Source organism: Myotis daubentonii, chromosome 2 (genome assembly GCF_963259705.1).
Source record: "Myotis daubentonii chromosome 2, mMyoDau2.1, whole genome shotgun sequence".
Taxonomy (NCBI): domain Eukaryota; kingdom Metazoa; phylum Chordata; class Mammalia; order Chiroptera; family Vespertilionidae; genus Myotis; species Myotis daubentonii.
Genome location: NC_081841.1, coordinates 152,178,556 through 152,250,644, shown reverse-complemented (window position 1 = coordinate 152,250,644; position 72,089 = coordinate 152,178,556).

The window sequence follows — 72,089 nt, the reverse complement described above, 5'->3', positions numbered from 1 at the left end:
AAATGTCAAGTTTACATATTGACATAATATACCATATTCCAGAGAAAATAGACAAAGACCTATCCACATCAAGACTTTGCATATGAATTACATATAACTTTAAATATAAATATTCCTGTGATCAGCAAGGCATATTGGTTAAGTCACAAAAATAGATTCACGTAGGCAAAGATTTTTCCACAACAACATATTTACTTAAGTTCGTTCATTTCTTGAAAGTTGTCAAAAACAGCCTCACTCATGAGAAGATATCAGGAGAACAAATTAAATAGACATTAATAAGATATAGAATGCCAAATGTCATCTATTTTTCACATGTTTAAAAATGATGCTTATTTTTAGCCATTCTCAAGCAACTTCAAGCAACCAAATCAGCATTGATTAGAGATGCTAATAATTTAAAATCTAATGGTTTTTCAAAACTACCAATATAGTTTTGATATATGTTATATATATGTTATATATATATATATTAGAGGCCTGTTGTACGTAAAGATTCATGCAATAGGCCTTCCCTTCCCCTGGCTGCCTACACCGGTTTTCCTTCGGCACCAGGGACCCAGGCCTTCACTCCTGCCAGAGCCGCCTTCAGTCTTCGCTCCACTGCTTCCCGCCTACATATGCAAATTAAGCGCCATCTTTGTTGGCAGTTAATTTGCATATCTCACTGATTAGCCAATGGGAAGCATAGTGAAGGTACGGTCAATTACCCTGTTTGTCTATTATTAGATTAGATATATATATATATCTACACACACACACACTGAGTGGCCAGATTATTATGACCACCTGACGTTTGTAGGCAAATTAGCTATAATTTGGCGCTGAAGTTGCTAGAGGGCCAGGCTATTATAAACGTTTGAATAGCACAACATACCTAAGTAGCGTTGCTGATCAAGTTCATCCTATCATGTTGATTGTGTATCACAATGGAGATGGCTTCTTCCAACAAGACAATGCGCCATGCCACAGTGCTCGTATTGTGCAGGAGTGGTTTCAAGAACATGAGGGAGACTTTACCTTGCTTAGGTGGCCCCCACGATCACCACATCTCAATCCAATTGAGCATTTGTGGGATGAAGTTAAAAGAGCCATCAGGCAGCTGGTTCCAAAACCATCAAATCTCATAGAACTGGACAGGGCTATTCATCAGGCATGGTGTCAGATTCCTCTCATCACCTTTTAACATCTCGTGAAGTCAATGCCAAGAAGAATTGTCACAGTATTGAAGGCAAAATGTGGCCCAACGAAGTACTGATGGGGTGGTCATAATAATCTGGCCACTCAGTGTGTGTGTGTGTGTGTGTGTGTGTGTGTGTGTGTGTATATTTGATATTTATCTGGCATATATTTAAACTGATAGTATATATGTGCATACATAAACAACTTTGGCTAAAACAATAAAAAAATATTAAATAAATTCTAATTCAATGGCCATTATTCAATAAAACAGAATTTATTTTATCATATCATTTACAATGTATTTATTGCAAATATTTATCTTATTACATACTAGGGGCCCGGTGCACGAAATTCGTGCACTGGGTGTGTGGGGGGGGGAGTGTCCCTCAGCCCAGCCTGCCCCCTCTCACATACTGGGAGCCCTCAGGCGTTGACCCCCATCACCCTCCAATCGCAGGATCGGCCCCTTGCCCAGGCCTGACGCCTCTGACAGAGGTGTGAGGCCTGGGCTGGGGACCTCATTTCCCCCCATCACTGGTTCTGCCCCCAGCCCAGGCCTGATGCCTCTGGCCCAGGCATCAGGCCTGGGCAGGGGACCCCCAGATCCCTCCGATGCTGGCTCTGCCCCTTGCCCAGGCCTGATGCCTCAGCCAGAGGCGTAGACCCCCATCACCCTCCGATCGCATGATCGGCCCCTTGCCCAGGCCTGACGCCTCCGCCAGAGGTGTCAGGCTTGGACAGGGGACCCCCATCTCCCCCCAATCACTGGCTCTGTCCCCCGCCCAGGCCTGAGGCCTCTGGCCCAGGAATCATGCCTGGGCAGGGGACCCCCATCTCCCTCTGATCGCTTGTTCCACCCCCCGCCCAAGCCTGATGCCTCTGACCCAGGCTTCAGGCCTGGGCAAGGGGACCATCATATCCCCCCAAGCCCCGGCTCAGCCCCCCGCCCAGGCCTGATGCCTCGGCCAGAGGAGTTGACCCTCATCACCCTCCGATCACCAATCACCGGATCGGCCCGTTGACCAGGCCTGAGGCCTCCGGCAGAGGTGTCAGGCCTGGGCAGGGGACCCCCAGCTCCCCGTGGTTGCAGGCTCCGCTTTAGGCCCAGGCAAGGGACCCCGAGTTCCTGGGACTGCCAGCTTTGACCGTGTCCAGCTCCCATCGCTGGCTCCACCCGTACTTCCTGCTATCACTGGCCAGGGCGGCAAAGGCACCTGATTCTCAGATCATGGCTGGGGGGCAGGGCAAAGGCGGCCCCAGGGCCACCTTTGCCCTGCCCCCCAGCTCTTAGCTCCCCCCTGGGTTTCCGATCACTGTCAGTGGCAGGGGGCTTCTTCCTGCTTTCCCTTTTGCCTCCCTGCATTGTGCCTACATATGCAAATTAACCGCCATCTTGTTGGCAGTTAACTGCCATCTTGTTGGCAGTTAACTGCCAATCTTAGTTGGCAGTTAACTGCCAATCTTAGTTGGCAGTTAACTGCCAATCATAGTTGGCAGTTAATTTGCATATAGCCCTGATTAGCCAATGAAAAGGGTATCATCGTACGCCAATTACCATTTTTCTCTTTTATTATATAGGATTGTGTTTTTTCTCCTCATTATAAATTAAAAATAAAATTAGATATCATTTGCCAAATGCATTACTTTTAGGAAAAAAAAGACAGAAACAAATAATAAATTACTATAAAATTTTATGAACCTTAAAGTCATAACTCAAAGTTGCCTGAAGCAAGCATATAACATAACCCAAAAAAAGAAAAGGACTATGGTACTAATAATTTGTTTAGAATGTGAATGAAAAATGAATATATAGGTGCTTCATTGTCACACATAATTTCCTTCCCTTTAAACCTTAAAGTAAGTGATTATCTGAGGCATCGCTATAATATTTAGAAATTGTATTCTATATAATAAAAAGCTAATATTCAAATTGTCCCCTCTACCGGGAGTTCAACCAGGAGTTTGACCAGGGGGGCTGACCAGCCAACTTCCTGCAGTCCCTCTCCCTACCCATGCATGAATTCGTGTACCTGGCCTCTAGTATCAGATAAAAGGAGAAAATGGGTTGGAGCAGACTGCAGCTCCTAAATATTTTACTCATTACGGCACTTGAAAGAAGTGAGAAAAATGAAAAGAGAATATGATGCAATATATTTCACACATCTTTTATGATTTCATTAATATAAATAAAGTATATATACTCTCCAAATATCACACATTATCTAAGACTTCGCCCTTCCTAACATAACATTTAATTAACTAGCTGTGCTCATTTAGGAAATAATGTCCTTCCAAATCCTTAAAATATTTATGTTTTTCCTCTACTTTCAAATTTTATATCTCTTTTTGATGTATCAAGTAAAAATAAAAATAGTTTTGTAGGATGCTAATACCCCCATTAAAACTTATTTTAGGCCCTGGCTGTTTTGCTAACTGGTTAGAACACTGTGAATTTAAGGGTTGTGGGTTCGATCCCAGGTCAAGTGCACGTACGTGGGTTTTAAGTTAGCTCCCTGGCCCCAGTCAGGTTGTATGCAGGAGGCCAACAATCAATGTGTCTCTCTCACATTTATATTTCTCTCTCTCTCTCCCTCCCTCCTTCCACTCTCTCTCAATGGAAAACATACCTTTGGGTGAGTATTAACTATATATGGATGGGAGGGGAGGGGAAAGAGAGAGAGAAACATAGATGTGAGAGAGACACACCAAATATATATATATTTGGTTCTCCATTCAATAATTATTTGATAATGTTAAAACCTTGTAGGTCTTTGTGTTCTACTTGGCAGTCCATTAGAATGTTTTCAGGGAGCATTTAATCAATCATCCAGTAACTAATAACTTCAAGTATTGTGAAAGATCCGAAAAACTTGTAAGTTAAGCTATGGTTCCAAATAAAGTGAGTTTACAATTTTGACTAATGACAACTTACTTCCAAAATACTTTAAAACATATCCTCACAAAGGTTTTATTAAGCTTGGTGCACGAATTCATGCACTGGTGGGGTCGCTCGGCCTGGCCTGCAGGATCAAGCTGAAACCGGCTTTCTGACATCCCCCAAAGGGTCCCAGATTGCGAGAGGGTGCAGGCCAGGCCAAGGTAGCCCACTGGTGCACAATTGGGGCTGGGGAGGGGTGTGGGAGGTTGGTCAGCCAGGGAGGGACACAAGAGGGCTCCAGGGCATGTCCGGTTGGAGCGTCTGCCCCCGGGTGGCCAGTGCATGTCATAGCAAGAAGTTGAGTGGCCTTAGCATATAATTAGCATAGTACACTTTGATTGGTTGAAAGGCCAACCAGTCAACTGGACACTTCACATATTAGGCTTTTATTATATAAGGCTTTACTTTGCAATGACATTACATCAACTCCAAATAATTGTATTTTTTATACTTGCCCAGCTCAACATCTAAATTTTTGTTTTTATCTTAATTAAATTTTGTGTTTAGAAGTCTCTCTTAAACATACTTCTATGTAATTTACATGAGAGTCCCTTGATAAGAATAGATTGAAGTTGTTCTTATTACATCTTCTCTATATGATAAATCACTACATTGACACATACCTGCCACTTATCTGTCCACTCATGCAGTTTCACTGTTAGCTTGCAAGTAGAAAAACAGTGGATTTTTTCTCTCCATATCTGTTTAGCATTATTTGCAAATTAAGAGAAATCCAACATCCACTTTCATCCATAACATAAGAACAGTGCAAGGGACTCTGTTGTCTGGAAGTAGACACTATACTCTGGTCTTCAAAATGTAAAATTATATTTACACATGTCCTATCAAAATACTGATGAACAGCCCTAACCGGTTTGGCTCAGTGGAAAGAGCGTCAGCCTGTGGACTGAAAAGTCCCGGGTTCGATTCCGGTCAAGGGCACGTACCTTGGTTGCGGGCACATCCCAGTAAGAGGTGTGCAGGAGGCAGCTGATCGATGTTTCCCTCTCATCGATGTTTCTAACTCTCTATCACTCTCCCTTCCTTTCTGTAAAATATCAATAAAATACATTTTTAAAAAAATACTGATGAACAATATTTCTATGCTAATAAAATACATAAATTCAAACTCTAATATTGAGATGAGAAGTAGTATTTTTTCAGAGAAACTGGGCTCTGTATCTTGTGAAATTCACTTTCTTAAAAATCTCATCATCATTGTGATTGCTTTTATCACCTAGACTTAAAGAATATATCCCTAAAAACTCCCACTCAAAATTTAATGTGCCCCTTCCTTTTCTGACATCCTGTATAATAAAAGGTAATATGCAAATTGACCATCACTCCAACACACAAGATGGTCATCCCCATGTGGTCAAAAATGGCCACCCCCATGTGGACACAAGATGGCCACCACAAGATGGTCAGCAGGGGAGGGCAGTTGTGGGTGATCAGGCTGGTAGAGGAGGGCAGTTGGGGGCAACCAGGCCAGCAGGGAAGTACAGTTGGGGGTGACCAGGCTAGCAGGGGAGGGCAGTTAGGGGCAATCAAGCCAGCAGGGGTGCAGTTAGGTGTCAATCAGGCTGGCAGGGGAGTGGTTAGGGCAGCCATGGGCAAGCTACAGCCCGCGGGCCAGATCTGGCCTATTCGGCTGCTCTATCCGGCCCGCGTAGCCGAAAGAATGGAGGGTTCTCTTGCTCTCCCCTCCGCTCCTTCACTAGCAGCAGTGTTAACATGTGTTAGTTCACACAAACACTCCATCCATGCTTTTGTTCCGGCCCTCTGGTCCAGTTTAAGAAGCCATTGTAGCCCTCGAGTCAAAAAGTTTGCCCACTCCTGGGTTAGGGGGTGATCAGGCTGGCAGGCAGAAGTGGTTAGGGGCAATCAGGCAGGCAAGCAGGCCAGTGGTTTGGAGCCAGCAGTCTTAGATTGTGAGAGGGATGTCCAACATCCCTCGAGGGGTCCCAGATTGGAGAGAGTGCAGGCTGGGCTGAGGGACACACACACACACACCTCCCCCCATGCACAAATTTCATACATTGGGCCTCTAGTTACATATAATGTCATCTTTTAACATTTTAACAAAAAGTATAAAACCATAGTTGGAAAGAAATATCAGCAGTAGAGTAGTTGGATTAGCAGGTATAGAGAATAATGTATTCATCTTCAGATTGTGACACTCTTCAGGAATAATTTATCCCTAATGCTGGGGTCCAACCCCAGCAGGTCCAGGGGTCCCCAAAGGTGTGGACAGAGTCGGCGAAGAAGGAATGACACAGGGACTTCTCCAGGCAAGTTTGGTCGCCATGTTCCCTCACTAGGTTCTCCAGCCAGGTTCTGTCCGGGTTCTCCAGCCAGGTTCAGTCACCAGGTTCTAGTCAGGTTCTCTTGGCAATTTCTGTAGTCAGGTTCAGTCCAGGATCCCTTGCCATGTTCTCTCCAGCAAAGCTCCTCCATCTCCAGGTTCTGCGTAGGTTCTGTCTTCTGAATTCTGTGTTCTAAGTTCTGTGTTCTAAGTTCTGTGTTCTTCTGTCTTCTGAATTCTGTGTTCTAAGTTCTGTGTTCTAAGTTCTGTGTTCTTCTGTCTTCTGAATTCTGTCTGTTGTTGTCTTGTTGCATCTGTATTTATACCAGTTGATTCCAATCCTATCAATCTCTATTCCAAAGGTTAGGGCGTTTCTTATCTCCATTCCAGGGAGTAAAGATTATGTAGCTTAAGCATGATTGTTCGTAGTTAAAATGATTAATTACCCGCCTGGCACTTAGTTAAGAGGTTTTATTCCCTCCCTAACTTCAGGGGAAAATCCCTGCCTGGGGATTCAACCTTTCTCGGAGAGGTGACCTTGGTTAAAACACAGCGCCAAGAAGGTGAGCAAACATATTAAGAACCGTATGCTATATATGCCAGGTCCCTTGAAACAGCAAGGATGGACCGGCTCCCGGCACCCTAACCCTTAGACTGTCTTGTGGCCAAAACTATCTTATTGGCCTCCAAGAGTTAACTTAAACTTAGCTTAACTTCTATAGTGTGGTTCTCAACTGGGGTGACTTTGTCCTCTAGAGGATTTTTAAATTTGTTTCACAAATAGCAGGGTTGGAGGTGGAGAAGGAGGTATGGATAGTGGCCAAGGATGCTCTTAAACATTCTATAATGTACAAGAAAGCCCCCAAAACAAATAATTATCTGACTTACAATGTCCTGATTACTAAGGTTATAAAACCCAAGTCCACATCAAATCATGTTAAGATTCAGACAGAGAAAAGAATTTTCTCTATGATTCCCTACAGGCCACACTTTTAATCCTGATAGAAAAGTAATCTTGTCTCAAAAAAAATAGAAAATGGAAATTACTGGGGTCCAGCCCCAGCGGTCCAGGGGTTCCCAAAGGTGTGGACGGAGTCGGCGAAGAATGTTTTACACGGAGACAGTGTTCAGAACTCTCTAGCTCTCTTTAGTCTCCGTGGATCTTCCCTGTGCCTGGCTGAGGCCTCAGAGAGAGAGATCCCAAGGCAAGCTGAGCCTTTATTTTATAGTGAGAGGTAAACAAGGTAGTGGTTTCCAAAGTTACACTGTTCTTGTGAGTTTCACTTGTTTTTGTTCTTGTGAGTTTCACTTGTTTACACCATGGTTATACTTCCTGCACTTCCTCAGCCCATTAGCTTCCCAGATAAGATCTAGGGAGTGTTATAAGGTCAAGCCTAATTATGCTAAGACGACTGTGCCCTCTAAGCTGGGAATTGTTTGTGACTTTACCAACAGGTCAGTCCGAGGCTTAACCCTATATCGGCTCCCTACATCTCACCCTTCTTTTATTTTTTAAGCTACTATAATGAGAGTTTTTAAGCTACCATAATGACAGTAAAACTTAAGCATCAAACTTAAGCATCAAGAACAAAACTCTGGCTATTAAAGCAATAACAAAATAATGCCAATGCAAAACCCAAAACATTTTAAAACTTGAACATAACATTTTTAAAACTAGTAATAATAATAAAACAATGGCAATGCAAAACAGCAATAAGTGAGAAATCAAACCACAGTAACATTTTTCTAACAAATGAAAGTTCCTTTTGCCGATTTACTCAAGAGTCCTCCGACTTGGTTGAGAGAGTAGCTTTCACTTCTTGCTTTTCTACCATCTGCTGGGCCTCAGTTGTTAACTTATTCAGCTGACCCCAAGTCGGTGGTTTGGTTGTCCTTGTTGATCTGGCTAATGGGTGTCATCACTGGTGACGGGCTTCCTGAAGTGTCAGCACATTGTACAACTGGATCAAAGGGTCCATCAGGGCCACGTTTGATGGTGGTGTCGGTGTCTGGGGAGGAGTCAGCTGTGCCCTCTGGGTCAGCTGATATGGATGATACTGGGGAGGAGGAGGAGGATGAGGCGGAGATGGAGGATAGTAGAGAAAAAGAAGAGAAAGCAAAAGAACTACAAGGCATGGAAGTGTTTAGAAAAAAGAGGAAGAAGAAAGTGAAGAAGGCAGCATCCTGACACAGCCCTTTCCTTCAGCTGCCCCTTTCCCTGTGGTCCAAGGTAGAAATGGGAAACAAGTCCTGTTGCAGTGAGAGGGCAGCTGCTGTCAGCCAAGTCTCTGTCTTTACCTGGGTCCCGATCTGAGCTGGGCCAAGTCTCTTTCTGTTATCTGGGTCCCAATCTGGGCTGGACATGGGAAGCGAGAAGCAGCCATGGGGGCAGGAGACCTTCCTCAGAAGGGGCGAGTGTTCAAGCCCCTGCACAATTGGGGGGGTGAGGATCTGTGCCCCACCTCTGTTGAACCCCAAGTTCTCTCCTACTGGCCCCCGGCTGTGCCTGTCTTAGGTTGCCCCACCCTGTGGGGTCTTACCCGTCTTTGACTACCAGCCATCTCTGGGCCAAGTAGGGTGATGTGAGGTTCAGTTCTGTCTCCTTGGTAGCCTATGCCCCTGTGGCCTCCATGCCCAGCAACTGCCTTGGGATCCCCTCGCCTGCTGGCGGGGCCCCGGCATTGTTCACATATCTTGGGAAACCCAGGTTTCTTCTCCAGAGAGGGCCCAGCTTATGCCATTGGGCGAGAGACAGATCCATGGTACCAGCCACTGTGACCTCAGCAAGAACAGAGAACTCAGGCAACAGCTGTGGGCCCGGGACAGGGCTTTCTCAGCCCATGATGTCAGGCTCTTGGTACAAGACAACTCCACGTATGGGGCATATACCAGACACTCCCAGTCATGGCAGAAAAGGGAGGTGCCCTTCCTGGAACAGTAGGGTAGGGAGATTCTAGAAAAGGCTGTGTTCAGGAGAGAAGGAGAAAGGCCAAAGAACCAGCAAGCAAGTAGTCAGATTAAGAAAAAAAAAGAAAAAGGATAGGAGATGTGGGGCAAAGCTGGGACACATGGACAGACAAAAAGGAGGCACACGTGATCCTTCGAATGGACAGGTGGTTCCAGCTCAGGGCTGCACTGGTCAGGTGTGCTGACTCGGCCTCCCAGGGGTGACGGTCCCCAGGAGGGAGGCAGAGGCTGCTCCTTCTGGAAAGATACAAAACACAACCTCTTCCCCACATCATTACTAGATCTTGTAAAACTCTTGTGTGGTTTGCATCCTTCCACTGGGCTAAGTCGGCAGAGGCTATTGTACAGGAGGCCCAATGCCTTTTGGCTGCTGTACAACCCTCTGCATTGTATTTCCAAAAAATCTAACATATAACATTATTCTCCCCCATTTTTGTTTTTATAGAAAAGGTTTACATCGATGGAATTCTGACCATATATAAACATACATACTCCTCTGTATTCACAACTTCCCACTTCAACCCCAAAAGCCGTAGCTTCACATTTCTACCGTGAATTGACTCCACCCCCAAGCCTCAGCACTTCAAAACAAAATCCCAATTTTGAGCCAAACTGTTAGTTTTTCCTTTTGTGTCAAGAGCTAACTTTGATATGTTAAAACTAAGTAAAATGCATTTACTCAATCCAAAACAGGCATTAAAAAGAAAAACCCCAAATGCTCTCTTATATCCATTTTAAGAGTAGGATTGGCGCTTTCCGCTATTACCTGAGTCCTGATCTATCACCCCAGGGAGAGCTTGCCAATCCTGCACTTTCCCGGGGTGGAAAGGCTGCAGTGGGTTAAGGATAAGGCTCCTTGGGCCTACCTTCTCCCATGCCTCTACATTTACCTTTCCGGCACCTTTCCTTCCTCAGAAAAGCATGGACACACTTGTATAAAACATTCCGTCTGACTGGGCGTAACCTTAACTCCTCTGCTAGCAAGCATATGTGTTAAAAGATCAATACAGAGTCTTTTTCCTTTAGACTAAGTATGGCAAATCTTCTCAATCTAAGTTCTGTACTATCCACCTTCTTACCCTACTTATTCTCTATAGGGGGGTCTGCAGCACCCTATGGTGGAGTCCTATCCGTCCCGAGTGCAGGGGTTCTCAATGTGTGTGTGGGGACTTACCTAGGGGAATCCTGTTCGAGCGCCATATACTGGGGTCCAGCCCCAGCGGTCCAGGGGTTCCCAAAGGTGTGGACGGAGTCGGCGAAGAATGTTTTACATGGAGACAGTGTTCAGAACTCTCTAGCTCTCTTTAGTCTCCGTGGATCTTCCCTGTGCCTGGCTGAGGCCTCAGAGAGAGAGATCCCAAGGCAAGCTGAGCCTTTATTTTATAGTGAGAGGTAAACAAGGTAGTGGTTTCCAAAGTTACACTGTTCTTGTGAGTTTCACTTGTTTTTGTTCTTGTGAGTTTCACTTGTTTACACCATGGTTATACTTCCTGCACTTCCTCAGCCCATTAGCTTCCCAGATAAGATCTAGGGAGTGTTATAAGGTCAAGCCTAATTATGCTAAGACGACTGTGCCCTCTAAGCTGGGAATTGTTTGTGACTTTACCAACAGGTCAGTCCGAGGCTTAACCCTATATCGGCTCCCTACAGGAAATGATTTTTTTTTTTCTTTTTGGGGATACTACTTTTATTCACAAAGGTAAAAATCAAGTGGTAATGATATAACACAAAATGTTTGCTCAAAACTTCATCAAAAGACACCCACTATTAGGACTTTTTTACATTCCTGTATAACATATCAAATTATAAAACAAAACAGCTTTAACTGTGGTAACTTTAGTCATTTATATCTTCTACTAGAGGCCCAGGGCACGAAATTCATGCAAGGGGGGTTGGGGTGGGGAGGATCCCTCAGCCCGGCCTGCAACGATGCCAGCATCCTGTGCCCACGCCTCTGGCCAGAGGCCCCTCCCTCCCTCCACGTGGCATCTAAATATTCCAGTGTGCATTTCTTATGAATGAGGCTAGAACATGATCAGCATCCTCAACAGGGCCTTTCTTCCCTGTGGCTAATTTGGACTTCCTCATAATGTGGTCTCAGGAAAGTTGAACTACTTTCGTAGCTTTTAAGAGGCAGCATTCCAAGCAGCCATGCCTGTGCACCCTGGCCCGATGCTCTGTACCTGCAAGTGCTGCCCAGAGGCCCTCCACGGGCGGGGCGGGGCAGAACGCCGCCATCTTTGTTGCAGAGCGATGGCCAATTTTCCTATTCTATGTTTATTAGATAGGAAAATAATAAAAGCATAATATGCTAATTAGACCAGTGTTCCTTCAAGACAACCTTCTGGACGAAGCTGGGTTGCTAGGGAAGCTTGGGTCCTGAGTGCCAGAGGGAAGCCAGTGCCAGCAGCTGGGGAAGGAAGGCCTACTCTCCCACGATTTTTTTTCATCAGGCCTCTAGTTATAGTATAAAGAACAGTACTCTCCTTATCAAATTTGAAGTTTACTAGGGACTGTATTTAATACCTAAATATGACTCTTTAGACTTCACTTCATCTCAGTTTCTTTTGCTTTGAAAGTCAAATCTTGAGTTCCACAATGCATCTTGAGTCAGATCTTGAGTCTTTAAAAACCCAGGTATTTAAAAAAAAAAAACACCATAAAGTTTATAGAGATACAGCTATACCCAAATCTAAAATAATATACCAACATTCCAAGTCACTGGGAGCTGACTCAGTGAGAATTTTATTCATGTGAACGATAGGAATTCAGATCTTAGGAAAACTAAAAATAGACTGTTGTCAAAACAAAATACTTTTGGTGGTTTGAAAGCAGGTGAAAGTTTCAGTATATATCTCCCTTTATTTTTTTAAAGTTTAAAATTAAGAGGTTTTTCTTTATTCATTTGTCTTTCTGATCTTTACCTATTTTATTTTCTCATTGTAAGTTATAACTCTAACTGGACTGGTATAAAACCAGAAGATACCTGACGTAGCCAGAGTAGACATTCTCTTTTCTTCTTTAAGATAAAGAGAGTCACAGAAAGTTGTTTCTTTCTCAATCCACTGCCAGATTATTAGTAATTTCTGAAAATGCTTTACTCATGAATATACTCTCCATGTATTAGGGTGTTCTCTTTATGGAGACACCTTTTTTCCCCTGCTAAGGTATTAAAATGAGAGAGAGAAAGAGACCAGAATTTTTCTCTGATGTCACCCTGATTTGCAAAATCTGGCTTCCTATTTAATCATTCCTCAAGATAGTGACACTAGAAGGAAAAAGAAAAAAGACTCAAGAGAGACCTTAACTCCTTCCTAAATTTTCCAAATAATAAAATATCAGCATATAATATGGCTATCTTAGTGTTAATTTACGAATTATGCATGTGAAGAGATGTGAAGAATATTTTAGTTAAAATTGTGCTATTCAAATCCCATTATACTTTCATAAAAAATACTCATATGGTTAAATAGTTAAGGGAAAACTATTATAACATATTACTGATTTTGTATAATTTACAGATTATCATGTATCTTTTTTTAAATTCTTTATTGTTTAAAAGTATTACCTGTGTCTCTGAAAAGGAATTTTTGGACTGGAACCCGGATTCTTTTTCTGCCAGAGTCGAAGAATGAATCCATGGACAGAGGATAGTATAGCAAAGGTGGAGATTTATTGAAGGGCAAGTACAGACACCCATGTGGGGAGAGGAAAAGAGTCCCACATAATGGACTCCCACGTGGGGAGCGGGAGAGGGTCCCACTGAGTTCCTTTTCCCTACAGCTTATAAAGGCTGCAGACCCTGGTGCCTTGATATCCCCTCTGATTGGTCACTATTCCCTTGGACAGGTTACTGTAGTAACTCCTGGGCTCAAAGGTCAAACCTCACATGGGTTTTCCCCCACTCCCCACCTTCCTTATTGTTTTCCCACTCCCTCTGGGCTTTCTTCTTCTCCTTCTGAATGAAGGGCTCCCTTCTCTTTATTTTGTAAATAGAGACCTTTTGCTGTTCCCAGCTCCCTCATTCTATGGAAATGCACCTGTTGCAGCTTTTCAGCTTCCCTATTCTATGGAAATATACCTTCTGCTGCTCTGCAACCCTGTGCTTCCTCCATGGTCCCCTTAATTTCCAAAATTTCTAAAATTTTCTAAAACCTGTCTTTTTCACCACAAAAAATTCCTATTTCATCTCCTTTTTCCCCATTTATCATGTATATCTCGTTACACAATGTCTAAGATTTAGGAATTGATCATAAATTCTACCATGTCTTAATAGAATGCCATGTTACTGAAATTAAATGATTCCATTTTAGCAGTGATCAAAGAAAATTTCTTCAAAAAATTAGATTTAAATATGCAGCTCAAAGTCCAAAGACCAGGTGAGCTGTACACTTTGCAAAATGATGCCTTCAAAGGCCTGCTTGTACTTAGGTAATGCTATGGTGGTAGGTGACTAAAACTGTTATAGCAGAACATAATGAAAATTCAATGCTCAATAACATCAGAGTCCAAATTAGTGGGAGAAGAAAACTATAATTATAACATACTATACTATATTCAATTTCTCATAGACGTAAAGTCTTTCTCTATTCTGGGCTCACTATTCTCAACAAAAGACCATCAAGTTAGCTATGGAAGATGCAGAAAGAGGAGTATCATTCACTAGGGATGTTTTATACACCTGGCCTGGAAGTGTCACTCAGTGTCCACTGGTCAGAAGGTATCTCATGAGCTCACATAAACACATGGTACCAGAGATATGCAGTCTTCCTTTGAGCACAGGGAGAAAATGAAATAGTTTTCTGAACTCACTGTTGTCTCTTCTACACTGCTGTCATCTGGTTTTACCATGTTTTACTCCACTATCTGTCAAAGCTATATTTTTTAAGTTTTTTATTCTATGATTCTCCATTCTATTCTATATAATAAAAGGGTCATATGCAATAGACCGAAAAGCAGAACAACCGAACAACCAATCAAAGTATAATATGCTAATTATATGCTAAGGATGCTCAACCACTCGCTATTATGTGCACTGACCACCAGGGGACAGACAGTCAACCGATAGGTTAGCTTGCTGCTGGGGTCTGGCCAATCAGGACTGAGTGAGATGGGCCAGACACAACCTGGAGCCCTCCTCTGGTCCCTCCCTGACCCAATCGTGTACTGGTGGGGTCCCTCAGTCTGGCCTGCGCCCTCTCGCAATCTGGGACCCCCTTGGGGGATGTCAGAGAGCCGGTTTTAGCCCGATCTCGCAGGCCACTCCCCTTGGGAGTGTGCCAGATGCAGGGCTCATGGCTGGTGAGCACTGCTGTGGCAGCACCAGCCTCTCCCGATCCATCAGGACAGATTGGGCGTGAGCCCTCAGCAGGCACAGTGGGGCTGGGATGAGCGGGAGTGGCAGGTAGGAGCTGCAGGTGGCATTGGACTTCGAGTTCTGGCCTGATCTCTGCAGGCCACCATGAGGGACCCCGCCCATGCACGAATTTGTGCACTGGGCCTCTAGTCAGAAAATAACCTCATATGAGGGAGATGTTTCTTTGCTTTGTATGGGAAAGGGTAGTGATGAGGCACTGAGACAATGGGGAAACAAAGAGAATGGAAGTATAAAAAAATAGACTTAAATACTGATGTCACAAGAGGAGGACTTTTCTGATTAAAATATAATGAAATTCCATTTAACATAGACACTTCTAATTAAAAGAGGTTTCAAAGACAAAAGGGTTACAAAAAAGAGTTTGGAGATATTTATCCTTGGACAAAGATTTTTGAGTGGTAAACCACAAGTTATCTTGTATAAGAATATTCCGTATGACAAAAATCAGTGCTCTACAGTACTATACCTAAAAACTCCCTTATAACCACTTATTTCCAAGTTAGAGTAGATTCTAGGATAATAAATATGGAAAATGCAGAAGTTTTTATTATTTGGCCTAGTTTATAGGATGGAACTTGAGATTTGTATTAATAAATAGAAATTAATCCCACATTATTTCCATGTGGGGATTTTGAGTTTGCTAGCAATGTTTAAACAGCAGATTTAGAATTAATTAAAAAATCATAACCAGTGTTTTATGTTAGTTTATTCATAAGTTTAAAGGTGTGAATGTATTTTCCTGAAGGGCCCTCTGACATAGCACCTGCTGCAAACGTTCACTTTATCACTCCTGCCAGTGGCTGTACATGCCAGAAACTAATTTCTTTAATTTATTTCTAAATCCACATTAGAGACATTATCTCACTAAGCTTTCCCAAATCCCTATTATATTTATATTACTGATGAGGTAAGTAACACAGAGAGCACTAAAGGACTTTTTCAAGGTTATGTGTATAAAACGGTGCAGGGACCATCTCCCATCTCCTCAGTAGCCTGGTTTAGCAATCCTATCTCTCAGCTTTGCTTTAGATATTTTGCCCAAAGGAAAAGGTGTCCTTTTATAACAGACACCTAAACTTTTCCCAGGAGGGGAAACAGTTTAATAGCATCATTTTTTAAAATACTGGTGCTTTCAAATTCAACCTTCTCCATATCCTCCAGGAGAACACATTATCAAATGTCTAATCTCTCTCTCCTGCCATCAATCACTCTGCTGACCTCAGCCTTTGATCCCATTTTCAATAAAATAATGGTTTATTCTAAACAAAATATGGACTAAAATTCGCTTTGATCCTGTTAGCCTTTATATATTTTGTTACTTCTTTTTACCTTTTTAAGAATAAACGAACGTGCAGTTCAAACATAGAGTATATATGTTTATCACTCTCTTACTACTTAATATCTTGCTGTATTAGAATGGTCCTCTAACTTTAGTTTGAAATCTATTAGCAGCTACTACTAGTCTCTTAATAAAGAGCATCGATAGTTTCTATCCATTTTCCCCTTTTCTTCTACTATCGTTCTTGTTTCCTGGCCTTTCTTCCCTTTATTATCCCCATACCTTCCTCTGCTTATTTCTTTCTTGAATAAATTTCTTTAAGTATGGAAGCATAATACATGGACACAATTTAAATAAAACATTTAAATATACTACAAAAATATTAAATGTCCCTCTTCCTATAGCTCTCCTTTTTTAGAAAAATCAGTTTTAACCATTTATATTAATACTAGAGGCCCAATGCACAGAATTCCTGCAAGAGCAGGCCTTCCTTCCCCTGACTGCTGGCACCAGCCTCCCTCTGGCACCTGGGCCTCAGGCTTCCCTTGCAGCCCTGGCTTCATTTGGAAGGATGGAAGCACGTCTAGTCTAATTAGCATATTATGCTTTTATTATTATAGATTTGTCAGGTAGGTATTACCATAATTTTAGATAATATGATTAACCTCTTAATTTTTGTGATGTATGATTTAGTCCTGTGTGAAAAATAGAGATTGCTCTAGATATTTCCAAGAGTGGGAATTAACTGTACAGAATTGGAGTAGCATTTTTGGTGTTTGATCACACATGCAAGAAACTTGGAAGTTGTCATTCTCATGCACACAGGAAAAAAGATGAACAAACTCAAAACAATTCTTCTAAGATTCCACAGAGAATTGAGGTCAGGGCAAACTTCTGTCCCATAGTTGGAGAGACAGGGAATTATGGATTACTGAAGTTTTCCCTTTTGTGGTAACCAGGAGCAGGAAAAGAATAGCTAAATAGTAATCGATGAATTGCTGGAGGCCAGGTGTGGACACGTTTGAGAGTTAAAATTTCCAGGATGTCCCAGTTTTAAAGCCCTGCCCCGCAACTCACTGGCAGGCTGCTCAAGACTTTCTTGCTGCTCAGATTCAAGACAACAGAGTAAACCCCACAGCTGACCCCTACTATCATGTGTATGCTTGGGCATATCCTTTCCAGCTCTGCACCTGCACATCACTGGCCTGACTGCTGTCACTGGGCATCCCTGCAGGCACAGAAGTGTATGCCTATAGCCAGGGCTCCCATAGCTGCTTATGGATCTGGATTTGGCCCTTTCTCTAGTCCTTAGCCTGCACCACTGGCCTCACCTGTAGCTAGCACCCTAGATATGTACCTGCACACCCCCAGCCAATTGCTATCACTGACCTCCATACTGGCCTCCATTGTTGTGTACATGCTTCTGGGGGAAATCCCGCAGCCACGGACATATGCAAAGACATCCTGGACCCCCAAGCTGCATTTGAGTCTGGATTAGGCCCCATCTCCTGTCACTGGCCTGCACCATTGGTCTTCCCTGTACCTACCCCCTTCAGCTGTGCACCTGAGGCTCAGTGGCCAAACACCCATCAGTGGTCTCTGCTGCCATATGTGTGCCCACAGGAAAACCAAGCAGCCACAGGAATGCACAACAACCAGGACTCCTGCAGAAGCTGGTGGACCACAGTGTCCTTGGCCCTCACTCTTTAGTGTCTGCAATCATCCCATAACACTACAAAAGGCACCTGCAGCTGGACTCCCACAAATGAGTGTATGCACACCACTGCCTTTGACCACCACCACTGCCTGTCCCAATCCTTAGCCTCTGAACCTAAAGGTGACATTGAGAACCCAAGCAGTCTTTTTAGCTACTATGGAGCACCTGCTCTGCTTGTCAAGGACCATGCAGTTGTCAATGAAATATATATATATATATATATATATATATATATATATATATATATATATATATGCAACAAGGCTGGCAGGGGGGTTAGTGAGGGACGACCAAACGACTGAACAGCAGGCTGCGTGGGGCGACCAGGCAGGCAGGGGTTCAGTGAGGGACGATGAAATGACTGAACAGAAGGCTGCATGGGGCGACCAGTTCGGCAGGGCGATTACTGAGGAATGACCAAACGACTGAACAGCAGGCTGTGTGGGGTGACCAGGACGGCAGGGGGGCAGTGAGAGGCGACCAGGCCAGCAAGGGGTGCAGTTGGGGGCGACCAGGCTGGCAGGGGGAGCAGTAAGGGGTGACCAGGCTGGCCATTGGGGCAATTAGGAGCAACAAGACTGGCAGGGAGGGGGCAGTTGGGGGTGAACTGGCCAGCAGCAGGGACAGTTAGGGGCAATCAGGCCAGCACATAGAGGCAGTGAAGGGTGATCAGGCCGGTAGGGGGGTTAGTAAGGGACAACCAAATGACTGAACAAGCAGGCTGTGTGGGGCAGCCAGGTTGGCAGGGGGATTAGTGAGGGATGACCAAGCAACTGAACAGCAGGCTGTGTGGTGTTACCAGGCTGGCAGGGGGGGCAGTTGGGGGTGACCAAGCCAGCAGGGGGGGGCAGTAAAGGGTGACCAGGCGAGCCGTGGGGCAGTTAGGGGTGACCAGGCTGGGGGGGTACAGTTGGGGGTGACCAGGCAGGCAGGCAGGTAAGTGATTCGGCGCCAGTAGTCCAGGATTGTGAGAGGGATGTCCCAGATTGAAGAGGGTGCAGGCTGGGCTGAGGGACACCCCTCCCCAGTGCACTAATTTCCTGCATTGAGCCTATAGTATATATACTATAGTATATAATTGGAATGATATCTTATTCAGTCATAAAAACAGAGAATACCTTGCCCTTTGGGACAACATGGTGGATCTTGAAGGCATTATGTGAGGTGAAATAATTTACAGGAAGCACAAATACTGTATGATCTTACTTATATGTGAGATCAATAAAACTCATAGGAACAGAGAGTAGAATAGTATTTATCAGGGGTTTATGGGTAGAGAAAATGAGATGTTGGTCAGAGGGTACAAATATTCAATCATAAAATGAGTAAGTTCCAGGACTCTAAAGTACAATATTGTGAGTATTATTTATGATCCCGTATAGCACACTTGAAAGTTACTATATGATTAGAGCTTTAATTTTCTCACCATAACAACATTGTCATTCTGTTAGGTAAAGGACGTGTTAACTAACCTTATTGTGGTGAACATTTCACAATATATATGTGGATAAAATCATCACATTGTAAACCTTAATGTTACGCATTGTTTTACATCAATTATATATCAATAAAATGGAAATTATTTTTAAAAAGCCTACTGTGAGAGAACTGATGAAATTCTAATAAGCTATTTAGGTTATTTATAGTATTTTCTTAATGTTGGAGGCCAAAATGCAAAACTGAAGCTGCCTTACTTCAGGCACATCAGGAGAAGGCAGGACCCTTTGGAAAAGACAAGGATGCCAGGAGAAATAGAGGCAGCAGGAAAAGAGAAAGACCAAATGTGAGATTGACTGCCTCCATGAAAGAACCCATAGACAGGAGAATATAGGAGCTGAGCAGGACGGGACATTGTAGACATCATGTGTTCACAGAGTCACTGAGTGTTAGAACTGACTCAGCAGAAAGTAACACACACACACACACACACACACACAGTTATATTCAGATTTAGAAAAATATGTATCTTTCCTATGTTGTGTATATGCATATGTAGGTGGATAAAGCAAATAAATAATTTTATTGATGCTGTTCAGAGCCAAGACACGAGTGTTACAGAAAAGAAAAAAAGTATAAAATCAAATAATTTAAATAAACACCTTAAGTTTTAAGTTATAAGTATCATTAGGAGCTTATCCATTTCAAATATAAATGTTTATCTCTGCCCCTGTAAAGGCCAAGAAGCAATAACAGCTCAGTTGAAGAAGCATAACTAATGCCTACATATGGTACCCAGATATATTACCCACCTAGAGGAGCCAAGGCTCCTTAGAGAAATGACAAATTTCTTGTCATGATGTGTGAAATGAGATTGGAATATTTCATGCTGCAAAGCAAGTAAACTTTCAAAAAGACTGAAGAGATTCAGTTGGTCAAAGAAGGGGTAATTTGAACACTGAAAAATGACTAAGATTTATTCAAACAGATTCAAAATATAAAAATCCAGATTTATCATGGGCAGCAACTAGGTCACCAATATTGTCATAAAAACCTAAGCAAAGGGAAATAATTAAGACTTTATCTTGTCTTTTCTGAAATAACTGTATTTCTGGATAAGGCGACAGCTCTAGCTGATGAGAGAAATTATTTTCTATGAAAGTCCAGCTAACAGTTATGATAAGAATTAAAAAATATATAATTTTGGAATTCCTAATTAAGAGCTAATTCAAACAAAGCTTCTTAATGTGCAACTATTTTATAAAATTCTTATAGAAAACTTTATAAATCTAATAGTCAAGCTTAACATCACTAGTGTGAGCCAATTAATTATTATCTGGGATGTGACAAAATATGAAGGACTGACACAACTTTTAAAATGTTCCTAACTAAAATATTTAAACCAAAATTTAATCAAATCATTAAAAAGTAACTTTTAAATTTTCTCCCAGGGATAAACTGGGTAGAATTACCAGTTAAATAATATAGAAAAAAATCAGACAAACAATTGAAATCTTGACTTATAAAAATAAAGATATGTAAGTGTATTTTGCAAACAATGGAAAATTTCACATAAAGTATATATCAAATGATGCCAAGAGTTATTTTTTAGTTTTCTAATGGTGATGAAGGCATAGCTGCTATATAATAAAATAGCAATATTTTAAAAGATGTAAAGTGATATAGAAGAACAATGGCATGAAGATTTGCTCTAAAATATTTCAGCAGTAAAAAGCTAACAAACTTAAAAAAGGAGATAAAGTTACAAAATGTTGATAGTTGATTAATTTGGGGAATGAGTCTTTAGTGGTTCATTCTATTTTCTCTACTTTGATATTGTATGTTTGTAATATTTCATAGTTAATAAATAAAAGTGTATAAATATATAGATAGATAAATGGCTAAAAGAACAGATTTGCAGAGAGAGTATAATATAAGGTCACAATTCAAATTTAGTTCTGGGGAAAACAAATACAGAATAAGATTATTGCCAGAAATTTTAAAGCTTACAGTAAACTAATAAAAAAGAGCAATAAAAAATCTGAAGCAAAGCAAAGGAAAATTTATTAATGTAATACAATCCCTCCCCCATAATCTTCCTGTGCTGAGAGGCAGTAGCAATGATGATTTCCAACAAATTAAAAAGTATAGAGCTGTATGTGTGGGGGAGGGGGTGGGTGTCAATGGGGGGAAAAAGGGAGACATATATAATACTTTCAACAATAAAGGTAATTACACACACACACACACACACACACACACACACACACACACACTGAGTGGCCAGATTATTATGACCATCTAACGTTTATAGGCAAAATAGCTATAATTTCACGCTGAAGTTGCTAGATAGCCAGACCATTATAAATAGGGAAGCAGGTTGTTTACTATGACAGTAGAAGTGATTTTTTCTGAAGATATGGGTAAACAACATGATTTAACAGCTTTTGAACATGGGATATATATATATGTGTGTGTGTGTGTGTGTGTGTGTGTGTGTGTGTGTGTGTGTGTGTGTGTGGCTTCTTTCCAAATAAGTATCTTTTTGGATAATTTTCTTACCAAGGTACAGGTATTGCAAACTAGATCCTGAAATATCTCCAAATATTGCCAAGAGATCAGAGGAAGACTAAAATGTATAGTTATGCCCAGTTTAATGACAAAGATAAGTGGAGAAATGCCTCATCAGGAGATTTCAATATTGTGCAAACATTATAGAGTACTCTTACACAAATCTAGATGGTATGATGATATAGCCTACTACACACCTAGGCTAAATGGTATAGCCTATTGCTCTAAAGGGGAGAAAAAATAATTTTCTCTTTACCTTTCTGGCTTCCTGGCTAAGACACCCCACTCTAATAAATGAAAGATTAACAGGAGAAAAACAAACAAAAAAATTATCAGTTTGTATACCTCCTGTATACTGAGATACACCCAATAAATTTATTTTGAGTAACTTCCAGAAATACCTGAAGACATCATCTTAAATACAAAACAAGATATTAGGGCTGGGGCAGGGTAAGTTTGCTATGCGGATTTATGTCTTTGTCTTCTGCATTGATGAGTTTCCTAAGATAAGGTCACCCCTCCTCTTCCTGGCACAGCAAGGAGGGTGTGATTCCAAATAGAGATTTCTGGTGGGTAGAGACTAGGAAGAGGGGAGGAAATGATGGAGATCTGTAATACTATCAACAACAACAACAACAAAATGTTAGAAAAAAATAAGATTGGAGGTAAGCCTGACATTTCAAATATGATACTGCCTGCTTTTAGTGGGACAGACTTAAAATTTTGTTTAAAATATAACATGTTCCTTTTCCATTGTGTACTTGGTTTGAATATAAGATGACTTTTTGTGTGACTCATTGTAGATACACTAAAACCAAATAAGTTATTCTTAATAAATCTGAAACTTTTATGCGGAAAAACAACAACAAAACAAATAGAGATTTCTTACAAATGTAAATGTCTTTTACTTGGTTTTCAGAGATTCTCTCAGGTCTGTTATTTTTTAAAAAATAAGCAGCCTAAAATAATATTATGTCAAATAGAGACATATTTTGGGGTGACAGATTCTGTTTTCCAATAGCTCCTAAGCTACAAACTTGTATAACATGTTACTGTACTGAATACTGTAGGCAATTTTAACATAATGGTAAATATTTGCATAGTGTAATGTGCTATGATAATACCTTGGCTAAATGACAGTAGGTAAGATAAATTTTCAGCTCCATTATAATGGGACCACAGTACTCTATGTGGTCCATTGTTGACCAAAACATCATTATGACACGGCTATAAATATAAAACAATAACTCTGGTGCAAGGATGAATTCCTACTACAGGTTACGGAACTTGGAGTTACAAGAGAGGAACAAGAGTGTAACTGGGGCCAGATTCACAATGGTGCATCTAGTTAAAATGATAACTTATATAAGGGACTTGAAAGTTAAAGGCCTCAAGATGCAGAAGCTAGGTGGCCTGTACATCCCCACTACCACTCATCCTTTCACCTTCCCATAGTCAGTAGAGAAAACTACTTCTCTTCATCATATGTGGATTGCATTTCTCCAAAGATAAAAATCAAGAGAACTTTCCATTTTCATGACATTTTTACACAAATTAACACCATCAGAAGTAAAACAATACCAAGCATTATCAATGCTTTCCAGCTACCCTTTGACATACTAGAGGTGGGACGGAGGATCACCACATCAAGAGAGAATAAATAGTGATGCGTCAACACTCCAGACACAAAGCTAAACAAGAAGTGGTGGATAATTGAGACCAAAAATGGATACTGCAGCCCCCTTAACAATTGAGGGAAGTATCATGACTCTACAATGAGGTTTCAGCAGGTATAAACAGTAGCTTCACCGACAAGAGATTCGGCATGTCAGTAAGGATAAGAAAAAAAGGCCTTTATTTTTCTTTGCTGTAGCCTTCCACAATTTATGAGAAACACCTGGTAATTAAACCCCAATATTGTTAGCTCCTCTGATTAAAACAGCCCCTCTGTTCAAACTGCTGGACAAGATAAGCTCCTCTCAAGGCTACATTCTTGCATACCCCTACCCCTGCTGTTTTTAGAACTACGGGATAATTCACACCAAGGAGTCTGGTTAGGAGAAAGTTTCCTTCCTCTCCTCCCTTCAAACAATCCTCTTTTGAAGTCTTCATAACTTTTGCTCTAAGCATGTTTTACAAGCTTGGGAAAAATACTGAGAAGACATCTCCCTAGTATATCTGTACTGTCTCCTAAAAAACAAACTATAACCCCCTCCATGTCTGCTCAATTTCAGCCCCAAAATCCTCTTCCCTTCCTTGTCACCTAGCAACAGCAGACATTACCTTTTAAAAGGGGAAGAACTTTCTGTGTCTTGCCCTTTATTGACTAGCAATGCACCAGACTAGCCCTTTCCCTTTGGGAAAATAAAATAAGCTTCCTCCCTACATCTCTTCTTTTACTTGTGAATTCGTTCACAGCCTGTCACCGGCCAAACCCTAACTATGTCAAGTCAAACTGCTTCTGAAATATATTTGGTGATATTCTTTATTTTTTTATATTTAAGACAGTATAATTTTGTCCTTTTTGTGCTTTATTGAGGTATAATTGACAAATATAATGTAAGATAAAGTGTACAATGTGATGAGTTGATATAATTACACATTGTGAAAGGATTTCCCCCATTGGCTTAAATATGGCGATATTCTTAAAGGCTTAAATAATTGTAGTAATCATAATTCCTAAGTACATTCTTATAATACAACAGAATGGTGATTTCCAGGAAGGGAGCGGTAGGTGGAGGTGGGAGAGGGTATAGGGGAGATACTGGTAAATGGTGATGAGAAAATTAAAAAAAAAAAGAGGGAGAAAAAAAAATGTTTGATCAACTGTCCCAGCATTATTAGCACCTGGGAATGTTTTAGAAATGATAGTCTTGGCCTCTTTATAAAATGACTAGTGTCCCAGTGCACGAAATTCGTGCACATTAAAAGGCAATTATATAGAGCAAATATTTAACATTGATATTTGCCCTTTCTCAATCTTAGAAGTGTCAGAGATGAAAGAAAATAAGTAAAATGTATATGAAAATCTCCTTCCTGTCAGAGTCTGGGGTGCAATGTGGGATCCAGAGTCAAGTCCCCGCCCACCTGCGCATGCCACGAAATCGTGTGAGACCCAGACCTGGCTGGCCCCACCCCTGTCAAGCCCTGCAGGGTGGGTGGTGCGGCCTCAGGTCCCCCAGTCTGAACTCAGGTCCTCTGGCTTTGGCATGAGGGCACACGAGGGCACGAGGGCACGAGGGCATGATGATCATTTGCATATTAGCTCTTTATTATATAGGATTGAATCAACTGCAATTTAATAACAATTCCAGCCCTAGCTGGTTTGGATCAGTGATAGAGTGTTGACCTGTGGACCAAAGGGTCTTGGTTTCAATTCCATCAGAAGTACAAAAATACCAAGAATTATCAATGCTTTCTAGCTACCCTTTGACACACTAGAGTTGGGACTGCACATACCTCAGTTGCAGGCTCTTGCCCCGCTGCCCAGGCCCTTGTTAGGGTTCGTTCAGGAGGCAACCAATTGATGTGTTTCTCTCACATCAATGTTTCTCTCTGTCTTTTCCTTTCCCTCCTACTCTCCCTAAAATTCAATAGAAAAATATCCTCGAATGAGGATTAATAACAATTCCAGATAGAATGTGTGTAGAGCAGAATTTGTGAAGCACTGGTTTAGAACATTTATGAAGTGAGGAACAAGGTTATCCATTTTAAAACTGAAAAGGATCGAAGAATGCATCCACAGACAGAAAGTAGCATTGCAAAGATAGAAATTTATTGAAGAACAAGTACAGACTCCCATGTGGGGAGGGGGAAAGGGTCCCACTGAGTTCCTTTTCCCTATGGCTTATAAAGGTTGCAGATCCTGGTGACTTGATATCCCCTCTGATTGGTCACTATTTCCCTACACTGGTTACTACAGTAACTCCTAGGCTCAAAAGTCGAACCTCACATGGGACATGTGAAGTTCTCCCTCCCTCTTTCCTTATTATTTTCCTATTTTCTTTGGGCTTTCTTCTTCTCTTTCTGAATGAAGGGCTCCCTTCTCTTTATTTTGTAAATATAGACCTTTTGCTGTTCCCACCTCCCTCATTTTATGGAAATGCACCTGTTGCAGCTTTTCAGCTCCCCTATTCTATGGAAATATACCTTCTGCTGCTCTGCGGACCTTGCTTCCTCCATGGTCCCCTTGATTTCTAAAATTTCCTAAAACCTGTCTTCTTCACCCCTAAAAATTCCTGTTTCAAAACAATTTTCCAATTTATTTACATTAAATAAACACATTAATACTTTTTAAATATATTATTTATACCCAAATTATAACTATACTGCATTATAAATAACCTGCTGTACTCTATTTTTAGTTAAAGATCTTCAAATTTCAACCAATATTGTGACCAAAGAGAGAAAGTCCCAATGTAAAATAGCATTCGATTTGGGGTTCCAGGACTCAAAGAGATCCTAAATATTTTACTATATACTACTGAAATGTGGGGTTTGGGAAATGGATCTCCCCCTTGCAAGTTCTTGCCTCACAAAGTTTGAAGAATAAAATTTGCAGACTAAAAGGACTCATTAGTAAAAAGGTGGAAATTTATTGGAAGCAAATACAAACTCCCACGTAGGGAGGGGTCCCCAAAGGGATAGCCAACCAAGCCCCTTTTTCTAAGGTTTATAAAGGCTGTAGTTCTTTGTCTCTTCATGCTCCCATCTAATTAGACCCTGTCCCCATTTTATGATCATGTGCTCTCCTAGTTGGTCACTCTTTTGTTTCAAAGTCCAGTACCCAAGTGGTGCTTCCCCCCTTTTTTATCCCCCTTATCTTGCAGCATTTCTCTATCTCCTGTGAAAATATGTTTCCCTTTTTCCAGCATCTGTGCGTATCTCTCTATCCTCTGTGAAACTGTTCCCTTCTTCCTGATACTCTGTGACTTTTCTTTATCCTCTGTGAATGTATGCCTTCCTCTCCCCTTATCCTGTGGCACATTTCTATTTTCTGTGAACGTATGCCTTCTGGCGACTCCAAGCTCTCACCTATGTGTTCCTCCCCCATGGACCCTCTTTATTCCTAAGACTTCTTAAACCTGCCTGTTTTATCTCTAAAGTTCCTTTCAGTACTATTTATATAACTTTACTAGTATATAAATACACAACTAAATATACTACTGAAAAAGGAATTTTAGGGGAATATAGGTAGGCTTAGGGAATTTCTAGAATTGGGGTCCATGGAAAAACACAGGACTACAGACTGGGAGAAGATACATCTCCATAACACAAGGAAGCCAGGTACAGTTACTAGTATATTTCCATAAGACAAGGGAGCAGCAACAGATACATTTCCATAAGGCAAGGGAACTGAAAGTAGCCAAAAAGGTCTATATTTACAAAATAAAGAGAAGGAAGAAAGCCCTGAGGAAATAGGAGGACAATGAGGGAGGAGGGCCTCAGGAGTTACTATAGTAACCAATTAAAAAGGGAATATTGACCAATCAGAGGGGATATCAGGACACAGTAACTACAGCCTTTATAAGTCATGGAAACAGAAAGTTGGTGGAACCCTTGCCCCTTCCCCATGTGGGAGTCCATTCTGTGGGACTGTCTGTACTTGTTCTCCAATAAATCTTCACCTTTGTTATATAATACCCTCTGTCTGTGGATTCATTCTTTGACTCTGACAAAGAATCCGGGTTCCAGTCCAAAAATTCTGTATCGCTACTATATTATAATCCTACATTTAAGAATAAATTCTGATTTTCAAATCCCCCCAAACCAGGGAATTAAATATTTTGGAATAATCAAATGATTTAATTACCAATATATGGAAAATTTAACTCTAAAAAATAGTCTCAGGTAAGATACTACAAATTTTAAATGTAATAATTATAATGTCTTATATCCATAAAAGTAAGAAAAACTAGCTATTAAAATAACCAGATTTTTAAATGTTAGTATATTTTTGAACTCAGAAGAAAAAAATTTTAATTAATAGACTAAAGAGCACTGTAAATGTAGATGACAATGAAAATCTGTGTTTGAATACAGAAAATATGAAAAATGTGAATACAATTTTAAGACACTACATGATCCAAAAATATCTTATCCTTCTTATAGGACTTACATGAGATACCTGAGATTATATGAAAATAAAATAAAATTGAAAAGAAAATGTTACAAAGCAGAAAAAAAACAAAATAAATTTAAAACAGCAACAAGTATAGAAATGTTTTCATGAAGAGGAAAATAGTTACCTACAAAGAAAAAAAATTCCAATTGGCAACAAATTTTTCCAAAGAGGCAATAAACACACATAAAAATATCAATATGAATTATGTTTTGAAAACAATAAGGGATAACACTGGTTTTCTTAAACAAATAAGAGATTTATGGGAGTTATATAAGTAGATATTATACTTAAAATTAGTATAAATGACTAGGTTTACAAATTGGAAAAAATGATATTTCACAGATTACACTAGAGCAGTGGTTCTCAACCTTCCTAATGCCACGACCCTTTAATACAGTTCCTCATGTTGTGGTGTCCCCCACCCATAAAATTATTTTTGTTGCTACTTCATAACTGTAATTTTGCTACTGTTATGAATCATAATGTAAATATCTGATATGGCCATAACCAGTTTGGCTCAGTGGGTAGAGCATCAGCCTGCGGACTCGAGGGTCCCAGGTTCGATTCCAGTCAAGGGCATGTACCTTGGTTGCGGGCACATTCCCAGTAGAGAGTGTGCAGGAGTTAGCTGATCAAAGTTTCTCTCTCATCGATGTTTCCAACTCTATCTCTCTCCCTTCCTCTCTGTAAAAAAATCAATAAAATATATTAAAAAATATATAACTAATATGCAGGATGTATTTTCAGGGGTCGTGACCCACAGTTTGAGAACCGTTGCACTAGAGAGTCAATTTGATCAGAAATCACTATTATCGAAGAACCAAGATGGCGACGGCATAGGTTAACGCCGGAGATTGCTGCCTTGAACAACCAATTCAAGGGGACACCTAAAAGACGGAACAGACATCATCCAGAACCACAGGAAGGCTGGCTGAGTGGAAATTCTACAACTAGGAGGAAAGAGAATATCATACCCAGACTCAGAGGAGGCACAGTGCTGAAGTGAAATACTCAGGTGCAGAGTGCGCATGCAGAGCGGGCTTGTGGCGGAGGGTGCGGTTGTTGTTTTCAATCGGGAGGGAGTTTCAGACTCTGAGCTCCAGATCCTGGCGAGTCTCTAGGGACCCAGACTCAAACGGGAGAAGTGGGACTGTCTGGCACCAGTCGGAATGCGAGGGCAGCTTTCTCTCTGAGGTTTGCAGTGGTTGCTGGGACTCTGTGAGGCAGAGCCCCTAGGGATGGAACTGAGAGCAGCCATAACTGCTCGCTCAGCCCGCCCTGTTTGATCCCTTGTGACCCGCCCCGCCCAAGCCCTGCACAGGGCCATTTGCCAGATAGCCTCAGGCAAAGGCTAGATTAGCACCTCCCCAGAGGACAGAAGTTTTCCCACTACAGACACAGCTGACTCTCACAGCCAGTTGGCCTGGAGGTCAAATCCCCCCAGTATTAACTACAACAATCAAGGTTTAACTACAACAAGACTGCACACAAAGACCACTAGGGGGTGCACCAAGAAAGCATAAAAAAAATGCGGAGACAAAGAAACAGGACAAAATTGTCAATGGAAGATATAGAGTTCAGAACCACACTTTTAAGGTCTCTCAAGAACTGTCTAGAAGCTGCCGATAAACTTAATGAGATCTACAAGAAATCTAATGAGACCCTCAATGTTATGATAAAGAACCAACTAGAAATTAAGCATACACTGACTGAAATAAAGAATACTATACAGACTCCCAACAGCAGACCAGAGGAGCGCAAGAATCAAGTCAAAGATTTGAAATGCGAAGAAGCAAAAAACACCCAACTGGAAAAGCAAAGTGAAAAAAGAATCCGAAAATACGAAGATAGTGTAAGGAGCCTCTGGGACAGCTTCAAGCGTACCAACATAAGAATTATAGGGGTGCCAGAAGATGAGAGAGAGCAAGATATTGAAAACCTATTTGAAGAAATAATGACAGAAAACTTCCCTCAGCTGGTGAAAGAAATAGACTTACAGGTCCAGGAAGTGCAGAGAACCCCAAACAAAAGGAATCCAAAGAGGACCACACCAAGACACATCATAATTAAAATGCCAAGAGCAAAAGACAAAGAGAAAATCCTAAAAGCAGCAAGAGAAAGAAACTCAGTTACCTACAAGGGAATACCCATAGGACTGTCAGCTGATTTCTCAACAGAAACTTTGAAGGCCAGAAGGGAATGGCAAGAATTATTCAAAGTGATGAATACCAAGAACCTACAACCAAGATTACTTTATCCAGCAAAGCTATCATTCAGAACTGAAGGTCAGATAAAGAGCTTCACAGATAAGGAAAAGCTAAAGGAGTTCATCACCACCAAACCAGTATTATATGAAATGCTGAAAGGTATCCTTTAAGAAGAGGAAGAAGAAAAAGGTAAAGATACACATTATGAACAACAGACATGCATATATCAACAAGTGAATCTAAGAATCAAGTGAACAAATAATCTGGTGATCATAATAGAATCAGGGACATAGAAAGGGAATGGACTGACTATTCTTGGTGGGGAAAGGGGTGTGGGAGATGCGGGAAGAGACTGGACAAAAATCGTGCACCTATGGATGAGGACAGTGGGTGGGGAGTGAGGGCGGAGGGTGGGGTGGGAACTGGGAGGAGGGGAGTTATGGGGGGGGGGAAAAGAGGAACAAATGTAATAATCTGAACAATAAAGATTTAATTAAAAAAAAAAAAAGAAATCACTATTATCTAACATTGCTACATTGCCAAGTACTGCCCTTGCCCCACAGACAAATATGGGAAGGGAATTCAACCTTCTTTCATCTTCTTTTTCTCCTTTCTCCCTTCTTTTTCTTCTCTCTCTCTCTCTCTCTCTCTCTCTCTCTCTCTCTCTCTCTCTCTCATTTCCCTTCAGCTTCAATACCCTACAGGTATGATGCAACAATGAATCACACTAACATTACAAAACACAGAAAATTTCCCCAATTACCAAGACTTGCCCTACCCTTCATCATTTGATATTGTGAAACAATGCAGAACCTCAGTAATTCCTGTCTTTGATTCATATGTCTCCATAACCTCAAGGTATTATATACATTTTCGTACCACTTTAAAGGTCAGAATTAGTCAGCTCAGAAGGTGACACACTGCACAGTTTGCTTATGACTCAGTCATGAGTATCCTGAAATACACAGGTGGCAGGCTTAACTGCCAACAATGGTGTGATCAATACTGGGATCCATAATGAAAACAATTTTGTTTGTGGTTCTCATATCATGATATCAGCAGAACCCTGAATCATAGGGAAGAATGGTAAAAATTTACCAGTGATTAATACGATGTAATTGTAAGAGAAGTCATCCCACTCCTAATATTTGGGTCTCAAATCTGTGAAATCTTAAAATGGGAAGAATAGTAATTTATTTCATTTGTTAGGTCAAAAATATACACTATCTTAACAGCATCTTTCATTTTGCAGGCTGCAGTCTTCTAGCATTTCAATAAAATACCAGGCTATATTTTCTGGCTGGTGTAGCATAGAGTAACCCAGGTAAATCACATGATATCTTTACCCCTTTAATGAAAAAAAAATGTTGCTGTTTTTCAGAAGCAAAGTTGCATGGTTTAAAAAGTTTTCATAGGACCAATGACCATAAAAATAAAATTAATAATAAAAATACGATGGGCAGGATAATGTGCGCAATGCAAAATATGTCTAATCCTGTTGCCCCCAACCATTGTAGAAAGAGGCCAATGTAATTAATTAGTTTTCTATCTGTTTTTCCCCATGTGTGGTACCTGGAAAGAAAGAAAATCATAGCAAACATGTAACTTATTTCCTGCCTCCTTGAGGATGCCTACGTCTGTTTTAACCTCATAAGCCTCCTTGTAAACATGCTGAAACAATTTTACTAGAAGGAAGATAACCAACGTAATTATCTGAACATGTTTTAGCAGAGTATACTTGGTTCACCTAGACTGCTTCTCTGAAACAACTGTGGCTGTGAAGTGAAAGTTATGCATATAAATACTCCAGCTTATGTGATTAATAGAGTATAAAAACGAATCTCCATACTTAAATAGCTTCATCTAAACTCAATTAATTAGTGTTAGCCTGAGTCTCTAGAAACAAAATATGTACCAATGCTGAAAAGAAATAATTTGAAAGTGTAGAGCCCCGTAGGTATGAGAAATGTTATTTCTATGACTGTTTTTTTTGCTTGTATTTTTTGGTATTATTATTATTACACTAGAGGCCTGGTGGATGAAATTCATGCACTGGGGGCAGGAGGGCCCTCAGCCCAGCCTGCCCCCTCTCACAGTCCAGGAGCCTTCAAGGGATGTCCTACTGACGACCTCCCTCTGCAGGCTGATCAGGGGAAGGCACCACCCCCATCACCCCACTGCTGCTGCCACTGCTGGCCGTCAAGGTGTTTTCATCAACACGGACTCCAGTTCCTTCACCACACAAAAATGACAACTTCTTTAGGCATTTTTGAGATGTCTCTTTCATAGGATATGACACTTCTTTCTTTTTTTTATTTTTTATCCTCACCTGAGGATATTTTTTCATTGATTTTTAGAGAGTATGGAAGAGAGATGGAAAGACAGAGAGAAATATCAATATGAAAGGGAAACTTCAATTAGTTGCCCCTTGCACGAGCCCTGACCTGGGCCCTGGCCAGGTAGGAGCCTGCAACCTAGGTACACACCCTTGGTCAGAATTGAACTGGACCCTGCATCCACAGGCCAAGGCTCTATCCACTGAGCAAAACTGGCTAGGGCAGGATGTGACATTTCTTAGCCCCTCCAGCAGTGGACCTTCATATTTTCCACCAGGAGTGATGTGGAAAAACCCTAGATCACCTTCTTGGATTCTTATTACCAAAGTTATCAAGAACACTGAGAGTGGCATGCAGGGAGCTTAGCCAATGAGCTATAAGAAAAGGTGTTTCCTCTGCAGCTCATGCTCAGAGGTGGGCCTGCTGTGGCGCTGTCTCCCAGTAGTGGTGGCCTGGGCACACCCCCCTGGCTCTTGACTCCCACTCCCTCTGTGGGCCTGCAACACCCTGCTCTCTGCAGACCTGCTCTTCCCTGCAGCATTGGCAGGCCCTGCTCCATCCTGCTCTCTTCGGGCCTGCTCCACCTTCTCTCTGCAGACCAGATCATCACCACTGCGACTGGCCGGCCCTGCTTCCAGTTCTCTGCGGGCCCTGCTCCACCCGGTTCTCTGAGAACCTTCTCGTCACCACAGCACTGGCAGGCCCTGCTCCCTGCTCTCTGTGTGCCTGCTGGTGTCCTGCACCATCCATGGCTTGTCTCACCATGCAGCAATCCCTGTTCCCCTCCATCTGTGCATGCAGACTATAAAGAAGTAATATGCAAATTAGTTCTGTTGTGACCATTATGGCGTCCTGGAAAATTTGCATATTACCTCTTTATATATATAGATTTGGTGAAATCTAAGAGCTATGATTTCTGGGAATATGTTTTGTGGGTTTTTTTGCTTGTTTGTTTTTGGGGTCTTTTTGTTTTTGGTCGATGAGGGTCTTAATGTGGGACAGGAGATGGAGTACTTGCGTCCACCAATGGGAACATATCAGCAGTGGTACTATAAGATGCTGTTTCATGCATCTCTATTGTTCACCAAGAGCATAACCTTCATTCTACGGCTATAACGGCACATTCATAAGCCCACTACTTGACGTCCACAGAATGAATCCACGATGTTTATTAATGAAGAACTTCCTCACTTCTTTTCCTAGTGCTTTCATAGAGCACAAATATACATTACGTTGAATTATTGATGTATAAATTCCCTAAGGCTATCTACTTATTATCATTTCTTCATTATTTCCAGCCATAATAGGAGAAGAAAGGTCATTGTTTTAACTGTAGCTTACAACAAACAGAAAGTTTTTTTTTGTTATTTGATCTCTACTCAAAGTTTTCATTTCTAGTGGCCCACAAAACTCATTAAAGCAGCATACTCAAATGTACTAAACTCGAGGATATCCCACACTGCAACTTTATCATGAAACAAGTAGTCTTAATTAGACTACTAATTCTTGCTTTGGAAAAAGCTACTGGATGAGTCAACTATTTTACCAGGAAAAAACATGATCATGATTTGAAGGTTTTTTGTTTGTTTATTTGTTCTTATTTTGGTTTGTTTGTTTTTGTTTTAATTTCAACCCCAACTTATCACATTCAGGTAGACTTTTACTATACCAGCCATGGTCTTATGACCAGTGCTAAAAACAGACCATTTCTTTTTTCAATCGATCATTGTTCCATACCTATTGCTATAACTTAAATTACTTAGTTAAAAGCAATATTGTGTGGTGAATTATTATGAAGAAAGCATTTAATAATTTACAGCTGGTAGTTTTAAAGAAAGCATTTTGGACTGAGAAGAAACATTTATAATCAGAATAAATGTTTATTCCAATGAGAACAAACCACTGTTCCCTCCGTTATCAAAGAACTCAATGAAATTACCCTGCTTAGAGGTGTGTGGTTCTACCCCTGAAAGTGAAACGGAATTTTTGGACTGGAACCAGGATTCTTGTCAGCCAGAATCAAAGAATGAATCCAAGGACAGAAAGTGGTATAGCAAAAGTGGAAATTTATTGAAGAACAAGTACAGACTCCCACATAGGGAGGGGGAAAAGGATCCCACTGAGTTCTTTTTCCCTATGGCTTATAAAGGGTTCAGATCCTGGTGCCTTGATATCCCCTCAGATTGGTCACTATTCCCTTAGACTGGTTACTATAGTAATTCCTGGGCTCAAAGATTGAGCCTCACATGGGACATGTGAGGTTCTCCCCCTCCTTCCTTATTGTTGTCCCACTCCCTTTGGGCTTTCTTCCTCTCCTTCTGGATGAAGGGCTTCCTTCTCTTTATTTTGTAAATATAGACCTTTTGCTGCTCCCAACTCCCTCATTCTACGGAAATGTACCTGTTGCAGCTTTTCAGCTTCCCTATTCTATGGAAATATACCCTCTGTTGTTCTGCAGCCCTGTGCTTCCTCCATGGTCCAGGTAATTTATAGAATTTCTAAAATTTCCTAAAACCTGTCTCTTTCACCCCCCAAAATTCCTGTTTCAAAAGCAAGGTTATATCAGAAGTAATCTAGTCTTAAGAGTGTCTTTGCCTGAATTAGAAAGAGGTGCCTCTTTTTTCAAGAGTTTATTTATATCTGATAGAAAATTGCCATTGTAAATGTAAATGAATTGAATACATGATATATATGATACTAATGATAATATTTAAGATTATACAGAATAACTAACAGTGAAGAACTTTACATGTGGACCTAACTATACTAGTTATAGGTATTATCTTTCCCTCTTAAGTATCTACACTAATAAAAGAGAAAAATGGTAATTGGCGTACGACGATACCCTTTTCATTGGCTAATCAGGGCTATATGCAAATTAACTTCCAACTAAGATTGGCAGTTAACTGCCAACTAAGATGGCAGTTAACTGCCAACAAGATGGCGGTTAATTTGCATATGTAGGCACAATGCAGGGAGGCGAAAGGGAAAGCAGGAAGAAGCCCCCTGCCACTGACAGTGATCGGAAACCCAGCCATCGGAAATACAAGCCCCCCAGCCATGATCAGAGAATCAGGTGCCTTTTCCGCCCTGGCCAGTGATAGCAGGAAGTAGGGGTGGAGCCAGCGATGGGAGCTGGGCACGGTCGAAGCTGGCAGTCCCAGGAGCTAGGGGTCCCTTGCCTGGGCCTAAAGCGAAGCCCACGATCGCGGGGCCACTGCAGCTGCGGGTCCCCGCTGCCAGGGCCGGACGCCTCAGCCAGAGGCATCAGGCCTGGGCAAGGGGCCGATCCTGCGATTGGAGGGTGATGGGGGTCCACACCTGAGGGCTCCCAGTATGTGAGAGGGGGCAGGCTGGGCTGAGGGACACTCCTCCCCCCCCCAACACCCAGTGCACGAATTTCGTGCACCGGGCCCCTAGTGTATTTATAAATGTTAACCACCGTTTTTCTCTCTTACTCTTTCCTTCTCTTTTTTATTAATCTAAGATATTTTATTAGTGGCTAAATTATGTGTTTACCTGAATATTATAAAATAATAATGTAGGATACCTATAAAAATATTGAATATCACCTAGAGAAGGGAAATTTTCTAATATGATTATATATCTCTTCTATTGATAAAAGGTTTGGTGTGTTATAATTATGAAATTATGTGTATTAGTCAAAACTACTATTTATTGCTATTGTTTTACTTTTGAAGTTCAAGTAGAAGGATGTGCATGGATTCTGAGCAGAGATAAAATGCAACAGTTATTGTAATACTAGAGGCCCGGTGCATGAAAATTGTGCAGGGGGGTGGGGCGCGAGTCCCTCAGCCCGGGCTGCACCCTCTCCAATCTGGGACCCCTCGGGGGATGCCCAACTTCTGGTATAGGCCTGATCCTACATGGACCACTGGTTCCTAACAGCTCACCTGCCTGCCAGCCTGATCCCCTTAACTGCTCTCCCCTGCCAGCCTGGTCCCCCTAACTGCTTTCCCCTGCTGGTGTTATCACCCCTAACCACCTCTGCCTCAGCCCCGCCACCATGGCTTTGTCCGGAAGGACATCCGAAAGGTCGTCCGGAAGATGTCCAGTCTAATTAACACATTACCCTTTTATTAGTATAGATTCTATTCCACACTCCTTCTAGGATGCCTTCTTATACCACAGAAGCTTAGAAGTTTGATAACTGCATATTCTGAACACTTTTGTGGCTAAAGTACTAAATGCAAACTTACTTTTTTCTGATTAGGTGCACTTATGCTAGATATTAAGGCAAATCAATGCATAGGGTATTTTCCTACTTCTTTTGGCAAGTTTTCTGCACGTTAGGCAATGTTTTAGACAACTTTCAATTCTTCACCACCATCACAATGTTCATTATCCATGTTCCATTTAAATCCTAGTGGTGGTAGTGGTATTGGCCTTTTATTTTTACTTTTTCATCTTCATATAGCTGCAGTGGCTAAAGAGCTTTTAAATCAACAATTCTTGTGTTGGCCTTATAAGTGGTATCTTCTTTGACGGGTCATTATGCTTTTGTGATTTTTTTTTTAATTATTCAATCATGGAAGCCCTGCCTAAAGCCTCTATCACTTTCAACAGCATTGAAGATACACACTATTTTACAGCTAAATATATTCTAATTTAAAATAATTAAAATTGAGTTTATTTATTGTTCCCAATTCAGAACTGAAAGAGTAGATGATATCAAAAGAGAGTTAAAATATATGTCATTGACAATACAGTCATTGACTATATAAAAGGCAAAGAACCCTAGTTATTTGTGGCAAAATATTTTATGAAACTTGAATCTGTGCTGATTCTCAATGGCTGCCCATGTTACTAAGAGGCTGAACATTACTAGAACTATTTTGTAAATCAAAAAATGTAACTATTTACTACTGCTTTAGACTTTTAGCAGATTACTGTAACAGGTGGCTGTGAAGAAGGACCCTTAGCAGGAGACAAGATGGCAAAAATTTTCCAAGAACCTCCCTACAAGCCTGCCAGATAATAGGAGGCAGCTCAAAGCTAAAGAGCAAATATCAGATGTCACTCTCCTATCAAAGCCTGTAAACTGATGCCCTCAAGCTTGCCACAATTAAGAGAAAAGAAAGACTCAGTGCAAAGTCATTGAAAATACACAAAGCACACGCCAGTATTTTGTTTACACAAGGTTTCCATGTTCACTTGCCTAGAAAACTGACTGAAAGAAAATATATCCGAAGCCAAATCAGTTTCCAGGGACTTACATTGCCAAAAACCCACAAGTCTGGCCTGACAACCCACAGTAGTGGTTTGATGCCTAAGGCAAACCTTGGGCTTCAAACCTGCACCAGATGGCAGCCAGCTGTGATAGCTGTATGGTCTCAAACTTCTGCTGTGCCCACAGAAAAGAATGAGCAAGGAGGTGTTTTCCCAGTGAGCAAAGCCAGGGACCACAAGACACAATGCAATTGGAGTCAACCCAGAGAGCAAAACCAGGGTCTCAACAGGTAACTTGGGCCCTGCCCAACAATATTTTATAACTCTATGAACCAGATGCTTCTGCTGGGAACTTCTCATTCTTTTGATTTCCTAATGAAAATTTTAGTGAGCCTACCCTGTTCATATTCCACCATTGGACACTAGCTGTGAAGTGTTAAGATATATTTTTTTTTTCATTTGGTTATATAGGTCACTAGACCACAAATAGCTACATGTAAACTGATACCCACACTTAGAACTATATTAGACCTGGATATGGGTGTGACAGTAATAACAGATTTGTGTTGATTCATTTTGGGGAGTGCTGAATGTGTGAGGCCGATAACAAACAGAGGGTGGCAAACACAGAGCATGATTGTTGCTATGCTGTATGCACTGTTCTGTTTTACTATTTTGTAAAAGTACCTCTGAGTTTTAGGTAGTCATATGGTGACCAAAGTAGGCTTGACATGATTTCTCCCATTAAAGCCAGTGGTGTCAAAGTAAGTTCCTGGCAATAAGGACATGAACAAAAATGATAGTTTTTAAACATTATTGTGAGAATTTAAGCGACTGAAACACAATTATACTTTCACCACTATTCTTCAACAAAGCTATACCCACACTTTTACTCTAAATTCAAAACATCCTTAAAACTATTTTTAAATCACTCCCCTTTCTAAATTTGCAGAGATATAAAAATGTGTTTGAGAGAATTGTGACTGACAGAGAGAAGAACAGAGTTAAGCCTAAGAAGACCCAATTAATAGGGCAATGTTGGAGAGATGTTATTATTTTTTGTCACAGATGAGAGAAATTTAAAGAGAGGAAAAAAAACCAGTTAAAGAGCATTGATAGAAATGCATGGACTATAAAATCTGCAGACCTGCCCATTAAAAGAAAGACCTACATTTTAAAATCAAAGCATCTGCCTTATATTCATGTTTCATTTATATAGATATTATCCACCTGATCAGTTATTTCTAGAAAACTCATATATATATGCCATTCTTTGTTCCTAAGAGATGGAATGGTGGAGAACTTTTTATGACAATATTACATTTGGCATATAAAGTACAATCCTTTGAAGTTGGATGCATTTTTTGTCAAGGTGAATACATTTTTATGTATTTTTAAAATCTTATCATTGCAAAAATTGGAAAGAAGAAGCAATTTTTAACATTTTTTAAAAGGTGCTTTGAATTCAGAGTAAATATAATGAAATATTGCTATTGCTTTGATGAAGGAAAGGAATGTAAGTATAGGTGGACTTCTGTCACTTAGCAAATTCTCATAATAGTGTCAAATCGAAATCTTGTACAAAAGTGACTTATGTTGATGGTGGAAACTTTCCATACCATTAACTATTTTCTATATATTTATTAGCTGCTAAAAGTAATTTGTAATAAAAGCCACAGGGTTAATACGTTTCCATATCTTAAAAAAGAGTGCTAGTAAATTTGTGGAACCCTTTAAAAACTTTCAACCTAAAGACAATTTATCTTCTCCTTGTTTTCTCTTTTCATCTCTATTCCCAAGCTCAGTGTATTTACTGTTTTATTTCTGAACAACTCAGCCTCTATTTCTGAAGAATGTCTAATGAAACATAAGACCATGACAACTATAATAAATAATAAATAACTATAATAAAGTTAAAATGGAGGAGGTATGCTTTTTGAAATCAGTGAGCATGGCAATTGTATTAAATCTAACTTTTCTGTAATACTCCAGCAATTCAAAAATTTCCTGACTAGAATATATCTTTCATTATACTCTGATATACATTGAACCGTATGCATTTTATATTATGTGAGGGGATATGAATTAACACTTTATCTTAATTCATAATTAGATACTCCATGTGAACATTAAGTATGGAATCTATCCATTAAGTATGTGCACAGGGATCTGTTGTTTAAAAAAGTTTGCAAGAAAACTTTATTCAATGCTTGGGTATGCACTTTTTAGATATCATCTATAATAATAAAAGCCCAATACACTAATTACACCTGATAGTCGAACGACCTTCCAGACATCATTCCGGACGTCCTTCCTGACAAAGCCACGGCAGTGGGGCCCAGGCAGAGGCAGTTAGGCTGGCAGGCAAGTGGTTAGGGGTGGTCAGGTAGGCAGGGAGAGTGGTTAGGGGAGATCAGGCAGGCAGGCAGAGTGGTTAGGGGAAATCAGGCTGGCAGGCAGGTGAGTGGTTAGGAGCCAGTGGTCCTGGATTACGAGAGGTATGCCCTATTGCCAGTTTAGGCCTGATCCTACATAGGGCCTTATTCAGAAGTTGGACATCCCCCAAGGGGTCCCAGATTGCGAGAGGGTGCAGGCTGGGCTGAAGGACCCCACACATCCCTGTGCATGAAATTTGTGTACTGGACCTCTAGTCAATTAATATACACAAATAAAAAAAGTTGTGTAACAGCTAAATAAAAAACAAGGTTCTAAAACCATCTACCAACTTCCAGCTCACTTTATAAAGGAAAACTCTTTTATCTTTGGAGTGTTCACTTATTCAAGTGCTTACTCCAAAAATACATATTGTATGAATTTATACTTATTTTTCATAAACATGTTTTTTTTACTATCTATTGTCTTTCCATCTTTGGGAAATTAAAGTTTCCGTTGCTTATGTTCATCTGTCATTCACTTTCTAAATTCATATTAACTTTACTTATGGGATTAAATTTCCATGAAAAAAAAAGGTTTTCTTTTATTGAATTTGTTGGGGTGACACCGGTTGAAAGTTATTAATTTTATTTAGTTAGTTAGTAGTTAATTCAATTCAGTTGATTAATTTAAATTAGCATATTTTTTGATTGCCTGGATTCAAATCTTGACTAAAACTCTCTCTATGGCACTTAATAAACATCTAACAATGTTTTTTTTAACATTTTAATAATTTTTACCATTAAACCTAGAGAAATATACAAATAGCTCTATGATAATTGTACTCCTACTTTTCGTTATATCTATATTAGATAGTTTAATGATGGGTCATTGTCACCTTCTCACTTTTTTCACCTTCTCTCTGTCTCAGAAAAAATGGTTTCTAATTCTATCCAAGTACAAAATAAGTTTCAATTATCAAAGATTAGTTTTTATGCCTATATTTATTTCTACATGCATAATTAGATTGCTTATACTTTGTAACCAATTTGACCCTTAACATTTGAGATCTTTGAAAATGTTATGTTTACAGCATTATGATTATGCTGTAACATTGTTGAATACTTACCCAAATGTGAAATAGACTTATATTATCTTAGTCATTGACTCATTGCCTTCATTTCTGCATAGCTCAAGGGAAAACATCTATAATGTTAATTTTAAATAAATTATTTTTTAAATTTCCCATCAATTATTTAAAATTATATTCAATTTTGTTTCACACATGAGTCATAATCTCATTTATATTACTTGCTATTACTAATACTTAATATTACTTATTTGGTATTAGTAATAATCTTTTCTTTTTGCTCACACAATAAACAGATGTCTATATTCTATCCATATTATCCTTCCACTATATTATTCTACAATTTCCAGAGAATTCTACCCTCCTGTTTCACTCTGCTCTAACTACTTCCTAGGACTCCATTAAAGCTAAATCATGGAATTTACTACTTTGCACTTCAGTTGTAGGTCAATATTTTATATATATGTGGATCATATGTCTTAATTTTGCTGCATTTCTTTACCTTATTTGCCTTCACAATCTATTCCTATTTTGGTTAGTGCTGAATTAATGTTTCAAATTATATTATCTTAGAAAGTTAAAGGCATTTTTTCATATTGTTATAGAAAACTGGTAGACAAATCTGATTTTTATTTTCTGGTGATTACATATATTCTTCTTCAAATCTTTTAAGATTATAAGTTTATTCTTATAAGAGAATAGGCTTTTCTGTGGGCCTTTTAAATATAAACAGCTTGACATTCAATGGGCTATTCTTACTGAACACTTGTGCCTAACTTCAATGCTAGAATGTCATCTACTTTTAGTTATATGCTGTCAAAGTGAGCAAAAATGTCACCAACTTTTCAAAATTGCCTTCCCTACTATTTTTAAATTATTTTCTGAAACTGCTATTAAAATTAACCTCTAAGATATTAATTTTAATATTTATTGAAGTATGACTGATTTAATAAGATGCACATAATAAACTGTGCATTTACTAGGAAAGTCTGTGTGTGTGTCAATGAAACCTCACAATAATCAAAATAGTGAACATTTCTAATTAGAAAAGTTCTGCCTTCTTTCACTATAGTTTGCATTTTCTATATTTTGTTAAAAATGAAATTATATTATATGTGTTCTTTTGTCTGACTTATTTCCTCTGCATATTTATTTTCAATTTTATTCATGTTGTGGTTGTGTTTTTTTGTTTGTTTTTTTGTTTGTTTGTTTTTTGTTTTTTATCAATAATCATTCTTTGTTTGGTAAATATCATCCCAGTGGATAGATGTTCTACAAATTGTTTATACAAATAGCTGTCAATGGCCATTTGGGTTGTTTCCTGTTTTGATGATTGCAAATAAAGCTTCTCTGAATATTCATGCACATGTTCTTATATGAACATATGATTTCTTTTCTCTCGAGAAAATAACTATAGTGGATATAACTTAACTTTATAAGACACTGACAATTTTTCTGTCATTGTTGCTTCTTCCTGTCTCCCTCCTTCTCTTCCTTTCTTCCTCTCTCCCTTACTGCTTCATTCCCTTGCTCACCACCATGTATTTTATTTTGGGAGACTATTGCCTCAGAGTTGTTTTCTAGCCCTAGTACTTATATCCTATTTCTATTTTACTTTTGTAACCAAAGTTTGAATTATAAAATGCTTTATTGTTTACTGATGGTGTGTTGTTTCATAGCATCTAATTTTTATGTGAGTTAATGAGTATGTGTGTGTGTGTGTGTGTGTGTGTGTATTAGAAGTATAGCCGAAACTGGTTTGGCTCAGAAGATAGAGCGTCGGCCTGTGGACTGAAGGGTCCCGGGTTCGATTCCAGTCAAGGGCATGTACCTTGGTTGCGGGCACATCCCCAGTGGGGAGTGTGCAGGAGGCAGCTGGTTGATGTTTCTCTCTCATTGATGTTTCTAACTCTCTATCTCTCTCCTTTCCTCTCTGTAAAAACTCAATAAAATATATATAAAAAAAAGAAGTATAGCATAACTTTTCAAATTTTACCTCTACACTTATGTATAAAATAGGGGCCCTGTGCACGAAATCTCACGAGACCCAGCGACAAGTCCCACTGGTGCTGCGGGACCCATCAATGAACCTCCTGGTGACTGGTCTTTGGTTGTTATGGCATTACAACCACTGGGTTTTTATTATATAGATAGTATTTTGCTTCCATAGATCCTCATTTATCTTATATTCATTTATTATGTTTATTTGGTCATTCTCTTAATTATTTTTATTATCCCTGTTTAATTTATTATTATTGTTGTTTAATTTATTCTTTATTGATTAAAGTATTACATGTCTCCTTTTTCCCCCATTGACCTCTCTCTGGCCACTCCCTCAGCACATGCCCTCACTCCCCTAGTGTCTGTGTCCATTGGTTATGCTTATAAGTATGCATACAAGTCCTTTGGTTGATTTCTTACCCACCCCACCTTCAGTTGATCAGCAGCCTAGCCAGGATCTCTAGTCAGGATCTCCAGCCAAGTTCTGGTCTGGATTTCCAGCCAAGTTCTGTTCAGGATCTCCAGCGAAGTTCTGGTTAGGATCTCCAGCCAAGTTCTGGTTTGGTTCTCCAGCCAGGTTCAGTCACCAGGTTCTAGTCAGGTTCTCTTGCCATGTTCTATCCAGGTTCTGTAGGTTCTGTCTCTAGGTTCTTCAGCCAGGTTCTGTCTCTAGGTTCTGTCTCTAGGTTCTGAGGCCAGTTTCTGTCCAGGATCTTTTGCCATGTTCTCTCCAGCGAAGTTCTTCTGTCTCTAGGTTCTGTGTAGGTTCTGTGTCTAGGTTCTGTGTCTAGGTTCTGTGTCCTGTTGTCTTGTTACATCTGTATTTATACCAGTTGATTCCAATCCTATCAATCTCTTTTCCAAAGGTTAGGGCGTTTCTTATCTCCATTCCAGGGAGTAAAGATTATGTAGCTTAAGCATGATTGTTCGTAGTTAAAGTGATTAATTACCCGCCTGGCACTTAGTTGAGGGGTTTTATTCCCTCCCTAACTTCAGGGGAAAATCCCTACCTGGGGAAACAACCTTTCTCAGAGAGGTGACCTTGGTTAAAACACATAGTGCCAAGAAGGTGAGCAAACATATTAAGAACAGTATGCCATACATGCCAGGTCCCTTGAAACAGCAAGGATGGACCGGGTCCCGGCAGACCTGGAGACCGGGAGTTCGATCTTTCGCAATGACATGCGCTGACTACCAGCAGGTGGCACGGGATGAGGGAAGGCCACGGTAGACAGCTAGAAGCCAGGGAGGGGAGGCCCTGACCAGAAGGTAGAAGGCCTCAATCAGCCCTGATCTCCAGCCAGGCCTAGGGACCCTACCCATGCATAATTTTCATGTACTGGGCCTCTACTGTTTTCATATGTCTCATGGCCTTCTGTATGTCATCTTGAAAAGTGTCTATTTAGGTCCCTTGCCCATTTTTTGTTTGTTTGTTTGTTTTAATCCTCACCTGAGGATATTTTTCCATTGATCTTTTAGAGAGAGTGGAAGAGAGAAGGAAAGACAGAGAAACACATTGATTGGTTGCCTATTGCACAAGACCTAACCAGGGCCCTGGCTGAGAAGAAGCCTGCAACCAAGGTTGCAGTCTCTGACTGTAATTGAGTCTAGAACCCTTTGGTCTGAGGCTGACACTCTATCTGCTGAGCCAAACCAGCTAAGGCCCTTGCCCATTTTTTATTGTATCATTTATCTTCCTTTTGTTAAATTGTATGAGTTCCCTGTAAATTTTGGAGACTAACCCTTATCGGAGATAACATTGGCAAATATGTTCTCCCATGCAGTGTGGTCTCTTATTGTTTTTTAATGGTTTTTTTGCTGTGCAGAAGACTTTTATTTTGATGCATCTCCATTTATTTTCTCCTTAGTTTCCATTGCCCTAGGTGCTGTATCGGAAAAAATATCGCTACAACATATGTCTGATATTTTGCTGCCTGTGGATTCCTCTAAGATTTTTATGGTTTCCCATCTTACATTTAAGTGCTTTATCCATTTTGAGTTTATTTTTGTGTATGGTGTAAGTTGGCAGTCTGGTTTCATTTTTTTGCATACATCTGTCCAATTTTCCCAACACCATTTATTGAAGAGACTGTCTTGACTCCATTGTATCCTTTTGCCTCCTTTGTCAAATATTAATTGAGCATAATGGGGCTTGGGTTGAATTCTGGGTTCTCTGTTCTGTTCCATTGATCTACATGTCTGTTCTTGTGCCAGTACCAGGCAGTTTTGAGTACAGTGGCTTTGTAGTATTGTGATCCCTCTAAATTTGTTCTTCTTTCTCAAGGTTGGTGCAGCTATTCATGTTTTTTTTGTTTGTTTGTTTGTTTGTTTTTTATTCCAGATCAATTTTTGGAGAATTTGTTCTAGGCCTTTGAAGTATGCCAATGGTAGTTTAATGGGGATTACATTGAATCTATAGATTGCTTTGGGTAGGATGGACATTTTAATGATTTTGATTCTATAAATCCATGAATGCAGTATATTCTTCCATTTGTTTACGTCTTCCTCTCTTTTTTCAGTGTCCTGTAATTTTCTGAGGACAGGTACTTTGTCTCCTTGGTTACATTTATTCCTAGGTATTTTATTTTTTTTGTTGTTGCAATGGTAAATGGGATTCTTTTTTTAGTCTCTCTTTCTGCAAGTTTATTATTGGTGTATAAAAAATCCATAGACTTCTGGTTGTCTGGTTGTTAATTTTGTATCCTGCTACATTACTGAACTCATTTATTAGGTCTAGTAGTTTTATGATGGAGTCTTTAGGGTTTTCTATGTACAATATCGTGTCATCTGCAAATAATGACAGTTTTACTTCTTCTTTTCCAATTTGGATGCCTTTTATTTTTTCTTCTTGTCTAATTGCTATGGCTAGCACTTCCAGTACTATGTAGAACAGGAGTGGTGAAAGTGGGCATCCCTGTCTTTTTCCTGTTCTCAGGGGAAATGGTTTTAGTTTTTTTCCCATTGAGTATGATGTTGGCTGTAGGTTTGTTATATAAGGCTTTTATTATGTTGAGGTATGATCCATCTTGTCTCACTTTGCTGAGAGATTTTATCAGGAAAAGGTGTTGGATTTTGTCAAATGCCTTTTCTACATCAATTGATATGGTTATGTATTGTTTGTCTCTCAATTTGTTTATGTGATGTATCACATTTATTGATTTGCTGATATTGTACCAGCCTTGCATCTCTGGAATAAATCCCGATTGGTTGTGGTGTATGATCTTTCTAATGTAATGCTGAATATGATTTGTGGAATTTGTTGAGGATTTTAGCATCTATGTTCATCAGGGATATTGGCCTGTAATTCTCTTTCTTTTTAGTGTATTTATCTGGTTTTGGTATTAGGTTAATGCTGGCTTCATAGAAAGAGCTTGGAAGGTTGCCTTCCTCTTGAATTTTTTGGAATAGTCTGAGAAGGTTAGGTTTTAGTTCTTCTTTGAATGCTTGGTAAAACTCTCTTATGGAGCCATCTGGCCCTTGTCTTTTGTTTGATGACTGCTTCAATTTCCTCCTTAGTTATTGGCCTGTTGGGATTTTTTTTCATCTTTATTGAGTTTTGGAAGGTCATATTTTTCTAGGAATATGTCCATTTCCTCTAGCTTTTTTTATTTGTTGAAGTAGATTTGTTGATAGTATTTTTTTATAATCTTTTGTATTTCTGTGGGGTCTGATGTTATTTCGCCTCTTTCATTTCTGGTTTTGTTTATTTGGGCCCTCTCTCTTTGCTTCTTGGTGAGCCTGGCTAGAGGTTCATCAATCTTGTTTATCCTTTCAAAGAACCAGCTCTTGGTTTCATTGACCTTTTGCATTTTTTTTTTTTTTGGTCTCTATTTCATTTATTTCTGCTCTGATTTTATTATCTCCTTCCTTCTGCTCAAGCTGGACTTTTTAATTTTATTTTATTTATTTTTTTTGGCTTTCTAATTCTCTAAGTTGTAGAGTTCAATAATTTATTACCAGTTTTTCCTGTTTGTTGAGGTAGGCCTGTAATGCTATGTACTTCCCTTTCAGGACTGCTTTCACTGTGTCCCATAGGTTTTAGTTTGTTGTGTTTTCATTATTGTTCATTTCCAGGATGTTTTTAATTTATTCTTTGATCTCTTTGATAACCCAATCATTGTTTAATAGCATGTTATTTAGCCTCCAAGAGTTTGAATTTTTTTATTGTTTTTATTATAATTGATTTCTAAATGTATGCCATTGTGGTCTGAGAAGATGCTTGATATGATTTCAATCTTTATGAATTTGTAGAGACTTTGCCTGTGACCCAATATGTGGTCTCTCTTTAAAAATGTCCCATGTGCACTTGAGAAGAATGTATATTCCATGGCCTTGGGGTAAAACGTTATGAAGATGTCAATTAAGTCCATCTGATCTAGTGCGTTATTTAGAAATGCTTTTTCTTTGCTGATTTTTTTGTCTAGATGATTTATCCAGTGATGTCAGTGGAGTATTAAAGTCCCCTACTATGATTTTATTGCTGTTGATTTCTCCCTTGATATCTTACAGTAGGTTTTTTTTTTTATGTATTTGGGTTCTCCTGCATTGGGTGCATATATGTTTACCAGAGTTATATCCTCTTATTGTATCGATCCCTTAACTATTATGAAGTGGCCTTCCTTCTCTCCTGTTATGGCTTTTATTCTGAGGTCTATTTTGTCAGATATAAATATTGCTACCCCAGCTTTTTTTTCATTTCTATTTGCCTGAAAAATATCTTTCCATCCCTTAACTTTCAGTCTGTGTGGGTTGCTTGTCCTGAGGTGTGTCTCTTGTAGACAGCATATATATGGGTAATGCTTTCTTATCCATTCAGCCAATCAATGTCTTTTGATTGGAGCATTTAGGCCATTGATGTTTAAGATTAATATTGTTTGTAACCATTTTTACTTTTTGTGCCCATGTTCTTTCTTCCCTTTCTATTTCTTCTTTTTAAAAATGTCCCTTTAGCATTTCTTGCATTGCTGGCTTGGTAGTGATAAACTCCCGTAGGTGTCTTTTTTTTTGTCTGTGAAGCTCCTGATTTCCCCTTCAGTTTTGAATGATAGCCTTATTGGGTAGAGTATTCTTGGATTCAGTTCCTTGCTTTGCATCAGCTTGTATACTTCACTTCATTTTTTCTAATCTGATGTGTTTCTATTGAGAAATCATTTGATAATCTAATGGGAGATATCTTTCTCTTGCAGCCTTTAAGATTCTCTGTTTGCCATTGTAATTACTATGTGTCTTGTTGGGGGTCTTTTTGGATTCATCTAATTTGGAACTTTCTGTGCTTATGTAATTTTTTCTGCCCCAAATCAGGAAAGTTTTCTGTCATTATTTCTTCAAATAGGTTTTATAATCCTTGCTTCTTTTATTGTCATTCTGGCACCCCTATTACATATATATATTACTTCGTTTCATGTTGACCCAGCACTCCCTTAGGCTCTCCTCTGGCTTTTTAATTTTTTCTCCAATTGCTGTTCAGATTTTTTTTTTTCTTCCCTGTCTTCTAATTTGCTAATTCAGTCCTTCACTTCTTCTAGTCTACTGTTGAAAGCTTCCATTGTGGTTTTTATTTTGCTATATCTTTATTTCCTCTTGATGCTTAATAAGTTGTTGACTTTCTCATCCAGTCAGTATATAAACTGTATAACCCTTACTCTGAGTTCTTTTTTGACATATTGCATGCCTTTGTTTCATTTAGTACCTTTCCTGGCAACTTTTTTCTTTCCATTGGGTGTTGTTTCTTTGTCTCCCATATTTACTTTGACTGATGTATCTAGGTGCTGAGTCGCATGGGGCATGTGACTGCAGCAGCAGGCTGGGTAGGATGGTCACACACTCCAAGATTACCTGGAGGGCCTAGGTGCCAGGACGCACATGGCCCAGGGCTGAGGCTACGGGCTTGGTGGGTGGGTTGCACAGTGCGAGACTCACTGGTGGACCCAGTCACTCGGACTTGTGGGGCCCAGGCTAAAGAGGCTAGCCGGCAGGAGGGGAGCTTGCTACAGGAATCACAGGAGCCCTCAGCTAGGGAGGCTGGAGTTCCTGTGTCTGAGGGTCTGCAGACACGGTACCAGGTCTTTGGCTAGAGTCCCAGTAGTGCCTGGGGTGGCATCTGGGCCCAGTATGGGTGGTGGTGAGGCTTGGCTCCTAGTCACAGCTGCTCTCCTCTTCAAGATGGCATAGTTACTGTGTCAGAGCCAGCCACCCTGGGAATGATTGCAATGGTAGCAGGGGCTCACAATCTAGGAGAGCCCAGTTGGCCAGCCCCCAAAAGTCTTTCAGGATCTAACTGTCCCTCACTCACACACACACAACCACACATATCCACACACTCCCCTTTTGCTCCCTTACTCAGTGACACTGTCTCTCTCACTGCCATCCTGCTGGTTGCAATCTTAACTCTCCTAATTTATAAATTTTATTGTAGGCTCATCCTATATAATGAAACCCTAATATGCAAATCAACCAAATGCTGGAATGACCGGTCGCTAAGACATGCACTGACTACCAAGGGGAAGACACTCAATGCAGGAGCTGTCCCTTGGTGGTCATTGCGCTCCCACAGGGGGAGCACCACTCAGCCAGAAGCCCAACTCACTGCTGGCGAGCTCTGGCAAGCACAGAAGCGGTGGCAGGAGCCTCTCCTGCCTCTGCTGCAGGTAGGCAGAAAGGAGCAAGGGGTCCTGAACTGCAAGAGGGTGCAGGCTGGATTGAGGGACCCCCCTCCCAGTGCACGAGGTTTTGTGCACCGGGTCTCTAATACTTAATAATGAAGGATTAAGTCAATTAAAGAAAAAGTAATATGTAGTACATTTTCTTCCCTTTTAAGCAATTATGATGACAAATAATAAATAAGCTTTCTCGATACATAAGAGTTAAAATACACAGATTAAGGTAGAAGCAATGGTAAATGGTTACATTTGTTATCTGGAGAAATAAAGTTGAATTTTATGTAAGCTAGAGGTGATAATTAAGTAACAATGAGAAACAACATCTACTTCCAAATTATATCAAGGGTCTTCTTCTCATCTATAATAATAAAAGCGTAATATGCTAATTAGACCAGAGGGCCTTCTGGACGAAGCCTGGGCTGCAAGGGCTGAGCCCCTTGCCCGTATTTCATGCATCGGGCCTCTAGTTATTTATAAGTGCTTCCGTGGAATATATAGTATCAATGTAAATGAAGTTATAGAAGACTTAAGCTGATCAATTTATTCTTTTTAATTCAATAATAATCTTATAAAAGTCAGAAAATTTGTTTTTGGTAACAAGGTATCCTGGAAATATGTCCTATACTGCTGAGGTTAATATGTATCATTTGGCATTAACAGAATGATCTCATTCTTACTTAATCTGGAGGTTTACTTGTGGATATTTTAAACAGATAAATCCTACACAACTTCTAAACTAGAACAGCACAAAAGAGGCCATATGTCTTTATATTTTTAAAAAATTTTCACAGTTTGATTTTGGTTGTCTCATTAGAGGTAAAAATAACTGTTCAAGAAGAAGTGTCTTCTATTAAATTACAAATTTTAAATACAAATATTACTTTGGAACCAACTACCTGAAATTCTGTAGCATTAAAAACCAATTATTTTATTATGATGCCAGATTCTGTGCATCAGGAATTTTGATAAGGTGCATTGGGGATATTGCCAGGGTCCAACCCCAGCAGGTCCAGGGGTCCCCAAAGGTGTGGACGGAGTCGGCGAAGAAGGAAAGACTCGGAGACAGTGTTCAGTTGATCAGCAGCCTAGCCAGGATCTCTAGCCCGGATCTCCAGCCAAGATCTACAGCCAAGTTCTGGTCTGGATCTCCAGAGAGGTTCTGCTTAGGATCTCCAGCCAGGTACTGTAGCCATGTTCCCTCGCTAGGTTCTCCAGGCAGGTTCAGTCACCATGTTCTAGTCAGGTTCTCTTGCCATGTTCTATAGTCAGGTTCAGTCCAGGATCTTTTGCCATGTTCTCTCCAGCGAAGTTCTTCTGTCTCCAGGCTCCGTGTAGGTTCTGTCTTCTGAATTCTGTTCTAAGCTCTGTCTCTTTCTGTCTTGTTACATCTGTATTTATACCAGTTGATTCAATCCCATCAATCTCTATTCCAAAGGTTAGGGTGTTTCTTATCTCCATTCCAGGGAGTAAAGATTATGTAGCTTAAGCATGATTGTTCGTAGTTAAAGTGATTAATTACCTGCCTGACACTTAGTTAAGGGGTTTTATTCCCTCCCTAACTTCAGGGGAAAATCCCTACCTGGGGAAACAACCTTTCTCAGAGGTGACCTTGGTTAAAACACATAGTGCCAAGAAGGTGAGCAAACATCTTAAGAACAGTATGCCATATATGCCAGGTCCCTTGAAACAGCAAGCATGGACCGGCTCCCGGCAGGATATCTGTTCTTTGCCCCATGATATCTAATGGTTAGGCTGAAAGGGCTTGAATGACTGAAGATACTTCAAGAAGCTAAGGGATGAATTATCTAGAGGCACCTTATCCACATGTGTGGTACCTGGGCAGTGGAGATTCCAAGGCTGGGGTTAAGTGGCACTCTCAAATGTAATTCTATATGCACATTTCATGTTCAGTTTGGGTTTTGCACAACATGTCACCTGGATTCCAGAGGAAGTGGCATCCCAAAAGGCAGCAACCAAAGAGCAAATTGGCTAACAGAAGAATGTATAGACTTTTCTGAGTTAGACTCAGAATTTCTATGTGAATCTTCTGCCTCATTATATTGGTTACAAGTAAGTTACTAAGTGAATTCATAGTTAAGAGAATTAAGATAATTAGACTTCACTTCTTATAGGGAAAGTGACAAAGACCACATAATAAATGAACCTATAGGATGAGTGATGCTTTTGTATCCATCTTTGCAAAATAAAATCTCCAACAATATTATAGTGATTTTTAATTTATCTTCCTATAAAATGATTATGATAAGAAATGTAATAATTATATCCACAAATGAAATACAATAAAAGTAATTTGCCTATGTTAGTTGTGACAAGTGAACAAAAACTTTGATTACGTTTGTGGATGGACCTTGAAAGCATTATATTAAGTGAAGTAAGTTGAACAGAGAAAGACAAATATTGTATAATCCTATATAATAAAAGCCTAATATGCTAAGTGTCTGGTCATCTGGTCGGCCATTCAACCCATCAAAGCATAATATGCTAATGATATGCTAAGACTGCTCAACTGCTCGCTATGATGTGCACTGACCACCAGGGGTCAGATGCTCCAACTGGTAGATTAGCTTGCTGCTGGGGTCTGGGCGATTGGGACTGAGCGAGATGGGTTGGACATGCCCTGGAGCCCTCCCACGATTCTTCCCTGGCTGGCCAACTTCCCAAGTCCCTCCCTGGCCCTGATCGTACACTAGTGGGGTCCCTCAGCCTGGCCTGCACCCTCTTGCAATCCAGGTGAGGGATCCCCCAACCCCCAAGTTCATGAATTTTGTGCACCAGGCCTCTAGTCTTACTTATATGTGGGATCTCAAATATCATAAAAAGAGGAAACAAATTGGCGGCTGCCAGTGATGGGGGATAGAAAGTAGGAGAAATAGGTGATGGTGGTCAAAAGGTACAACTTTACATTTATAAGTTCTGGGGATATAATAGGTAGCATGGTGTTTCTAGTTAATAATACTATATTATATACTTTAAAGTTGCTAAGAGAGAGTAGATCTTAAAAATTATTATAAAAAACTTTATATAGCTTTAACTAATGTAATGTTGTAGGTCAATTATACCTTGATAAAATTGGAATAATAATTCAAAACAATAGATTGATAACAATGCCCATCACAAACATTTTGATGAATTCGGAACTACTTTCAATAAAGAATATAGACATATAATAAATTAATTTAACTAATAAAATAAATTAAACATTAAAATTTAGCAGTAAACATTTTTAATGAAAATCAAATAGCATAGGACTAAGAGATTATTAAATATAAATACAAAAGATAATAAACTAGAAAACTGTTTTATGATAAATAGATTTGAGAGTTATTATTGTGAAAGAAACAATAGATACAATTTTAATAAAAAAAGTTTCACCCGGCTGGAGTGGCTCAGTGGTTAAGTGTCAACCTATTAACCAGTATATAATGGTTCAATTCCTGGTCAGGACACATGCTCAGGTTGTGGGCTCAATCCCCAGTCGGGGTTGTGCAGGAGGCAGCCCATTAATGATTCTATCTCATCATTGATGTTTCTATCTTTCTCTCCCTCTCCCTTCCTCTTTGAAATCAATAAAAAATATATATATTTTTAAAGTATCCATGAATAACCAAAACTTATAATGAGGCAGAAATAGAATTATATTTATAAAGTTAATTTAATATTTAAAAGAGAATAATTTTCACAAATTTATCTAAATAAATTTGAAGGCTGTATCCTAATTCATTATCTAAGAAAATATAAATAAAAATAATTTTAAAAAATTTAAATATCTAAGGATACTAATGACTATAAGCATTAAAAGAGCTTCTAAAAAATACCCCAGAATAAGCAATACCTGTGCCACATTAACTTTTTCAAAGTAACAAGGATAAGAAAAGTTGCCAATGGCACTTACAAAGTAGCATTACCTAAAACAATAACAAAATAGAGATAGTACACAATCGTATAATACATATTAATTTTAATAAATATATTAAGCACTAGAGGCCCGGTGCACAAAAATTTGTGCACTCGGGGAGGGGGGGGGGGTCCCTCAGCCTGGCCTGTGCCCTCTCCCAGTCTGGGACCCCTCGGGAGATAACGACCTGCTGGCTTAGACCTGCTGCCGGGTGGCAGAGGGCAGGCCCAATCCCTAGGTGCAGCCCCTGGTCGGGCTCAGAGCAGGGCCATTTGGGGAGTTGGGGCACCGCCCCATGTCATGCACAGAGCAGGGAGGATCATGAGGTTGCGATGCCACCCTCAGTCATGCTCAGGGTAGGGCCGATTGGGGGGTTGGGGCACCGCCCCCTGTCACCCTCAAGGCAGGGTCGATGGGGAGGTTGCGGCGCAACCCCCTGTCACGCACAGAGCAGGGCCAATCAGGGGGTTGGGGCGCTGGCCCCTGTCACTCACAGAGCAGAGCCCATCAGAGGGGTTGGGGTGCCGCCACTCTCACACTCAGGGCAGGGCCGAAGGGGAGGTTATGGCTCTACCCCATCACACACAGAGCAGGACCCGTTGGGGGGGGCGGGGGGGGTTGGGGCACCACACCCTGTCACACACAGAGCAGGGTCGATCAGGGGGTTGGGGCACTGCACCCTGTCACACACAGAGCCGCAGAGTGATCAGGGGGTTGGGGAGCTCCACCCTATCAGGCACAGAGCAGGGCTGATCAGGGGGTTGGGGCGCCTTCCCCTGTCCCGAACAGAGCAGGGCGGATAGGGAGGTTGTGGCCCCGCCCCCTGTCGCACACAGAGCCGCAGGGCGATCAGGGGGTTCAGGGGGTTTGGGCACTGCCCCCTGTCACACGGATGCCGGTGCAGGGAGGCCTCGCGGCTCCGCTGATCCCCGTGCACTGGGTGTGTGTGTGGGGGGAGTGTCCCTCAGCCCAGCCTGCCCCCTCTCACATACTGGGAGCCCTCAGGCGTTGACCCCCATCACCCTCCAATCGCAGGATCGGCCCCTTGCCCAGGCCTGAAGCCTCTGGCCTAGGTGTTCGGCCCGGGCAGCGGGGACCCGCAGCTGCAGCGGCCCCACGATCGTGGGCTTCGCTTTAGGCCCAGGCAAGGGACCCCTAGCTCCTGGGACTGCCAGCTTCGACCGTGCCCAGCTCCCATCACTGGCTCCACCCCTACTTCCTGCTATCACTGGCCAGGGCGGAAAAGGCACCTGATTCTCCGATCATGGCTGGGGGGCAGGGCAAAGGCGGCCCCAGGGCCGCCTTTGCCCTGCCCCCCAGCTCTTAGCTCCCCACTGGGTTTCCGATCACTGTCAGTGGCAGGGGGCTTCTTCCTGCTTTCCCTTTGGCCTCCCTGCATTGTGCCTACATATGCAAATTAACCGCCATCTTGTTGGCAGTTAATTGCCATCTCAGTTGGCAGTTAATTTGCATATAGCCCTGATTAGCCAATGAAAAGGGTAGCTCGTACGCCAATTACCATTTTTCTCTTTTATTAGTGTTGATAGTATCTTCTAGAAACTAATGATATGTTAAAAGAGTTATGAATAGGCCATTAAAAAATAGCCTATTGGATTGTAGTACTGTTAACATTACGATATGTGTTCATATATTAATTATCTTACCTAATAATAGACAAACATGTAAAATAACCATCCCTCTGCTATGCTCACCAGCCAATCAGGAGAGTATGCAAATTAACTTAACAAATATGGTAGTTAATTTGCATAAGTAAGGGCGAAGCCGCCGAGCCAAGACTGAAGGCTCTGTCTGGAGCGAAGGCCTGGATCCTGGGTGCTGGAGGAAAACCGGTGCCGACATCCAGGGGAAGGAAGGCCTATTGCACGAATCTCTTTGTGCATCGGGCCTCTAGTGTTAAATAAGAAAACAGAACATTATATATTGAAATGTACTGAAAATTCATTTGAATTCTGTTTTTACAAATGCCCCTCCCTCTGATTGTCTCTATTTGTTTCTTTCTTCACCTTTTACTTCTTGCACTCTCTTTCAAACTTATTCATAATATCACTACCATGCCCACTTCTCATCAAATATTTTTAACATTACATCGTGGCAAGTGTGGCTTAGTTGGTTGGAGCATCATTCTTTATGCCAAAAGATTACAGGTTTGTTCCATGGTTTGGGCGTGTAAGGGAGGCAACTGATAGATGTTTCTCTCTCACATCCATTTGTCTGTCTCTCTCTCCTCTCCATTCCTCTCTCTCTCTAAAAGTATATCAATAAAAACATTTCCTTGGGTGAAGATTTATATATATATATAAATATATATATATATATATATTTTTTTTTTCAACATTGTTCTTGGAAAACTAAAAAAAAAAAGGATATTCAAATAAGAAACATTAGAAATCTGGTGCCAGAATAATAAATATTTGCAAATGAATAGCATTTTCTACATAAAATATCTGAGACAATGAATTGAAAAGTAATGAGAAATAATAAGACTCTATTAAGATATATATTTAATATGATAAAATAAAAAAATGTTTCTTTGTCTGCAATAACCATGGTTGAACATATTTTTTATTTTTAGCAAGGTATCAGACTGATATTAAAAATGACCTAACATGACATAATTAAAAAACTGTTTGATATTGTTGGAAAACTATTTACCTAAATGCATGAATGAGATAGAAGAATAATACATGATCCAAAGTATTATTTTTTTTTATAAACTTGGATATTTGTATTTGGAACCAAATTATTATTCTCTTAAATAGATATATAGGCATGGTTACTTCTCTGTAGAGTGCTCAATTCACCAAAAAAAAATCAAATGCAACATATAGGAGTAAAGAAATTATTTCCTCAAATGTAGCAATGAACAATTATTAAAAAATTAGAGGCCTGGTGCACCAATTCGTGCACAGGTGGGGTCCGGCCACCCTGCCCCAATGGGGGCCGATCAGACTGGGCCGGCTGGGGGGAGGAGTCAATAGATGTTGGCTGGCTGGCCCCACCCCCAATTAGGAGGGGTAATCATGGGCTGGGCTGGCTGGGGCGGGGGTGCCGTGGGAGGTTAGGGGCGGCTGATCGGGGCCCCAGTCAGGGCACTGATCGGGCCAGTTGGCCTCTGCAGTGCATGTCATATCGACTGGTCATCCTGGTCGCTTGGTTTTTATATATATAGATAAATACATTTGTAAAGAATTGTATGATGTTCATACCCTAAAATAAAAAAAAAAAACCAATAATGTAGTCTACAAATTTCAAAAAATAAACAAATGAGAGAATTGCCATAAAATTGCAGGCAATTACTTAGTATAATCTAAATGTCAATACTACCCAAATCAATGTACTATTTTAATGAAATATAAGGAAAAATAATAAAGTTATATTTTATTTCAAATTTGGTAGAATACCATGTTACTTTTCAAATGAAGAGTTAGACATATATTAAAAGCCACAACATTTTAAAAAAATGCTCCATCTGAAGTTTCATATTCATAAACCACTAAAATAAATATAAATTTTAATTGTTAAACATCTTAAGAAGAACGGTAGATATAATTTTTTATTAGTGTATGTCCTAGGTAATAGATTTGTTAAACAGATAAATAAATTCCTTGTGACATGTTTTTAAACACACTAACAGAGTTTTCAAAAACAATACTTGACATTAATATTCGTTCAAAATACTATGTAGAATATATTTTGCTTTGTTTTCTTATTCACAATACCTAAAATTTACATTTTTAATAAAAACAATTAAAACCACTTCACCATCTGCTGTCAAAAGCATTAGACTCCGGTTAGCTGTTTTCTTTGAAGGAAGAGTCTGACATTGACATGTCAGACTACCCTAGGGCAGTGTACCTCAAATTTATCAAGGCAGTGTTCTTAGCTCTGGAGAAAAGTAATCTTTCATTCTGGGCCTCGAGCCTGAATGTGCCTCCAACAATCACAAAGCTAATCCTCAGAATTTTCTATTTCACCAAACATTTTAGGAGGAATTTTTCAATTTGCTATATAGTATGTGTACTTGGTATAAAAAATATTTTCATAAAATGAAATAAATATTACCTAATGTATATTATCCCTTCTAATTTTTTTAGGTATAGTTGATTGGACAAAAATTAAAAGAAGAATGAAAAATTAAGCCCTTGAATTCCATGAACTGTTAATTGATCAACTGTTATTTAGAAGAAACATTTCTGGCTTTTGACTTGAATTGGTCCAAACCCTAGAAATCATGTTCATCTACAAAACAATAGCATGGTTCCAGTTTCACAATGAAATTATGATGCTCTGGTTTACGTGTTACCTCCTACATGATAGTTTTATGGAATCATATATTTTAATCAATTATGCAGATCACATGCAATAAAAGAAAATCCGTAGTTTTAAAGAATTAAAGTCTTTACATAGCCCTTCCTATCACTATTGCCTTTCTCATATCTTGTCACACTTTTTTTCTTATTTCTGCTTTATTTTCTATGTTGGTATCTTATATATCTCATCTGCACGAATGATCTTAAAAACACAGTGCTGAGTAAAAAAAGATGTTAACAGACAGAATTAGATCTATAACATAATTCTATACAGTGGGGCCTTGACTTATGAGTTTAATTTGCTCCGTAACGAAGCTCGTAACTCAAATTACTCGTATGTCAAATCAATTTTCACCATTACAATGACACGTGATGCTGGGCTGATGTTGTGGCGTTCACTGTGACGTTCGCTGCGCCAACTAGCGGTGGGGTATCTGAAGCTGGCTCATAACCCGAATTTTAGCTCGCAACTCAAAGCAAAAAATAGGCCGAGAGACAGCTCGTATCTTGAAAAACTCGTTAGTCGGGACACTCGTAAGTCAAGGCCCCACTGTATACTGGAAAGTGACTACTTTCAAAAATGTGTTTATTCCACAAGATCATTTTCAAAACTACAAACACACATATTCTCTTCCTCTCAGGCTGTATAAATTGCAAAGTCTTTCCTAACTAAAGCAGTTATTTTTTGTATCTCCATCTACTTTTGGTTATCATACCAACACTATCATTCTTGAGGAGTATAGTTTTAACAATACACTTGAAATTCACTATCACCATTCCCTAATGTTGTATTTGTAATGATAATGCTACATTATTGCAAATAATAGACTTAAAAATTTATGACAGATCTAAAAAGAGAATATATTTCTCACTCATAGTTCACTGGTGACCTTGGTGATTGCAGGGGCTTTGCTCAACTTTGTGATTCAGGGTCCTTTTATCTTTTGCATCTACTCTTCCCTAGGGCTGTTACAGAAACTTACGATGCCCCAGAATTAGCTGGAGGACATGTTAAGACAAAGATTGCTTTCACCCCTCACACCCTTTTCAACCAAGTTCCTTATTTATAAAGCCAGGTGTAGGTAGGCCTGGGAACTTGCTTTAAGTATGTTCCCCGGTGCTGCTGATGCTGTTGCACACTGAAAACCCCTGTCCTATGGTGGTGTCTTTGTCTCCATACAGCTGGCAGGAGCAGAAGAAGAATGCAGAGAATTCACAGCCACTTCTTGTATTCAGGATCTGAAGTACCACTTGCCATTGCTTTTCATAATCAATAGGCAAGCAAGGTTCCATGGTGAGATTCAAGGAAATGCTCACAATGCACTCTGGGCAGTAACTGTTTTCTGTGGAAAAAGGACCATAAATACTGTGGGTCAGTCTTTCTCTCTAGTCACAAAAAGCTGAACACTTCACACAAAAGAACAAATTCACCATCTTTTATGCAGGTTCAAGTCAAGTCTCATCTTGATAGAGCACTCATCTCAGCCCACAGTCAATGGGAATGGACGATGTTTAACCATCTTCATCAATTTCGGATGTGGCTCTTTGTGGTTCAGCTATCTATTTTTATAAGAAAGGAAAAATTATATAAGACTAAAAGAATTATTAAACCTCACATTTGGTGCCTACTTTCTGCTCAGGTCTGACCACCAATGCTACAGGGCATTGAACATGCTGAGGGGGATGAATGACAAGAAGTGGGAAAGATTAAATAGATTATGGTGTTTCTATAGACAAAATCAATAGGCAGCAAAAAGAGTGCTTCTTAAAATACCCAACCATACAAGGTGAGAAGGCAAGAGCTGAAGACTCAATCCTTTAGTACTCACATCTGGCCCAGTTTTGAATCGAGAACCCATTGGCATAAGAAGTAGTCAGCTCCCTAGAAGGAAAGACCCTAATATTTTACAGAAATTATATATCTTTAATGATTTCCCAAGTTTTACCAAAGGAACCTCAGTGCATTCTATATTTGGCAAAGGATAATGTCCAGATATTTTGAGAACTACTGGCAAAAAGTCTGGTTGACGCTGACACAAATTGTCATATCTCCTTTGGTAGAATGGGGAGTACAGACAGCAAATGGGGCCCTGACTAAAGTCTAACTCACAAGGGGCCTGTGGGCTCAGCAGGTACCTAGTGGTCATCTCCCTTGATTCCAAGTGTATAATTAGCTCTGCTACACTCGCCAGTTGAAATAATCCTTACATTGATTCCTTGGCCTATAGAGTAAGATCTTTCATTTTTTGGGAAGCCAAATGTAACTCTGAAACTACTCACATCCCCAGAAATAGCATAACATCTGCAGCAGAGGTTTATACATCTTTGGAGAAATAGCTCATGGCATGAACTACTAAACCCTAGTAGAGAAATAACACCTGATCATGGAGCAATAAGTGACAATGCATCTGGAACTTCCCCTTATGAGCTGTGTTCTGCTTGGCTCACAAAGTTACAAATTCAGAAAGTTCTATCAGCAGTCATAATTCGGGAATGCTGTATCCTGGGCTGAGAAATCTAAGTGGGCGAAGATAAGTTTGCATGGATGAGTAACCAGACCCTCATGTCACCCCTAGAGTTTTACCATAAACCCTTCATAGCTCACATCCTTGTTGGTATTGGTGTCCCTATGTTGAATTGAAGGAAAAGCAATAACCTCCAGGCTTCATTTATGAATGGGCTGGCTCACTATGTGGAAATGATTGGCATTAGCACTACAGTCACATTCAGGGTGGCTATGAATGATGCTGGAAAGAAAATGTTTCCCAGTGGGCAGAATTGCTAACAATGAAACTGGCCACCAACTCTTTATGGTAGCACAAGTGGCACGTGGAAGGATGGCACGTAGAAGTAGACACCATGTGTGAAGATATTGTATCACATGCTGATGCCCATCATAAAACATCCATGATGAAAGCAGCACTAGATAATAAAAAAAGATAAAATTACTTGGCCAATTGCTGCTAGCAAAACTTCATATGCCATTTTGGGACTGGCATGATAAGCAAACAAATGGAATAATGGCTGTGCTGTTAAGGTTAATTACAGTTTAGAATTAGCTTGAACCATCTTGCTCAAGATTGTGCATGGCAATGACCCTTTGTCAAGGCATGAAACATTCTGATTAATCATGTTGCTTTATAACCATGGATCTGAAGAATTTCTGGCCCATTTATTCCAGCTCGTCAGCATTGTTTATTGATAACAATAAGATTGATGATTTGCACCTGGTCTCTGTGAGACCCTGGAGGACTCTGCTGTTAAAGCTGGTTATGTAGCAGAAATATGTTACACGGGGAGCAAAATATAAAAATCTCCAGCCAAGATTCCATTTTGAGCTTCCAAATTCCAAAGTGTTCCATGCACACAATGCTGGTTCCCGATTCAAGAAAAAAAAGTGGCCCTCAAGTTGGATTATAAAAGAAGCCCACACCAGATGTCCCTGGGCCCCTGGCTGTAAGACAGCCTTGGGTTGTGATGTGTATTCTTACTTCAATGCTGTTTCTAATATATCCTTTTCTTGTAAACAATATAGCATTGTAAGTATTTCATCTCAGAACTTGTGAGTCTTCTTCAGCAATCAAATCCTAATTAACACCTACTGCTAGTGGAGTGAGTGGCAGAAATGGAGGCTATGAATTGACTCAACAAGGTGGACTTCTACTTACCAAGATCAGTCTAGCTACCACCTATTTGGAATGTGCAACCTACCAGATAGAGGTTTCTGTGGCTGTCAAAGCAGGGGGGTACTCTCAGCTCCTACAGACAGCCTGCCTTCTTCTGCCACATCAATCTCAATGGCATGTCATTTTCTTTTTCAAGGTCAACAGAATAACAACTTCTACAGTTTCAAATCTCTGATTTACTCTATCTCTAATCTCCAGATTCTCATTTGAAAGGACTCATCTGATTAGGTAGGGCCCATCCACTTTCAAGGGGGCAGTTATACACGCCAGTAGGATAAGCTCTACACATTGATTCCTGGGCCTGTGGAGTGAGGGCTATTGTACTGGGGAAAGCCACATGAAACTCAGCAAGGACATAAAATCTCCAACAAAAATTAATGTCTTTTGAAAAATGACTTATTGCATGTCACTGAGCCTTGGCTGAGACTGAGTGCTTGACCATGCATTCAGAACTTGTGTTTTTATAAATCTATTAAATTATGAATTCAGAAGAGCTTGTAGGCAGTCATAGAATGAGGATCATGTATGCGGGATTATAGAGTTTGAGTATATCAGGGTATGGTAGCTTGGGAATCATTTTAGAATTTTGCCTACTACAAGAGACCAGACAGCATTGCTTGCAACCAGGGGACTCATTTCAGAGCAAAAGCAATGTGAGTGTGAGCCTATTACAGAGACCTACTTGTATCACTGGCGTACTGCTCAGAAACAGCTGGTCTCATAGAAGGCTGGAACAGTCTTCTAAAGACAACAATAAAACACTAGCTTAGAGGCAATACTTTGAAAGACTGGATTGTCATTTTTCAGGATGTAGAATATACTTTGAGAAGCTTCCACATAGCTCTGTGTCCCCAAATGGGTCTGAAAACCAAGTGGTGGAAGTAGGAGTGGCCCCATTTGCAATTACTCCCAATGATGCACAAGGGTATTTTGTGCTTCCCACTTGTGCAATACCTGGCTCTGCACAGTTGACATTCTTTCCCCAAATGTGACTCATTCTCATCACAGAATACAATAAATGTCCCATACCTGCCACCTGAGCACTTAGGACTCATTGTGTCCAGGGACCATGAGGCTAGGGGGGAGTTATCAAATAGCAGCTGTAACTGACTGTGATCAGCAAGAGGAGACAGAACTGCTTTTGCCTGACAAGTTCAGGATAATTTTATATGTATGGCACCCAGGAAATCCACTGTGCATCTCCTGATACTCCCTCCTATGCCCCACAGTTGCTGAATGGACATTAACTCAAACTAAAACAGGTATGATTTCCAATGACTAAGATCCCACAAGAATTTAGGTTTGGGTCATATCATTATGTAATACATCAAGACATTCAAGGAGATAGATGAAGGTGAGGGGTATTTAGTCTGGAAAATGGAAGGAGAGGATAAGTACCATTTATGGTCCTGACACAAAGTGCAACAAACAGTTTATTCCGCTGACCTGCCTTTTCTAAGTTTCCTCTCAGGAAGAGAGGCCCAAGAGAGTCATGGAGAAGTTGCTCCTGGAAGCTAGTGTGCATTGGTACCACTGTGAGTCATGAGAGGTGGGCTGTGCTGCTCTTTAAAATAAAACTCTCAGATCTTCTACAGGAAGCATATTGATCAATGGTTGAGACACTAGTTTTCTAGAGCCACCTCCTCATTTGTGCTGAGACCACAATACCCACAGGCTTCTCCCAATCAATGACGGAGAAAAGTTGTGGTATTATGCAGGATCATTTCTCCAAGATACAGAACCCTCTTCACAGGCAATTTTAGTACTGGGACATCCCATTGGTCTGGCTAAAACTTTCTTAGGAAACAGTGTTGCTGTCTGAGAATTTTCCTATCTAATCCCTTTTACGTCTCTTTCTCTCTTTCTTTTGCAGCAGTCAGAGAGCTTGAAGTTTGAAGACCCTCCTGCATTTCCCCCTTTTTTTCATTCACTGCATAATCTCTTGTATAATGTTGTGTTGGCCTCTGTGTCTTGAAAAAGAGAACTGATACATTAGGCTTCCCCTATCAAGTTTGCCTGACTATAGGAGGGGCACCATCTACACAGCAGTAGTAGAGCAGAAGCCTCCTGCATTCCAGGTGCAGTTTCTGACATTCATGAATAACATAGCATTTGGGACTCATATAAGTCCCTGGAGCAAGGCTAAGTGATGATGGTTAACTTAATGCAGGAACATGAACAGCTATGAGATCTTTTCACTTTTTGAATTTCCTAGTCAGGTAGGATTCTGAAATGTGTATATGATAAGCTCTTATTCTCTGTTACATCTAATCAATTACCAGTTACTAATCAATGACAAATTAGGTAAAAATCAATGTTGCTAGTGAAGAACAGGTGTTAGGTCTATACATAGAAATCTATGTATCTCCAAAGATGCTGGTATAAATAAATACCTTGAATTGGGATTTGAAGGATGATTGGAATAAAGATCAAGTCCTCGGGCATCCTTGAAGCTAGAAAGAAAATCCCTTCCTGCCAAATTTAATGCTTTATTGACCTTATCCGCACTATTTACTATCTGAGATTTTCCTATTACTTACTAATTCCTAAATTATCTAATTTGATTTATCTCTTGGTTGATCTAATTTCATCAATTTTAATAATTTTAACCCAAATATCTCTATTCTTTAACCCTGAATTGATTTTTTTAAATTTGTTACCTTATGAATTTGTCCTGAAATCTCAGCATACGATTTCATATCAACTCTTTTCCCATCAGAGCTATGTGTTTGTTGGGGTCCCCTTCCTATCCAACCTGAAATAAATGTTCTCCTGCCTCCTGCAGAGCCGTTCACATGTGACTTCCTGTTTTTTACTTCACTGGGGAAGACATTATTTTTTTTTGGATTCTATATCCTTGGCTTTTTGGATTTAGTATCTAATTTTGATGAAGTACATTCTAAAGAACTTCCTAAAATATTTGTAAGGATTGAAGTTTGTGAGTTTTTGAATGTCCAAAGTAAATTAGTTTAATATTAACATTAATTTAAAAATCATTTCCATCAGAAACTTAAAGCAGTATTTTGTTGCTCTCTAACAACCACTGCTGCTGATGAGAAGGCTGATGTCAGTCTGATTCTTGTTTTATCACTATTGTTTCTGCTACAAAGAACATCTAATTCATTTTCTTTACTTTGATACTTTTACTTTAATAACATCATTTCTAGATGTTTCTATAACATGACAAACCAATTACTTGAGAATGACTGTTTATGTCAATCTATCATTTTGTCTTCATGACACTAACCAGATTGCTTAATTGTTTTTTTTAAAGTTATTTCTATATTGTCAACATTTTCTGGAAATTATTCCTATAATTTTACTTTATCATGGACACAAATTTAATACAAAAGAGATAACCAACAATTCAGGGAAAATAAGAAAAGTTAAACTTCTAAAATTTTAGTCATTTTACATTAAAATCATCCCCAAATAACAACTTATGCTTTTAAAGTTCTAAGTCAGAAATAAAACCCATTGGTAATGGTTGATGCATAAAACCTTTTTTCATATAAGGCTCATCTTCAAAACACATAAAAGAATTGCTTAGCTACAATCTTATGGTAGAAATATACTGAACAGAAAAGAGAAATGATAAATTCACTTCAAATATGAATCAAGTATACAGAAAAAATAAAATTATCAGTCTAGTGTCATTCAGAAACTGATTCTTAATAATAAAAGAACTCCATTGTTCTCCAAAATTTAAATTTTTAGTAAAGTACTCATTTTCATATTAATGGTACATTCATTATGGAAATCATGCTTGAAATTTATAACTTTGTTTTTCAGTTGTCTGATATAAACAATGCTAATTATTTATATATGGTAATGTTAAGCCTATATTAGATTTTGCACATTAGGGAGCTTAGAGAAAGAATGTCCTTGAACAATTTATATTGGAGAAATTGCCATATAGATATAACACAAACCAGATGGTGTGTGATAATTTTCTACTGTGTAGTCAAAGACTGTGAAAAAGGTTCTAGCACTTGAGAATGATTACATCCATATTTACATCACATCTGCTGTGCATCTTTAGAAGTAATTCTACTAAATTTATTTGAGATTTAGGACTTTCTAAATTGGTATACATAATTTGACCTACAATCATATCACTAAATTAAGTATTTAACTAAATAAAAAAAAAGGACTGGACTAGTCATGACCTGGTAACTCATTGGGTGAGGGCATCACCCTGATACACCAATGTCGTGGGTTCTTTCTCAGGCAGGACACATACAAGAATCAACCAATGAATGCATGAATAAGTGGAACCACAAATCAATGCTTCTCTTTCTTTCTCTTAAATCAATAAATTAAAACAAAAATTAAAAAGAGAACTGGACTGGAATAAATAGATAAAAGTTTTATGGATCATCAGTGCTATCTGTTCATTTAAAACCTCTATACATAACCTAGTAGATGATTAAAATATATTTGTGGAAGTTATTTATGAATTACAATTAAACTAATTCAGATAAATACATAAATTCTGGGGAAGCAATGTGCAGTGTGGTGATTATAGTTAACAATACGTTGTTGTATATTTAAAAGTTGCTAAAACAGTAGATTTTAAAAGTGTTATCACAAGAAAAAAAATGTAAGGTGATAAAACTAACTTACTGTGGCAATTATTTTGCAATGTATACATATATCACATCAATATATTGTATACATTAAACTAATGCAATCTTATGTGTCAATTATATCTCAATAAAACTGAAAAATAAAATTTTAATTTAAAAATAAAACAAATAATGTATGTAGTTTATCTGACAAGAGCTGTACATAACAGTGCTTTTTAATCTAGCCAATTTCATAAGCTGTAGTGAGGAAAAATAAAAAGTAGAATTTTAAAATTACTTTTTACATTAAAGTTATATTTAGCATGTTTTTAAATACACAATTTCAAGATGTAAAAGTAGCCGAAACTGGTTTGGCTTAGTGGATAGAGCGTCGGCCTGCGGACTGAAAGGTCCCAGGTTCGATTCCGGTCAAGGGCATGTACCTGGGTTGCGCTCACATCCCCAGTAGGAGATGTGCAGGAGGTGGCTGATCGATGTTTCTCTCTCATCGATGTTTCTAACTCTCTATCTCTCTCCCTTTCTCTCTGTAAAAAATCAATAAAATACATTTTTTTAAAAAAGATGTAAAAGTAGAACAGACTTATGTGAGGTAGAAAGAATAAAAATCAGTTTGGATTGAGAAAACAAAAGCACTGCCATTATTCAGGCTGAGAGGATAAGCAAGACCACATGCAGGATTAAGAGAACACATTGCTTTTCACATAGTCATGCAGTAATTGTAAAATACCTTAATGACCCTCTTTTTGAGTGATTATTGCTTTCTTGCAAATGAGGCCCCAAACCCACTTGGCTATTTTCATGAATTATAGAAAATACCTAATTGTTAAACTGTCCTTGCCTTGACACAACACCAGTCCCTGGTTAGTCAGTATTTCTCCCTCCTTAGAAACACCCTGCTTCACTCAGACCTTCCTCAGAATACGTCAACATGAACCAAACCTTTAAAAAAGAAGCTTCCTGTCTTCCTCTTACAGAGTGGCATTCCACATTTCCTCTGGAAATATGTCACCTGCAGCGAGTCTACAACTGTCATTCTGCTAAACTTCAGGTTTGATCCTGATGACTCTTAGCTGATTAGACTTCATGAAGAGTGATCCCTTTCACAATTCTTATATGGGGAAAGCAGCTTAGCCAACAGAAATAGTTTTCAAAAAGCAGTTGCAAGTCACTCATTCTGTAAGATTTTAGTTTTAGAAATCTAGCTATTAGGAAAGAAAATCATATATATATTTGATTTTATATATATATATATATATATATATATATATATATATATATATATATATATATAATTTTAAAAATATATGCTGAGGTAAGTTAGACTCGGGCCCAAAGGGAGTGGAATTCAGAAAGTAGTGAGTAGTGGTTGGACAAGACATGTTATTTCAGCAAAGGAAGTAAAGTAACCCCCAAAGCAGATAAGACACTTTCAGATACATATTTCTATGTAGCAGACCCCCTCAAAACATAGCAACATAAGACAAGAAACTTGTCGTCATCATTCCTGATTTTATGGTTGATTGGGTTCCATTGGGCAGTTCTTTGCTCAGTCTTGTTGGATGGGGATGCAGCCATTTGGAAACTTGATGGGAATAACTGGAATATTGGCCAGCCAGGATACTGGGAAGCCTGGAGGCAGAGGAAAACTGGTGAGTTAGGTTTTTCTCCAAGCAGTTACATAACTTTCCCTCTCTATATGTCCTCTCCATTGGGTAGCCCAGTTTATTACACATCATCTCACAGATGCATGAACAAGGAATGGCAAGCTTTCTTAAAGCTCCAGTCTCAAATTGGCAGAGAACCATTTTGCCATGTATTGTTAAAGACATATAGCCAGCCCAGATTTGATTTGGAGAAACTATATGAGGGCATTAATATGGGAAATACGTTTTTTTGAGAGATCAACTTTGGATATTAGCCATACAGTCCTCCATCTGATCCCTATTAATTCACCGTACTTCTATATACCAAGTGTTACCCCCTCCCCCCAAAGCTCACTTTACTTTTGCCATCAGGATTAAAAATCTCACCCAAATCAGGCCTACTTACAGATGAGGCTTCTTTAAGTGTTGTTCCTTTTTTTCTTTTTTTATCTGAAGAGCTATGATCTAAAGAGACAAGTTATCTGCCCTACCTACCTTCTCCCCACCATGCATATATATCTAGCATACAATGGGGAGAAAACATATAGAGCAGAAGAACCACAATAGATACTTGCATTCAAAAGGTATAGGGAGTGTAGAAAATGATTCCAGTCACTGATCCCATAGCAACTCTATATCTAGTCAGGTATATGCAAATATGTCCCAATACTAAGAAGGTAAGAACTCCCTATTTATGATGTACCAATTCTGTGGCACTTGGATACAATATCTGAGTTACTCTTCATTTTCTAAAGAAATGGCCCATGTTTGGAACTAAGTGGTTTTGTCAGTGGTTAAGTTTCCTACCCAAAACTTAATGGTTAAACAAAATTATAATTTTATCTCTCACAAACTCTATGGGTTATGAAAGTAAGCTGGGAAGTTTTTGTACTCCATATGATGCTATCTAAACTATAATTATCTGGGAGCTCACAAGTTGGGGATATCTAGGATGGCTCATTCATATATCTGACACCGTGTCAGGGACAGCTGAAAGCCAGAGTCCTTCTCATTTTTCATGGTCTCAAGGCTTCTCTCTTTCTCTATGTTGTTGTCAATGTGTTCTTTACACCTGATCTCTCCAGCAGGATAAGTGTGATACCATTGTAATTAGCTAGTTAATAATAGGAAAAGAGCAAAGAAGCCAGACACTAGGCATGTCATTAGGGCAGCTTCACCAGGAAGCTGCCACTTTGTACTCCCCAGGGAAGCAGAGGCCCATTCTCTGCAAAACATTGAGGGATCCAACAAAAGGGAGATAGACTCATTCACAGTGAAGCTGGGGTGACATAGGGAAGGAGCTTACTATCAGTCAAACCTGGAAACAGAGATCACTGACCAAAATGGGTGTGGCCACTGCAAACCCATGAAAATATGGGAAAGCATAATCCCCTGAACAACGGAATTCTCTTTCTTATCGCTCTGGTGCTGTTGGCTCTTGGCCCTGGACTCTCTTGACTCTCTTGCATTCACCTGTGACTCCTTTGTAGCCACGTGGTCCCGTAGGCCCCACTTGCAATGGACTGATGGACTTCAGTAGGAAACACAAGCTAAACTAGCTGATGCTGGATTGGACATTGCTCTAACATGGAAAGAAAGTCTGGATACTGGCTCTGATTTTAGCTCTGCTGAAGCCCCAGTTACACTTCTTCCTTGGGGTCATGGGGGGGGGGGGGGTAAAGGAAAATAGGACTTTAGAAACTCAGTGGTGTAATTCCACATAAATAAAACTTTCTAAAATACCTTTTCCTCTTGTGGGGGCCTCCAGAAATGCTTGTTCCAATGGTACCCCAAGAATTCCACTTCCACCGGTAACAGCTGGACTTTTAATATGGTGGCTCAGTGTACCAAGTGTGCCAAAGACAAACTTGCCATGACTTCTTAAGGCTTAGATCTCAAACTTGTGCATAATCACTTTCACTATATTCTATTGGTTTATAGAAGTTACAGTGTCAAACTCAGTTCAGGGTTGGATGGGACTACGTAAGAGCATGCATCTTAAGAAATGTGATAAAAATGGTTTGAATTTTTTTTAATTTCTTTATCGATTAAGGTATTACATATGTGTCCTTATCCCCCCCCATCACCAGCTCCCCCCAACCCCCCTCACTCATGCCCTCACCCCCCTGGTGTCTGTGTCCATTGGTTAGGCTTATGTGCATGCATACACGTCCTTTGGTTGATCTTTTCCCCTAACCCCACCCTCCCCTACCTTCCCCCTGAGGTTTGATTTGTCTTTGAGCACATGACTTAGCCTCTTTAAGCTGAATTCTTCTGTGAAATGGGGACATTCATATCCCATATCCCCAGATAATTTTTGTTAGAATTGAACAAGCTAATAAATCCAAAGTACTTAGCAGAATGCCTGACAGCATTATTCCATTTCGACTCATTATTATTATTAATAATAGTGTATGTAATGATACTAGTTATGTTAGTAGTAGTACTGATAAAAGTGACAGCTTTTTATTCTTTATCTGTGTCCCTAAAAATGCTAGTTAAATAAATAAAAGAATAAAGAATAACATTTGGATAGTAACAACTCATACTACTACTGTATTTCAGCCACGATGGTATATTGATCTTAAAGAGAAAAAACACACAACAGTATCACTTTGACAGTAATAGTGTCTCCCTCCTGTGGTGTGGCAGGTGATGACAAAAAAGTACAAACTGGAGTATGTAAGTAGCACTGGAACTGTGTGTTTGTATGTGTTGGATGCATTGGCAAGGTTACCTCCAACCTCCTTGGCATTTAGCCCGTGCTCTGGGTTTCTCTAACCTGTCATATTTCTTACTCTGTGCAGGGAATTAAGACAAGTAACGAGTGGGAGCCTTTCCATGAGAAACAAGGACTATGGGGCATGGGGGAGCTGCCACTAAGGTGGGGAACTGACCCTGGATTTTGTATGTTATCTTTGATTATATATCTTTGATAGGTGTGTTCTTTTAAGAATAGCATGGAGGGAAAATAGCTTATCTGAATCCTTGTTCTCACTTTCTAATTTGACCCGGCCACTTCAATTGTTCACACCACTTTTTTTTTGTAGTTGTTAAATAAGTGAGGGGGGAAAAATTACCAAGAGAGAAATGCTTATAAAATGTATAGGAGATATAAAACCAATTTCACTGGGTTACACAATTGGAATTTACTAAATATTCTATGCAATTTCTTTACAAAAGATGGTTATAAAATTATTGCATATCTGGGTCCCTGAATATCCTTTTCTTAAACCAATAAAAACTTAATCATTATTTATGTTTAAAATGTCAAAAACCTTAGAAAGAATAATGCTTTTATTATTATCCTTGACATAAGTTCTGTGTGGATGAAAGTATTTTTTGATGGAAATTTTTTGGTTTGAAGAGGTTAGTTTGAGTACAGAAGTTTTACAAAATGCAGACAATAGGAGGATGAAAAGATGAGGCATCAAGCTAGAAATGTGTCAAATAATTTATTATTTTTCCTAGGACTTTTCATGTACCATTTACCATATAAAACAACGTGCTTTGGCCCTAACTGGTTTGGCTCAGTGAATAGAGCGTTGGCCTGTGGAGTGAAGGGTCACAGGTTCGATTCTGGTCAAGGGCATGTACCTTGGTTGCGGGCGCATCCCCAGTGGGGTGTATGCAGGAAGCAGCTGATCGATGTTTCTCTCTCATCGATGTTTCTAACTCTCTATCCCTCTCCCTTCCTCTCTGTAAAAAAAATCAATAAGATATATATTAAAAACAACAACAACGTGCTTTGCCTGTTCATGAAATCTATATATGCCAACTGAAGGATTGGACCTGAGAAACAGTATAAAAGGGTAGTTCACACATAGTTTCATCTCTTCGCCCCCTATGACACATATGACTCATTCACAATGAATAATCCATTTTCCTCTTTTTTTTACTTGGAGCAAAATCTAAATGTTGGCATTCGTCTCTTTAACGTCTGTTCAGACTCTAATTACTTAGTGAAAGCAGAAGTGAACCGAGAGTGAGGTGTGCAACTTCGAACTTTTTCTCAGTTTTCTGTCTCCAGTTGTTAAGCTTTTTCCTTAGATTGTGCACTGCACTCATCCAAACGATTGTAAAGTTTGGGTTGAAGGTATGCTTGGATGAACATTGGCTTTATTTCCCTTAGTATCGCCCCAGCGTTCAGTACCACCCAGAAGCTTCTACA